We start from the raw sequence: 71,646 nt of genomic DNA, 5'->3' as shown, positions 1-71,646 counted from the left end.
GAAATTTAGGTGGCCACTGGCCAGTCCCCTAGGTGAATAGGTGCGCTATTAAAGGCGTGTGAAGGAAAACGAAATAAACTGGGGCCGGGGGGGGGGGAGAGAGGGAGCCCTAGCGCTTAAATCCTAGTTTGAGCTCCTACTTGATCCGCGGCATTTTGTGGACGCAGAAGGAGCGGATAGGTATACATAACATGGGCGGAGGTGCAGAGACTGGAGGGGAAACCAGTTTTACAAGGAGAGGGAAAAAGCAGAAAGAGGAGAGGATTCATTCTTGTTCAATAAATAAATACCAGGGAGCGTTTCGTTTTTAAGAGACAAGGAGACTCTTTTGTCTTTTCGGTGGCAGCAGAGGAGCAGGGAATCTCTCCTGCCATCTTTGCCTGTATCTGAAATGGCTGCTGCGGTTACCATGGGGGCCCTTGCGCCGCAGTGGCTCGTCGGCTGCGGAAGAGGCAGCGTGGTAGATGGGCCAGTTAACCTCTCCCGTGCCACCTCAGGTCTCCTGGACTCTGGGGTGGGGGGAGAGAAAGGCGCCCGCAGCCCCGCTCCTCCCTCCTTCGATTGCGCTCAGGCTCCGAAAGACCCATAGGTTTCCAGGGCGAGAAGACACTGTCTTCTTCAACCTCCCTCCTCTCCACTGGCCGAGGGATCGCGTCCAGCGTTAGCTCGCCACTTGCTTATGGCCTGCTCGGGGGTAGGGGAGAACTAGGGAGTCCGCAATGCCCGCTGCTCCTGCTGCTGCTGCTGCTGTTGAGCGATCAATCCGAGCCCGGCCTCCGAGCCCGGCGCCGCTTCCTCTCTGGCAGCTCATAACAATGTAGGTCACCCTGCTGCATGAGATTTGCAGGCTGGGATTGAAACGGCTCGCCTGGCAGCCCGGAGCTCCGAGCTGGCCTCGCTCAGCAGCCGGCTCTGCACCACCCACACAGCTCCTTGGTTCAGAGATCGCTGCTGTGGCGCGGAGGGAACCAGCCACGACGAAGCCCTGGTGTGTGTGTTTTTTTAGAGGCGTCTCAGGAGGCTGCAAGCTGGAGCTTCCGGCCCCCCGAGCTGTGCCAGCTGCCCAGAGCTCGCTCGCAGGCCCACCTTGGTAGCCAGCCGCAGCTGAGGCCTTGCGCCTGGGAGCAGGTGCAGCAGGGGAGAGTAGAAGCATGCCTTCCCGGAGCGCAGGGATCGGGTGGCCCCGCTGGGGCAGGAGCGCAAGAGCCGGCCCACCAACGCCCTTGTTGTGTGTGAAGCCCCTGGTCTGGCATCCAGTCTCTGTTGCCCCCCTTAGCCTGGCCACCGCAAGGCGCCTCGCCAATAAAAGACTCTCCCTGTGGGGAGAGAAAGAAACGGCTGGCTTCCTTCCCCTAAAGTGCGCGGACAGGCAGCGTTTTGAAGGTGCCCGTGAAGATGTGATGGCAACTGGAGAACTCGCCCGGCAAAAACTGTCGCCGGCAATGGCATCCGTGTCTAATGTCAGCCGTAGATTGTCGCTGACGTGGATTGTCGCCGACCAAGCGAGAGAGAAAGGTTGAGACCTCCCTCAAGCTATCCTAATCCTTTGTCGGAAGTGCAGTATCCCTAGGAAACACGCCTCATTTCAGAACATTTGCTGTTTCGTGCAAGGAGCGCCCGAAAATCCGCAATGGAATAAATTCTAAGGGAAGGCCCGTAGCTCAGTGCTACGCATCTACCTGGTTTCCACGCAAAAGAGCTGCTATTCAGTCCCCGGATGCCTATCTGAAACCTTAGAGAGACGCTGCCGTAGCACTACCAGCTTCCGATATTTCTTTATTTCTTTGGCTCACGTTCTTGTCTCAAAAGTGAACCCCACCCCCCTTAAAGGTCTACGCTTCTCCAAAAAGTACAGACAAAGCAGTTAAAACAAAAGAGGCCTTCTGCGCCTGACCTTGGTTTTGGCCTTCATATTGAAATCAGCAATAACTGGAGTTCAGTTCTTGCTGATGTTCATATGAAGTTCATTGTGAAGGTCGGATTCAGTTTGAAAAATTCGCTTACAATATCGCCCCAAACTAAAACGCAAGCAGACAGAGACAAGGGTTACCAAAATAGACGCTGGTCCCGGCTGCAACCGTTTGGCGCTATTTTCTCTCTCCCGCCCCATTCACAGTTATCTATCTGCTTGGCTGCCTACCGTGAAACGTCGCCCAGGACACATTTTTTTTGAAACTTCATTGATTTCAGGATTTAGAATCTAAGCTAAAGGCTGTGGAGATTTAGGGTTTTCAGCTAGGGACCAGAGATGCAGACGCTGCAATTCACTCGCCGCTTCCCCTGGAGTTGTAAGTTTCAGGGAGACGTCGGAAAAACCATCCCGGCGCTTTGCAAATGGCCAGTCTGAACTGCACGCGGCAGCCCTTTCCCCACTTGCCAGGGAGCAAAACCCGGGAAGCTTCCCTTAGACTAACACGCGTGCTGTGAGGATCGTGCCACCTGCGCACACGCGACACGAAAAGGAGCCTCATTCGCGAGCTCAGTGAGTATCGAATCGCCGGCGGCGGCGGCGCCCGCGTGTACGTGAACGTGAGAAAGAGACACTTGACGTGGACGCAGCAGGTTCCACACCTTGCCAAAGTATCCAAACTGCGGGCATTCGATGTTTGCCTTCTGCTTCGGTGTCTGCATGCATTGGCACGTTGCTTCCGCCCTCCACCCTCCACGTGCTCCTGCCCAGCCGCGAGAGGCGTGTTCCGAGCTCTGCCAACCTCGCCAGGGCCGATCCCACCGCGGCTGCATCCGCACGCTCTTTCTCTCTCCCGCGCCCGCCCGCCATGGCGGCTCCCTTCGCCAGCTTCAACGCGCTTCCTTATACGGCTGGCGATCCGGCGCTCGCCTCTTTTTAGACCCTTGACATCAGCGCCTGTAGCCGAAGCCGGACGCGGCTTGCGAGAAACCCCCCGGTGTCGGTCTCCTCCTCTTGACCTGTTTAATCCCGGGTGAAATACCAGTGCCTAAAAAGGCTTTCGAGGGTTTATTTGGTTTCTGTCTGGAGATACGATTATAATATATACACCCACTCCTCGAAGGGAAGCGGGGGGGGGGTGAGTCTGGGTATATGGCTGCATATACCATGCCACTTTTACAGCCCTAACCGCGTTTGCTCTGAAGCCTCTCCTTTCTTTCCATAGTTTCACTTCCAAGGAAGTGTGCGCAAGATAGCAGCCCCGGTGCTTTCGATGTTTCACACGCCCTAGTTCAATCGTGGGATTTACTCCCATCCACCCCCTTAAAAAAAGAAAAATAATCGGATCGGGGTGAAACCCCTTCTTCCCCGCCGCACCCCGGCGAGGTAGGACACCACTTCTACTCGCGATTCACAGACGAGAGCCAACTGAGTGAGGCTAAGAGGCGGCGACTTCCCCAAAGCTAGAAGGATTTCTTCGAAGCCAGCTCCCAGCCCTGAAGACGTGCTCCGAAATGGCACTACTCCCAGCTTGGTTCTGCAGTTTTGTCAGCGGATTCGGATTCCTATATTATACCTGCGTTTAGACAGGTTGAGAACGGAGGAACCGAAGTTTCGTTGCCTTTTCGCTGGTGGCAATCCAAGGTCCAAGCAGATATTTTGCAGAAGTAGACATTTGTTCTCTCATCCGATCACCAGCAACTCGGGCAGTTTCGCACCTCTGCACATCATACCCCAAATTCACAAAATTACACTCTCCCCCCCCCCCCGAGTTAATTAATCTACAATGTCCCGCAGTGCTGAACATACCCGCGAGGAAATAAGCCCCATGGACCGCAGTGGGACCCAGCGCAGAGGCTTAGGATCGCTCTGCCCCGCTCCCTTCTTGCGCATCAAATGAATGAACCAGCTGAGCAGGACCACCCGCCGGCCCTGACTCCTTCTTGGTCTCCCCCAGCCCTGAGGCAGGTTCAAGACCTGCGCCAATACATGTGCCGTCTGTCGGACGCCCGGGGAGGGCAGCTCAAGCTACTTGGGCGTTTGCTGCGGCTCTGGCCCAAGCTCTGCTCCGGGTCTAGGGCAATCCCGGAGAGGTGACCTGGTGGATCCCTCGGGGCACTAACTGCAAGGCGGCAGAAGGCACGCTTGCTTCTGCCACGCAGCAGAGCCGGCTCCTTCAAAGTCTTACTGTCCAGAGGCTGAGCAGGGGGTCGGGTGGGGAGGCGGGAGGGTTCTCCTCTTCCAGGTTCCAGAAACAGCTGGGAAGGAGGAGAGGCTGGTGGGGATCGGGGGAACGAAGGAGCAAGAGCCCAGCTCGGATCGCTCTTCTGGAAAAAAGAAAACCGAGTCTAGGCAGCCATTTTCTGATGTTTTTCTGCCTTTAGGATTGGATCACGTTGGAGAAAGAGGAGACGGAGCGGGGAGGGGGGCGCAGGAGCTTCGAGGGGGGGGGCGATCCTGCGGCAGAAGAGGCAGGGGCTGCTGCTGCCAGGCGTGGTGGGTTTCGGCGAGCCGGAGCAGCGCAGGGAAAAGGGCTTTATGTGCCTCTGCCCACCCCTTGCCCCGCCATTTTGTACTTCGCCAGCTTTTCCCTAAAGTAGAGATAGAGAGAGAGAGATGGCTGGCCACATGGATCCTTCGCGGCTGCTGGGGAAAAGAGAGGTACCCCCCAGCCCGACTGCTTTCCCTGCTGTCACCCCTCTGGTCCTCATGCGGCGGCGGCGAGGGGTGGAAATAATGAATGGAGAAGCAACAGGCTCGGACCTCCGCACACTCAGCCCCGCTGAGCGGGGTCCCCTGGTCTTCTCCAGTGCGAATCTAGAGTGTCCCCCCTCCACTTTGGGGGCTCCGCATAACAACAAACGGGGTCAGGCCAGGGTCCCTGGCTCCAGCCTCCACCCGACTCTCCCGACAACCCCCCTCCCCAAATATAAGCCCACCCCACGCGGTTGCTTCGGATTCTTTAATCCCGAATCACTGCTGACTCTGTTTCTGCACCCACAGCCACCAAGGCCGACGGGACTATGGGGTAGAGAGGATGGAAGGGGCGAGCCGCGTGGATGTGACAACCCAAAACCACGGAGAATTTCCCAGCTGCAACTTCTCCCCGGATTCTAGCCAGTTCTTCCTGGTCTCTCCAACAAGTCATCTGCTACTCAGCTCCTCGGGCCTGAGGGCCAGGATGCCACCCGTTGCCAGTGCAGAAACGGGAGAGTTTGAACGCCGCCAAGGGCAGCCGCAGTAGCTGAGGCTCGGTTTGCGAACAGGGTGACAGTTCCAACGGGGTGTGCACCCGCTTCTCCCCTTTGGAAGCCTGCAATATTGCACCACGGAAATGAATGAGAGTGGTGGTCTTGGCTTCGGTTATCCGACCCCTCCGGAGAGTCCAAAGCAATGCTTAGCCTTGGCTTAGCCTCTTCTCAAATATGCTCACAAAAGCCTTCTGTTGTCTATATGCGTATCTAGACTTCTGTTGTGTATATGCGTATGTGTGTATGTTGTATATATGTGTGCGTGTATATATATATTTTCTGTTGTATGTATATATGTGTATATATACACAGAGAGACACGTCTCCATCGCAGCCATTATGGCACATGAGGCTGTGGGCGGATGGGAAGGAACTGGGCGAGAGGGACCCTTCGGAGACCTTTGTCACCGTGAGACACAAACCCATCGGACTTCGATGCCGATCTCTGGCGGGGCTGCTGAGGCCCAACTCGGCGCTCGGCCGAGAATGATAGGAGGCGGGCAGCTCTCCCACAGAAACCCTTCAGAGCAGGATGTCTCGCAACCGAATTCCCTACTGCGCCGTGTTTGTTTTGCCTCTCCAAACCTGTCCAACAGCTTCTCATGTGCGGCCGCACAAGTGCCCAGGGTTATTTATTTAATTTTTGCTACATATTGGTTGCATGCCTTGGCACGACCGTGCTGTATTACCGATGCCAACACCAACCCTGCCAGATCCCCGTGATCTTTGGATGCCCGTGATCCTTGGATGCCCTTCCCACGCGGGGCAGGGTGATTTGGAAATCCACGCGTGGGTGCCCTAAGAACACGCGGGGAAGGCTCTTTCTCTCGCTCCCCTCCTCCTTCCCACTCTCCCACACCCCACCCCACCCCGCCGCCGCCCGGGGGCTGGCTTGAATATGGCCAGGCATCCCTTAGCTAGTCCAAAAGGGGCGCGTCGCCTCCAGGGAGAGGGCGCGCGCAAGAGATCCGATAATTCCGCTACAGCAGGCAGAAATCTGGTATGGGGGAAGGAGGGGAAAGTGTGTGTGTGTGTGTGTGTGTGTGTGTGTGTGGTGGAGGGGTGGGGTGGAGTGGGGAGACTGGCGACACGAAACTGCAAGCCTGGTTTTCGGATTGATTGGGGAGCAGGGTGGCGCCTTCATTATTTCAGCAGAAAGAGGAACAGAAAGAGAGAAAGGGGCGTTTTGCAATGCTGCATTGCAGGGTGTTGCCAGCACAGAGGCAAACAGGGAAGGAGGTCCGTAGTGTTGCAATGCAGGTGCGGGATCCCCTTGCGTGACGACGGCGAGGCTGGGCTGGGCTGCGGGCGAAACGGTACCAAGACAGGCTCCCCAAGGCCTCCATTTCCCCCAAGCTCCGGCCATTTGCTTCTCTGTCCATTCCTGATGCTTCTGTTGGATCTGCGGCCATCCCTTTCCAGGTGGACGTGACAAGGTGCTGCCGGAAGGTCCAGCGCCGGTCCTGTTTGCGATCCACACGGATCGGCAGCGTCTAAAAAGCGGAGCCCCTCCTCCCAATCCTAAATATCTGGCTTGGAGATACACTGCGCTGAATTCAGCCAGTTTTTCTCCATTCCTCTTCCCACCCAGAACTTCGGGAAAACAGAGGAGGGCTAGAAACGCGGTCCTCGAACCTCAGGCGAGACACAGAAACACGGCTTGACAAGACCGCTTCTGAGTGCAGCGCCATCCTATACACGTCTCGTGAGAAGTCATCCCCAGTGAATTCCAGGGGGATTTAGCTCGCAGCTAAATGTGGAAAGAGGCGATTCTGAATTCCTTTACAGAGTCGGTTTTTCTATCTCGAGAGACGTCTCGGCGGTGGGGATTTCAGACTTCTGGGGGAAAGGAAACGCTCTCGACCTCCCAAGGGGATTGATGAGCAGCCACCATCCACTCGGACCGGTTAAAGTTAAGCCGAAATTGCATGCGCAAACCATTCCAGTTGCCGCAGTCTCAGTTCCTTTGTTTCAGAGGCTCGGATTCTTCAACCTTCTACTGTATGTTTTCCAAGACCTTATGCTCAAATCCACTGGGTGATATTCGACCATTCACTTGCTTCCTTTTGGGGAACAGAGAGAAAGAAAGATTCATTCAGGGTGGGGAGGAAGAGATGACCTCCCCCATCCTCCGAGCCATGTTTCCTAGGAAGCAAATGCCATGGGTTTCTGTATGGCCATCCTAGGAACCGGGCTGAGGGACGCGCTTCTTCACCAAAGGGTTTCTCGGCTCTTGCTTATTTACTTATATGCCGCTGCTCCTCCAAGGGCCTCCGGGAGCCACACACGACCGTACCTTCTTCGTTTTCCCCTCTTAACAATCCTGTGGCGGTAGATTAGGCTGAGAGCGAAGGACTGGCACGAAGCGACCCTGAGAACTACATGCCCGAGTGGGTTTTTTGAAGCAGTTGCAGCCCAGCTCTCTAAACAGAACATCTTAGTGGCGCGCTCTTAACCAAGGAAGTATGACTTTAAACGCAGTTGACTTGCAAATTACCAGATCATCAGTACCGATACAGCAGATACTTGTACCTGTTTACTCGGAAGTCAGGTCCACCACGTTCAGGGGCACTTATTCCCCACTAGGAGAGTATAGGATCGCAGCCTGCAATGAGACCTATTATCGATGGGACTATCTATGGCTGCTCGACTAGAGGAAGGCTCCGGTGATCCTAAGGCTGCGATGATCCATCCTATAGGCACTGTTACATAGAAGCCAGTCTCACTGGGCACACTGGAATTTTTTTGTTTTGACTATAGCAGACCAACACGGCTACCTATCTGTAAATGGGCACACTGGAAACACGCATAGGTTCTTAAGGATACTCTTAAAGTAATCCACAGGGGTACATCAGTGAGACCTTCCTTTTGACTCAATAAGGTTAGGATCGGGCCAACACAATCTTCTAGACACGTGGCGTGGCAACATAATCGAAGCCGAGCGCTCATCGGCGACCTGAGAGTGTAAAACGGGCTCTTGCTTGGCCGCCCGAGGGCTAAGGACGTCGAGGGATCCCTTTCCCCACTGGTTATATGAGTATTTATTAAATTATTATTTATTAAATGACACTGCGGAAGGAAAACGAGAGATCTCTGAAAGGTCTTCCTTGCTGCTGCAGCTATCTCTTGTCCCCGCAGCGGCTGGGCCATCGGGAACGACTGAATCCGATTTAGCGGGCGCGGGATCTTCCAGCAGCCCGGCCCTTCCCCCTCCTCCAGCGGGGACTCGGAAAGGCGCAGAAACCCGAGCAGCCTCTGATCATCCGCAGAGCTAGCGAGGCCTTGCCGGGCACGAGGAGTAGCACGCGCAGGAGCATCGCCAAGGCTGCAGAGGCCGACCGGCTGCGCCAGATTCGCCCGGCCGGAGCTCGCCGTGACTCAGGTCTTTGTTCGCAGATCCTGCAACAAGGGCAGCTACAGAAAGTCAGCGATTCGAGGTAGCCTGGATTCCTTTGCGCAGGCGCAAGGTGCCACGTGGCCCGATCTGGATGAGCTTAACACGCGCTGCGGCGGATCCTCTTCCAGCTCCGCGCGGGCTGATTCTTGGAGCTGATTTTCTCTTCCCTCGCCGCCGCCGCCCCGCCTCCTCCTTAGAGTTCATCCGAGTGACAGCTTCGTCCCTAAGATGCTGCGCTCACGATGAAGCTCAGGGCGAAGTCCTGGGAACATGTGAGATCGAAAGAATGTATCACTGAACATGCACAGAGTACAGTCAGCCCTACAGGGAGATTAGGGGATAATAAATCTGTGTCTAGTTTGAATTCTGGTTTGCTTTGCCTGCTATATTAAGAGCTGTGTTCTTGGGGGCTGATAGCGACGCCCCCGCAGGGTTTTCCAACACCACCGTGATCTTAGCCATAAGGGATCCCCCCCTCACTTTCAACAGGGCTCTCAAAGAAGTGGGTTACTTTAGCATTGTATTGGCCAACTTTGGACTCTGCAAGGAAGGGACAGTCGCCTTCATAAAGTCTGCATGAAATATTTTCACCTTGTTGAACTAGTTTTTCGACCTATTTACAAAGCGGGGGGCGGGGGAATGCCTAGCTACCCGCCTCCACAGTCCCCTGGCTTCATTCCTCGAAAGAAGGAGTCCGTTGCCTGCCAAAGCTGTCAAGTTATCCGGTCGATTTCCAAAGATCGCCCCACGTGCCCCCTTTCCGCTCTCGCGCTGCCCAGAGTGAAACTCCGGCTGAGAGTATGAGGGCTTCGCATCGCGTCTTGAGCCTGTGGCTCTCCGCGCAATTACGCGTCGTCCGCCCCTCAAGCCGGCAAACGGCGAAAGGCTATGGATAGAAATCGATTTCTCTCCCAGTCACGGGTTTAAACGGAGTTATATGGATTAGATTCAGATTTATTATGATCGCGAGGGGATTTTCTTTTAGCAGGGAGCTGTTCTCCTTCGCGGAATCGTATGCGAAACGCGCTGCTTCAGATTGCATATGAGATCATTTCCCCCATCATAAAGAGCTTGTTGTCTTTTATCAAAGTTCTTTGGAGCAGTTGAGAAACGCGGGTGTGTTTTTTTTTCAGCAGGGAGCTACAGTGCTTCGAGTTGAAGGAGAATCAGATTTGGACTGGGACTCAGAGAACGTCTAGAAGTGGAAATCGCCTTGTGCTTGTGAAGCTGAGGGTTTATTTATTTTTTTAACCACTGGGAAGCTAAACGCTGTAAGTAGAAAAGGGGGGAGGGCGAGGCAGTAAAAATAAAATATGAACCGAGGTGTTGGTTCTATACGATTCTACGGAAATAAAAGAATATCTTTTCAGGGGGCTATGGATTTGGGATCGCCAAAGCACCTGAGGGTTTAAATTAATAACCCCATAAAGGAATCCTATGGACTTGGACATTGGAAAACTTCATAGCATTTGGAGATATCAGGGTTTGCTGGGAAGCTCTGCGTTTTCTGTAGGAAGTGGGTGGAGATACCTGATTGTTCAGGGAAAGACCTCAGCTTTCAATTTCTGTTTAGGATCTGCCTTTTGTGATTTATAGGACCAATGAGCTAACCTGCCAGAGGGAATGAATGGCTAGACAGGGACCACTGCACTGCTAGTTTGGTCCTTCTGTGTGCCACTAGCCACACCTGCAGGCAAAACTAGCAGAGTTGTGAGATGCCCCTTGAGGGATGTAACGACCACACAACCTTTGGACCAATGGTCTTTGGGACCATCCATTCAAGGTGAAGAAAATTGTGTAAGTGGTTTAGGTCAGAGGCAAGGGACATGCTACCTCCTGGTACAACATGTGGTTGTACTCCAACTCTCATCAGCCCCAGCCATCATGGCCACAGGTTAGAGATGATGGGAGTTGTAGTTCATCAAACATTTGGAGGGCCTCAGGTTCCCCATCTCGGCTTTACATATTAAGGTGATACTTAATAGCCAGGAACAAAGCTGGTAAACAGAACAATGTAAGTCATCATCTTTCTTTTCTCTAAACACTTCCTCCAGATTATCTTCATTTTAGGTGAGGCAAGTGAAAAACGCCTGTCATTCAGATTTTAGGCATCTGGAAGAGGAAGTGCCATGCACTCTGTTGCAATAATCAAAGAACGTTGTTAGTTCCCTTAAATTAAAATAGAAATATATTTATAGATAAAGAAATACCAGATTAATATGGAACTCATTATTTGAAATAACAAGTGTGTAATATACTGAAAACAAGTGTTTGAGTCAAACAGAACTGATTCTCAGGGCTCCTTGTTGTTGTTTTAAACGGATGGCCATCTAATAGGTGCAGGGACACTGTAGTCATGTATTTCCTAAAGGGGTTGGACTGGGCAACTTTTGAGGTCCCTTCCAACCCTATGACTCTACGAATATACATGATATTTTGCTACACTGCTGTTGAGCTAGACTTCCTGCATATTGATAATGAAAAACTGTACAAACAGCTGATAAAATGTGTACAGCCATGTGTGCAGTTTTGGCAAATCACCAACTCAAGGTCAAGTTTTGAATCCTAAAATGTGCATTTTGCATTTGAAACACATTGGACCTTACAATACAAATTGACCTTTGGATGCTGATTAACACATAAGGTTAAGAATATACACCATGGTGTTTGAAATGGTTCCTTTATTTATATACATTAATATCCCACTTTTCTTAGACAAAGTGGTTCTGGATCCTTTCCTGTTACACAACATTTAAAAATTATATTTATATAACAACAGGATAAATAAATAAATGCTATAAATTCCAATTGCCTTCATAAAGCTCATGAGAATGCTCCCCGTAGTTTGAAAGCATCTCTTCCATACTCTTGTTGCATGATGTTTTTTGTGGGAAAATCTGCAGCCAATATGACAATTATGTTTGCTAAATAAGTATGTGAAGGGGTTAAGACTCTCAGAGTTCCTGTATTCCAGTATTCATATCCCCTACTTCCTGTAGTGGGAAATGGAATGAAGGATCTTAACCTTTTCTCCTTCCTCTTTGCTTCAGTCCTTATCTTATTTTTAAGACAGTGATGTGAGCTGATGTACAAGCCTGGGCTCTGCTCAGAACCCACACTCCACTTCGGAGACTAATTTTGCATTTTAAAACTAAGAAGTATTTTTACCTGTATACTACTTTGATGTATTTGCTGCCTGCATCAAAATGTAAGTAAACATTTTTAAAAAATAAACTAAAATGTGTGGTTCATTCTTAGCAATGGGAAAAAAGAGGGGAAGGTCAGCAGACCTCAAATAAACAGGTATAAAAATGTATGATTGCTCAATTCCAAGCTTCCAGTAAGATGTAAAAATGCATAAGTGTTTTGACTCTGTTAAAAGGGTTTCACAATCTGTTTACTCTCATATTTCTCCCATACATGTGGGACAGGAGGCTCAAATTTTAATTTAAGGGCACAATCCTCCTTGAAATTCTGCCAAGTCTAGTTTTATATTTATAGAGCATATGTAAAATATTTAAAATAATTTAGTATTCAATCTAAGGTGAGTTCTTGCTAATAAAAGTTTATTGTACAGTAGTTGAATATTTCCATATAGCATTTGCAAAGACATTTTGGAAATTTTTGACATTTGGTGTAGCTAATCATTTTATTGATACTGCCTTGCAAACTGAGCAAGCCTGTACTGTAATAGTAAAAGGTAAAGGTAAAAGGTACCCCTGCCCGTTCGGGCCAGTCTTGCCAGACTCTGGGGTTGTGCGCTCATCTCACTCTATAGGCCAGGAGCCAGCGCTGTCCGCAGACACTTCCAGGTCACGTGGCCAGCGTGACAAGCTGCATCTGGCGAGCCAGCGCAGCACACAGAACGCCGTTTACCTTCCCACTGGTAAGCGGTCCCTATTTATCTACTTGCACCCGGGGGTGCTTTCGAACTGCTAGGTTGGCAGGCGCTGGGACCGAATGACGGGAGCACACCCCGCTGCGGGGATTCGAACCGCCAACCATGCGATCGGCAAGTCCTAGGCGCTGAGGTTTTACCCACAGCGCCACCCTCGTCCCGTACTGTAATGGTAGAGCAATGTAAATATTCTAAATCAAGATTCTTGATGTGAAGGTTATAATGAGAATCAGATTACATTTTATTGGTGTGATAGCCAGTGCATCAAATTGCGTTATGACTGGATCTGATTGAGGCTTGATCAGCTAAGAATTTACTCAAAAGCTATCCTGGGTAAGTTTCTAAGTTTTGGTCTCTGTCCCCATAAGCAAAATGGAAAATATAACTTCCATCTGCAAGATGGTATTTTATTATAGTTTTTAATAAATATATGTGATCTGATAATAATGATAGCAATTGACTAATGAATCATCGCTGAAGAGATTGCTATTTAACTTTCTCATCTCAGCTGAATCCCATCTCTTCTCAAAAAAGGCATTTATGATACCCACCATGTTATCATTAGAATTACCCTATGAGAGATATCACTTGACCCAGTGTCACCTAGAGAGCTTCATGGCTGAATGCAGAACTTGAACTCAGGTCTAACTCCAGCGCTCTTTTTGTTATAACATACTAGTCTATTAGGGACATTCTCTGGTCTCTGTTTTTGTGAGATATGTTTTTATGAGTAGGAGAGGATATATTAATTGCAACTGAGCCCTCCAGATGCCCATGTCTGTGGGTTGAACAGAGTTTCGAAGAGAGAAGAACAGGAAGTACTATATGCTCCTTCCAGGAGAGGAAGGGAAGTGACATCACACAGAGCCCTCTCTACCAACTGTATTTCTATGGTCTGGCCCCTTGTCATGCTAACTAGCATTTGTTAGGTTTGGCTGCTAATCTCCCACATTTTTAGGCTCTGTGCTGATCTCACGGCCAGTAGCTGCATAATATGGTATAGTAATTTTTCTTTAAAATGCAGAATCCATCCCCACCAAAACCAACCAACCAGCCAACCACCAACGTGAATGAAGAGGCAGGGCCAAGTGGAAGGAAGCCAAACCTCTGTTTTCCTTCGAACAGTGAGTCACTCTACTACACATACCCAACCCATCAGTAATTTTGTTTTATATTATAAAGTAGGGCAAGATGTACGCTTGGCCTATTAAAACAAATCCCTTTGCATCATACAGTTTTCTCTGAATGCTGTGTCCCAAACATTAAAAGCAGTTGTAGATTTCATCACATTCATAAAGCTGCGTGCCATTCTTGCTGTGTGTGTGTGTGTGTGTGTGTGTGCGTGTGTTTGAGTGAATGAAGCATTTTGACTGAGTTTTCTCATATACAAAGTTTTAACTGTAGATTTCTGATGAGGGGTTTGGTACTGTGAAGTACGACAGTTTACAAGTAAGTGTCTGTGTTAGATTGTGAAATTCTGGTTCTCTGAGAAGCCAGAGATTAGGTGTGATTAAGTAGATCCCCAACAAGGTATCCATGTTAACTTCCCAATTCCTCACAGACCCTCCAAGTGTCCCTATTTTCCAGGGATAGTCCCAGATTCACAGAAGCCATCCTGGTTTCTGATTTGATCCTAGAATGTCCACTTTTCTTTAGGATGTCTTTACTATCATCAGAGAAATGTTGGAGGGTATGGAGTTATCCGACCCATGAGCCATCTGAAGGTAGCCCTGTATAGGGATTTTTAAAAATGTTTAATGTTTTATTATGTTTTTGCATATGTTGGCATCTGCCCAGAGTGGCAACCCAGCATAGCTGTCAACTTACAGATTTGAAAATAAGGGACCAGCAGCCTCAAAAATAAGGAATCAGCAGCCAAAATGAGGGATTTTCAGAGCACAGCTATGTTCAACTTCTGAGCCCCTCCCAGCCAAAGGCAGAAACCCCAGCCAGCACCCAAATGAAGCCTCAAGCGGTGGTTCCCACAGCGCAACAACCCAGCAAAGGGGATGCAGCAAGGAAAACCACCGTCACCTCTCCGCTGCGAAGCGCTGAGCAAAGGTGAGTCCCCAGGCAACGCGGCCGATTTGATCGGCACAAGGCATGCAAGCTCCACCCCCAGTCGTTCTTAGACTCCTTATTGGGTGAGCAATCCCTCCTCCCTGGCCGGCTGGCAGGGAGGGAGAGGAGCTGCTTCCTTTGAAATCCTGGAAATTTAAGGGACATCATCAATAAGGGACAGCAGTGAAACACGGCGCTGGGATAAGGGAGTTTCCTGCCAAATAAGGGACGGTTGACAGCTATGCAACCCAGTTAGATGGGTGGGGTATAAATAGTAAAATTCTTCTTCTTCTTCTTCTTCTTCTTCTTCTTCTTCTTCTTCTTCTTCTTGAATAGGACGTCCCTATTTTCATCAGAGAAATGTTGGAGGGCATGTACTCAGTCAATTAAACTTATGAATCAAAGAACACAGGCAGCCTGAGCCTATGCAAATAGCCTCCAAAGAGATTTCCCACCCAAGTCAGTGTCCATGAGACTGGAACTTTAAACTGTTTAAATTAATGAGTTTAAATAAGCTTAGGTTTGCTTAGTCTAATGATTTGTGGGTCACATTGTCGGCTTCTGTCCTTTATGTATTGCAATACCACTCCAGCTGAATTCTGATGAATAATTTGCTGGCTAAGAAACTAGAATCTTAAGCAGAAATTATGTGCCTAGTTACATGGTTGCAATTCCAGTAGCGCATAATATTATTTTTAAAAATGATATTATTATAATTACATGTTTATACTATCCTTCCTGCAAGGAGCTCAGGGCATGCATAGCAACATACATAGCATACACCCTTTTTATCTTCACAAGAACTCTGACATGTGATGGTGTTTGGAGTTTAAATGCACCACATTTAAACATGGGGCATAAAAACAGAACTTAACACACTGAATCACTGTTGGAAGAATACACTTTACCCTGGCTACAATGACACCGAGACTCTGAGGTTAGGAAAATAAGAAAGCAACGCTTATTGCAGGAAATACACATGCTTAATAGGAAAACTTCCAGTCCTAACTCACTAAGGTGCAGAATGCAATGAGCCATGCCTGCTGCTACATCTCAGCAGGACAGAAATCCAAAAGATACAGTTTCTCTTCCTCCAAGCTAAGGATGAAGAAGGAAGTAGGAAATGAGGTCCTAAGACAGGCTTCCTCAACCTCAGCCCTCCAGATGTTTTTGGCTTACAATTCCCATGATCCCTAGCTAGCAGGACCAGTGGTCCGGGATGATGGGAATTGTAGTCTCAAAACATCTGGAGGGCCAAGGTTGAAGAAGATATCAGTCCAGCCCAAAGTAGGGTCAATACTGGTTGAAGAACAGTCTAGGAAGCTTAGGGGTTCCATTCTCTTTATCTACTCTTTTCTATGCAGACACACTGACCTCCAGTGCCCGGGGTGTGTGTTTGTATGTGATAAAATGGGATAAGTAGCCAACCCCTGTTCTTTGCCTCCAACGTATGGTAAATAAGAGATGTCACCCTCTCTAATAGTGAACTTGGGTGGCCCAGTATCTAACAGTTTGGGAGCAAAACAGGGCCACTGAAAAATAAAGTACAGGGGTACCTTGGTTTATGAACTTAATCCGTTCCGGAAGTCTCTTCTTAAACCAAAGCATTCTTAAACCAAGGCGTGCTTTCCCATAGCAGCGGGGGACTCAATTTACAAATAGTAAATACAAAATACAAATAGTAAATACAAAATACAAAAGTAAATACAAAACACTCAACAGGAAACGGAACATGTTCTGCTTCCAAGGCAAAGTTCACAAACCAAAACACCTACTTCCGGGTTTGCAGCATTCTTGATCCAAGATGTTCATAAACTAAGGTACCACTGTTATGATTTCTACATAGCTGGGAGATGTCTAGGTCTGCAGAAGTATATACAGTACGATTGAAAAAATGCAATAAACACAAACACACCTGGTTGTCCAGGACCTGTGAACTTCTAGGGTGTATGGAGAGTTGAGGTATTGGGTGGGGGGGGGGAATGAAAGGGGAGGAAGTGGGAAGGAGAAGAGGGAACCAAGTGTCCTGGAATTAGTGCTGGAAGAGAAGGTAAAAGCATCCCTCCCTGTCATACAGCCATAAAATGCTCAAGTTCATCAGTGGCTGCAGCCAGTGCCACCTTTAGCGCAGCAGCCAGGGGTGCCAACTTGAATAAAACATCGGGGGGGCCCAGGTAAGCCCTGCCCTGCATAACCGATCCCATGACACAGTGCACACACACCCCATCTGAATGGGAATGGTCATCAACTTTGTGGGAGCCGAAGCCCCAAGGCTCCTAAGAGTTGGCTCCTATGTTTTCAGCCCAAGAGTAGCATTGCCTTATGGGTAACCTTCCAGGCGTCAGGGCAGGACCGGATGCAAAAGTGGCCAGAGCAACAAATGCGACTCTTAACCCTTGAATGGTAAGCCGCATCTTAGAAGCAGAAGCCAGAAGCTTCTCCAGGCACCTCATGTGTTCAAGGAGACATTCCACTCATGGAGGGAGCAGCGCAAGGTCGGTAAGGGGTGTGACTTAATATGAAGGGATGTTTCCTGGGAGAGAGTTTGGAGAGTTTTGGCCCTGGACCTGATGCTCCTCACCCCTGCTATAGTGCTACATAGAATAGTAAAAGAAGACCAGGGTGGGAAAAGCAGATGTTTTCTCTATCTTACCTCATCATACTTCCACTCCCATCCCCAGCCGACCCCTTCACCACCTGAGCAGCACTGCAAGGCTCCTGTTCCAGGCATAGCTGTCAACCTTCCCTTTTCTTGCGGGAAATTTCCTTATTCCAGCGCCATTTCCCGCTGCTTCCCGCTGCTATCCCGGATTGTTAGATATCCCGTAGACTGTCCCCGGGACAGGTGAGGCTGCTGATCCCTTATTTTCAAATCTGAAAGTTGACAGCTATGGTTCCAGGTTACCTGAGGCCAGTGGTTTTTTTCCTGGGGGGGGGACACAGGGGGACGCATACCCCTAAACATTTTGTGAATCTAAGTTTGGCCTCATTGAGGGACAGTATTTCAACATGAATAGGAAAATGAGAGTACCCCTAACCATTTTTTAAAAAGGAAACAGCACTGGTTTAGGCCATTGACATAGCCAGGATTTATGCTATGGATGGGGTGGGGGCAGAGGAGCAGGATATGCACCTGTCATCACCCTCAGTCTGGCTCCGTCTAGCAGATTCGGATGAAACATCTCAACAGTTGTTTTAAATCACTTTCTTTTGACTCCAGGTGCTCGGAAAAATCTGTCAAAATCTTTCTGCAATTTCTACTTTTAGTTAAGTATTTTTATTTGTGTGCTTGATTTAGGGGAGCAGCTACCCCCCTGCCCCCCACGGCTACACCCATGCCTGAGGCCTTGAACAAGAAGGGGTGAGAACACACTACAGCATTGTGCTGCAGGCTCCACTTGCTCTGTCTGTGAACTAGGGTGGGCTGATGTGAAAGAGGGCATGGCTGATACACCTTTCATAGCTGCATAGAGGAGGGGTTTGGGGCAGACACAACTTCCACAAGAGGCTCCACCTGCTGAAATCCTCTCTTCTATGCAACTATGATTGGTACAGAAGCCCTCTTCTCTTTTGCGACTGGCTACCCCACTCTGAAGCTCAACATTAAAAAAAACTAAGATCATGGCCACTGGTCCCATCACCTCCTGGCAAATAGAAGGGGAAGAAATGGAGGCAGTGAGAGGTTTTACTGTCTTGGGCTCCATGATCACTGCAGATGGTGACAGTAGTCATGAAATTAAAAGACTCCTGCTTCTTGGGAGAAAATCAGTGACAAACCTAGGCAGCATCTTAAAAAGCAGAAACATTACCTTGCCAACAAAGGTCCTTATATGTAAAGCTATGGTTTTCCCAGTAGTGATGTATGGAAGTGAGAGCTGGACCATAAAGAAGGCTGATCGCCAAAGAATTGATGCTTTTGAATTATGGTGCTGGAGGAGACTCTTGAGAGTCCCATGGACTGCAAGAAGATCAAACCTATCCATTCTTAAGGAAATCAGCCCTGAGTGCTCACTGAAAGGACACAGGGGCGCAGACTTATAAAAAATATTGGGGGGGCGGGGGCCCATACCGACTTATAAAAAATATTGGGGGGGCCCAAGACTTCCAAACCGCTGCTGCTGGGGGAACGAAAGGGGCGAGCCCTGGGCTGCCCTGACCTTAAGTGAACCTGTGAGGGCCCGCCCTTTGCGGCAGCCGATTGGCTGCCGCCGTGGGCGGTGAATATTAATGAGCTAGGGGGAATCCCCGCTTCTCGAGGGGCTGACGCCAGCCCCGCGAGATTGTTGATGGGTCGAGAGCCCGCAACCCCACCCCCTCTCTAGATCGGGAGTGGCTTTGTTTTAACTCATTACTGAATGTATTTTAAAAGGTAACTATCGTCAAACAAGGAAAATAAAAAATACCAACATAATTTTGTGATTTTACAAAGCATAATATAACTAATAATTTTCTTAAATTATTGGGGGGGTGGAGCCCCCCAAAACGAATTTTTGAGGGGGCTCGGGCCCCCTCAGGCCCCATGGAGTCGGCGCCTATGAAAGGACAGATTGTGAAGCTGAGGCTCCAATACTTTGGCCACCTCATGAGAAGAGAAGACTCCCCGGAAAAGACCCTTATGCTGGGAAAGATTGAGGGAACTAGGAGAAGGGGACGACAGAGGACGAGATGGTTGGACAGTGTTCTCGAAGCTGAGTTTGACCAAACTGCGGGAGGCAGTGGAAGACAGGAGTGCCTGGCGTGCTCTGGTCCATGGGGTCATGAAGAGATGGACACGACTAAACGACTAAACAAAAAACAACCCCACTCTGAATATACAATACAGATGCTAGTAGAGGATATATTTATTTATTTATTAGTTATTATCCTTCCTTCCTCACATTTGTGAATTCAGCAGAGTGCCATCCCTTCACAGCTTAAAGGAATGCTTAAATAGGCTAGTTTTAGCCTTTTAGTTTAAGTAATCCAGGATGCTTTAAGGCTATTTTCCCCTTTTCTCCCCCTTAAACAATAATCACACAGTCTTGTAAAAGGTAAAAAAATAACACTCACTCAGAGTTTCCATTGCAGAATGACAGATAACAGCAGCTTTGTTCAGGCAGGTTTTAAATGGCCATTGAGTTACAAAGACACACTTAAGTCTACCTTAAGATGGTGTCAACAATGGAGCTTAGACATGCAGATTCTTCTCACATTTCTGGCTTGGTGATCAGATGAAGAGTAAGAGTGAAGAGAGACAAAAGGCAATGTGTGCATGCAGGTAAGGAGAATATACACACATGACTATGCCCTCCCCTATCAGGGCACAGAGGGTTTGTCTCTCAGAGTTCTCTCTAGCAAACATACAGGAAAACTCTGTGAGCTTCAGCTCCTATCATGTGCCTATCTAGCAAACAGGCATTGTAGGTTTGACTGCATTGTAAATATCCCAAACTACATATACAGTAGTACCTCAGGTTAAGTACTTAATTCGTTCCGGAGGTCCGTTCTTAACCTGAAACTGTTCTTAACCTGAAGCACCACTTTAGCTAATGGGGACTCCTGCTGCTGCCGCACCACCGGAGCACAATTTCTGTTCTCATCCTGAAGCAAAGTTCTTAACCCGAGGTACTATTTCTGGGTTAGCGGAGTCTGTAACCTGAAGCGTATGTAACCTGAAGTGTACGTAACCCGAGGTACCACTGTACTGTATATTGTGGCTAATAGCCCTTGATAGCTTCCCTTGGTTTATATAATTCTGCTAAGAAGTGTCCATCAAAACATCCCATAAGATACATTCTGTTGGATGCATTGCATGGCCATTAGAATGGGCAAAAGTTGATAACTGTTTGCTACAGATGTTGGTGGCTAGGTATCAATTCACTCTATACCTACCTACCTACCTACCTACCTACCTTTATTTATTTGTTTGCTTGCTTGCTTGCTTGCTTGCTTGCTTGCTTGCTTGCCTGCCTGCCTGCCCAGGCACTCAGACCCAGCCTTCCATTTCGTATATACCGGTACTTGCTTTGGAAAGCAGAGTGTGGTAACTGTGTCATTGTACACATGGTCATCAGCAATTGTCATGATCCCAGCAGCTAGGAGGGAACGTGCCCATGTGTTTGCAGAAATGCTTCCTGGCCGTATCCATTCACACATTATGGTTGCCTGCATGAGTGGTTACCTCAAGAACGTGTGCCTGTCAGAAAAATGTATTATGTGTCTAAAGGTTGCTGAATCCACGTTGGACATATTCGTACCTAAAGTAAAATGTCAAAATGACACTCTCCCTGCTCAATATTTAAAATTATACCCAAAGATGGAGGAAGAAAATGGTATTCCTTCCAGGACTTGCTGCTCAAAGGAACTGCTTCCCTTCCCTTCATGGTAAAGCTGACCTGGATCGCTTATGTGTTCTGCCTCCTAGGGTTGGGGAGATAAAGAAACACTGGTTTGCGTCTTTGGAAATACAGTGGTACCTTGGGTTAAGAACTTAATTTGTTCTGGAGGTCTGTTCTTAACCTGAAACTGTTCTTAACCTGAGGTACCACTTTAGCTAATGGGACCTCCCGCTGCCGCCACGTGATTTCTGTTCTCAACCTGAAGCAAAGTTCTGAGGTACTATTTCTGGGTTAGCAGAGTCTGTAACCTGAAGCGTCTGTAACCCGAGGTACCACTGTAAACAACATCCTGAGATAATACCAGCCCTGCATCTTTTTTGCTGTTGCAACCTGCTCAAGGACAGCTCATTTAAGTCTACAAGACTAACATCAGCCTTAGCATATCAGATAATCAGATCAGACTTTCTAGATAAGCACATGAATGGAGGAGCCAGAGGTGTCGGTTCAAGGCCACTGCTGACATTGTAGGAAAACATGCTGTCCACAAACCAGTCTCTAAGCAAATTGGCAGGCAGGCAAGCCAAGCAGGAGCATAAAGATTTAAGTATTTAAAGTAGTGGAAGGGTAAATGCTGGATTTTTAGAAGGTGTTAAGAAGTCTTTCTTGATAACTATGCACCCGCAGAATTTGTTGTGTGTGCCCTAACATCCAATGGCTATCCGCTGATGTCCTCCTCCTCCACTTTTTCTTTGTGTTTTCAACAGCTGCAAACCACATTAAACAAACACTTTTCAATGGTTGAAATCGGTTTAATTTCAAAAGTGCCCCCTTTTTGGGGAGGGAAAGAAAGTTCTTTCACAAGTTACCTTTAGAGGTAACTCTCAGTGGAGCTGGGAAGGCTGTCATGAGAGGCAGAAAATCATCAGGTGTAACTTTTCCTGGGAAGATGTGTATATACTTCACCTTCTGAACTGCTGCCACTTTTGCAGCTATTAAAGCCATAGAACATAATGTAATGGGTGGGGAGGTTAGCAGACACAGAGCCAGGAAGTTTCTCTTTACTTTCTAGCATCTTGATCTCTCTGGCCCAGAGGTGCACTAAGATGTCTGGCCCTCCACAAAGTCAAACCGAGTTAAGCATTTAAAATACTCTTGGAGCTGTTCATTTTAAAGCACTTTGGAGCACCATGGGAAGTAGCTAAGTACTGTAAGTCCCTTTAAAGGACCCTGGAAACCCCTTAGTATGGCCTCATCAGTTACTGGCATTAAAACTATTTAAGCAAACTGTGCTTGAGCCTGCCCTGGTCAACTTCTCATATATAAGGAAGAGCTGGAGAAGATTCCTGGTCTCATACATACTGGGGTGTGGGGAAGGGCTGGGATGGAGCAAGGAGACAACTCCTGGGATGCAGTCCAACTATTCTGACACCATGTGAGCTTTATTTTGGAAAGAGCAACTTCACAAAAAACAGAACCCATTATATGGGTGGAGGGTTTCTTCAAAGGAATAGGAATTGTAGAGATGGCTGTGTGCGATCCAAGATGATCCAGAACTGTTAACTTCACAAAGGCACCACAGCCTTCATGCTGTTACTTTCTAGGCAACTTTAGCATTGTGCCAGAATGTCACCAGTCAGTCCCAGGAGCCCAAGTCAGCATAATGGCTCTAAAGGTAAAGGTAAAGGTACCCCTGCCCGTGCGGGCCAGTCTTGACAGACTCTGGGGTTGGTGCGCCCATCTCACTCAAGAGGCCGGGGGCCAGCGCTGTCCGGAGACACTTCCGGGTCACGTGGCCAGCGTGACAAAGCTGCATCTGGTGAGCCAGCGCAGCACACGGAAACGCCGTTTACCTTCCCGCCGGTAAGCGGTCCCTATTTATCTACTTGCACCCGGGGGTGCTTTCGAACTGCTAGGTTGGCAGGCGCTGGGACCGAGCAGCGGGAGCGCACCCCGCCGCGGGGATTCGAACTGCCGACCTTTTGATCGGCAAGCCCTAGGCGCTGAGGCTTTTACCCACAGCGCCACCCGCGTCCCTTAATAATGGCTCTACCTACAGCGAAAACAAGCTTTGGATGGGAAAGCCCAGCAGACCAGATGACATCCTTAACATCAGGCATGGAATTCTATTCCGCAGCAACCCAAAGCCCACCCTGCAAAATGCACTGTTTGCTTTGCCATGGGGCAGATGTGAATCCACATCCTTGGGACGGAGGTTTGCGCTTTCTGGAGCCTTGGGGAAACATCTTGACCAGTGTGATAAATTGCCTTCATTTTGCACCTTTGGCTGCTTTCTCATCTGTCTCCAGCATCCCAACTCCTAAGCAGCTTTCTAATGGCTGCCATTAGGTTTTAATTAAAAGAACCTGCCCCTTGGGGATTGCAGCTTTTCTTTTCATGTCCATGCAGCACACACATGCATTCACTCCATGACAAGCACACTCTGCTTTTTCCATGTTTCTAAGGGGCATTTTTTTAGATGCAAAAAACCCACATTTAAAGTAGCCGATCTTTTCCTAGTAAAATTGAATGTAGACACTGAAACCTCTCACACTTCCACTTTGTTTATGCCCATGAGATACCACTGTGATATTCCAAAGCACATTTAAAAGTTAGCTGGGGAGCAGGGGCCCAGCTTCTATATCCCCCTTTCTTTGGGCCAAACATGGCAACAAATCTTTGCAATAGCTTAAGAAATATGGATGGTGAAGTTGTGGAAGTACTTGGATGGCTGACTTTCTGGCTTGTGACCGCGGAGAACTATGTTTGGCTGTGGGACATACGACAAAAGCCTGGGAATGGATGAGTGTTGTTGTTGTTGTTTACAAACACCCTGAAAGCACACAGATAAGTAGTGTCCCATAAAGAAGAAGCACGGAACATCAGAGACGAATTGTCCATCCATAAGCATGCTTACCCACTGAGCTTGGTGAGTCCTACTTCCAAGCTAGTAAGTCTTAGAAACAGAATTAAGGATGGCAGAGGGCTGGGGGAGATGCCATCTATATTTTGCAAAACTACTTTGCCTACTAGAAGGTAGGGATGAATGACTGAAACTGGATCTCTTGGGGGACTCAATTGTATTATATTGCATATAAATAATTGCTGGTTCCTATTATGTGTTATTTAATTTATTCATAAAGCCTACTCCTCATTTTGCACTCCATGGGGCTGCAAGTATAGCATCTTACAGTCCTATAAAATAAAACAACCAACCTAAATGTAAGCATACCAACTGGGAGACGGACCCCCAAGTTTCATGGACTACTGATCTCTCCCAATGAGACATTTTGGGTGCACCTCTCTCTAAAGTTGCTGCCCAGGAGCCAGTGCAAAGGCACCCAACATCTCTGCAGTGGTCAAAAGCAGACAAATCTTCTGCAGACTGCAACTGCACATGCCTACTCCTGTGGTACAGAACATGTAGTCCTCCAGTTGTCACCGAATTGCACTTGTCATAATCCCTGACCCTTGGTCATGCTGGGCAGGAGGCTGATGAGAGCTGGGGTCCAGCAGCACCCAGAGGGTCCACATGTCTGCATCTAGCTAGCCCAAAGATACAAAAACAATTTATGCAGAGTGGGACCTCTGAACTGCATTTCATTTCTTTTTTCTTGGGCACCATGTTGTGATATTGACTTGACTCTTCTTCCAATGACATTCTGGCAAATTAAATAGGTGTTCCTCTTGTCCAAAGGGGACTCAGAACTTGGGATGGAAGCAGCATCTTCCAGGGCACCAGTTCATGTTGATAAACATTTGATTTTATACCTTCAGGTCAAAGAAAAATGAAACTACTAGCTTTCTGTTGTCCCACACAGGTCCAGCCCTGCCATTTGGCAGAGTGAACAGGGGCCTGAAGCAGCAGGTTTAGCTGTCATGAAAGGGGAGGCAGTTTTTCGCTACTTGGCTTTTTTATTCCTGGGAGAAGGGAAGGGAAGAGGTGCTTGCAGGATTTTCTATCTCAGCTGCCATAATAGCTGTCCTATCTAAGACTTGAGGTGGGGGGGGGGCACGATTTGATGCTCTGTCTCGGGCATCAAAATGTTTTAGGCCTGTGGGAAATTAGAGTGGACACTTAGAACATGCCCAACATGTGTTTGAGGGAGAAACCATCCGTTGCTGGGAATATCAGTGACTGGCTCTCCCAACCTTTTGACTTTAAAGAAACATGGGTAGTGGGCTCCACTGTTGGTCAGCGTAGCTGTGCTTGCCATTTCACCCAATCTAAATTATTCCCCCCAACTCCATCCCACCCCAGGTTGCTATTAGACCCATAAAGGTAAAGGTAAAGGGACCCCTGACCATTAGATCCAGTCGTGGCCGACTCTGGGGTTGCGGCGCTCATCTCGCCGAGGGAGCCGGCATACAGCTTCCGGGTCATGTGGCCAGCATGACTAAGCCGCTTCTGGTGAACCAGAGCAGTACACGGAAATGCCATTTACCTCCCTGCTGCAGTGGTACCTATTTATCTACTTGCACTTTGACGTGCTTTTGAACTGCTAGGTTGGCAGGAGCAGGGTCCGAGCAGGGAGCTCACCCCGTCGCGGGGATTCAAACCGCCGACCTTCTGATTGGCAAGTCCTAGGCTCTGTGGTTTAACCCACAGCGCCTCCCTTATATTAGACCCATGGGGGGGGCAATTTAGATCAGGTAAATGGCACGGGTAAAGACTGAATATGCCCTCCCACCCAAACACCTGCTCTGGTCAGGTTCAGAGGTCCCTGCTGCAGCTTCATTAAAGGAAAAACAAATTCAATCATGGCTCTCCTACGCAATGTGTAGCTTGGCCCTGACATGGAACGTCCGAGATCAGCCCTGGCAGACAAGCTGTCTTTCACTGCAGCCCTCTAAGCCCATCTGAGGAATGACATTTGTAGCCCCTGGAAAAATAATAATACAGTAATGAAACCAACAGGCTTCATCATAGACAGATAACAATGGCAATGTCAGGAATAAGAAGAGGAAACCTTGAAGAGGAGTCCCTCTGCTTCTTGTAAACTACTCATGCTGAATATAGCAAAGAGCCTTTGACACAGAGAAGAATGGAGGACAGCACGATGCGAAAGTTGTCATAGGATGGCTTCTTTTTCTTTTTCTAACCTACTAAGGATTCAAGACGGTTTAATAAGGAATGCAGAAAATAACAGGTCCTCTTCAGGTTCTTGAGAGAGTATTCATTTTCCCAAGGGAAGAAAACCCACTCTGCTTTTTAGAAGCTGATAGCAAAGCAACCTTGAACAGCAGCATTACTGTGTCTCTACAATAGTGCTCCCAAATGGGGTCAAGCCAATGTTCCAACTATATCAATGCACTTCAGAAGTCATTTGAAGCAGAACAATTGGGATGTAGGTGCCTCTTTACATTCCTTCCTAGCTTCCAGGAGCCAAGGACACCTTGACACATGGATCTTGTTTGACATTCTACATTTAATGACAGTGGCAACCACATTCCAAGAATGGGCCTCTTTTAGAACTGATCATATTGGTTTGCGTTTTCAGATTATAACATTTATTTGTTCAGAATTTATCTTCATCACCAGCGCTTGATATCATATGGTGGAGATATGGCAAGTTCCGTTGCAGGCTCACAAAGTACATTATCCCCTCTCCCACTGGCCTGGTCATAATAGATGGGGCATAGTACCTTAGTCAATGATATTATCCATACAATAAATCTGGGGCTTCTAGGAACAAGGACTCATCTCTCCAAGGTACACACCTATTACTATTTGCCTTGACTGTGCTAAACCACAGATCTGAAAACTGTTTTAAAAATCCTCAGTGTTGTTTCTGAAGACATACTGTATCCTGGATTCCAAATTTCCTTGTTTAGCTTTTTAGCCGTTGCCATTTGTTTTTCTTTCTCCTCCCCGCCCCCCTAATTTTTATTAAATTTTCTCTTTTACATTTTAGAATATTCATTTAAACAACCTTAAAATATCAATGCCTTCCCTTCTTCTCTTTCCATGGTTCATTTTGCGTAACATAAATCTCTGCATATTTTATATAAACTAAACCATTCAGTATCCCATTATTACATCCATCAAAACTTATTTACACTGTTGTATATATCTTAATGCTGCCCACATTTTCAAATATATACAATTTCCCCCATATATTCAATAAACATTTTCCAATCTTCTCTAAAGCTATGTTCTTCTTGTTCTCTTATTCTATATGTTAGGTCTGCAAGCTGTGCATAGTCCATCAGTTTAAGTTGCCATTCTTCTTTAGTTGGGACTTCGCTCATTTTCCATTTAGGGGCTAACAAAACACGGGCCACAGTCTTGGATACATAAAAAACCTTTTTTGACACCTGGGTATTTCTCTGGGTAATTATCCCCAACTAAAAGGACACTGGTTGTTGTTTTTTTAATTACTTTTAAACATTTTTTCCCAATTCGTTATGAATCATTTCCCAATACTCTTTTACAAGTCCACCGCATATGATAGAAAGTACATTCTGCCATATGCATTTCAAAACAGTGATGCAGAATTGTGTCCAGCATATTCTTATGCCTTCCTCCCTTACTTTGTAACCTGCAGAATATGTAGGCAATCAAATCAGGAGCAGAATGATTTTGAGAAACATGCATTAGGACATGATTCATCTGGGATGGAAAGCAAAGGATCTAGTACAGCTCATTGGGATAGCTAAGTGTACCACTAAATATTGTAAACAAACTCCAAAGCTTAAAAAGAAAGATAGAAAAGAGGTTCCACTATCCATCATATGTGTGCTGCAATATGTTTATGTATCCTAGATGTAGTATAGGGTTAGCTAAATTTCTTCCTTCTACAGGCCAGGGCTGCCACTCAAATTTTAGAGTGTGGTAGAGTTGTTAAAGAGTTCCGTCAAGATCAGGGAGTCCAGTGCTCAAATCCACACTCAACAGTGAAGCTCACACGGCGCTCTAACCTAACTCGGCCCTAACCTAACTTACCTTGCAGGGTGGTTGTGAAAATAAAGAGGATCAGGGAAAACAATACAGTGGTACCTCGGGTTAAGAACTTAATTCGTTCTGGAGGCCCATTCTTAACGTGAAGCTGTTCTTAACCTGAAGCACCACTTTAGCTAATGGGGCCTCCTGCCGCCGTTGTGCCGCTGCTGCATGATTTCTGTTCTCATCCTGAAGCAAAGTTATTAACCCGAGGTACTATTTCTGGGTTAGCTGAGTCTGTAACCTGAAGCATCTGTAATCTGACGTACCACTGTACACATTAGTTTGAACTCCTTAGAGGAAGGGCAGGAAAATAATGTAATGCAGGTGTGGAGAACATCTGGAAGGTCAAAGGTTCCCCGCACCTCATGTCAATACAAGGGTTAACAACACAGTGCCTTCTAGGTGTTGCTGGACTAAGATTCCCATCATCCCCAGACACATCACTTCATTACTCCAAAGGTCAGATTAGGTAATTGGTGGGCGAAGATGGCCAGCCTCTCTGTGGACCTTATACTACCTGTTTATACAGACTTTCATAATCTCTAGACTGTAGAATAAAAAATCATAAAACGTAGACTAAAATGTCATAATAAAATGTTACACTTTGTTGACCAATTTTATTTTATTGATCATGGAAATTCTTGAGCCATCAAAACTTGTTATAGCACAGAGCTTCCCAAACTTGGGTCCCCTCTGTTTTTGGACTACAATTCCCATCATCCCTGACCACTGGTCCTGCTAGCTAGGGATGATGTGGTCCAAAAACAGCTGGAGACCCAAGTTTGGGAAACCCTGTCATCCTCTGACAACCTATATTAGTACCGAAAAGTTCATATTTTTCTCTTACTTTTGGGCCAGTTTATCAGTATTTTGGTTCTTGAGGGGTCATGCATTGTCTCTACCACTTACTTCTTGAGGGAAGGTTGTCGAAGTCCTCTGTGTTTCACTGGGATAAGACAGACAGCTTTGATAGTTGAAGATAGATTAGTTCAGAGTTTCATCTTAAACACGGTTTTGAAGTCTTTCCTAAAGCCATGTTAGGACCTGGCCTCAGACTGGCAGCAGGAAGCTTTGAATGTCTTCTGGTACAGAGCCCTTTGTGCTTTGAAGACTTCAGACAACAGTCTAGTTACCAAAACGCATATGCATGCTTTTGACCCCATCCCCCTAGCCTTTGGTTCTGCCCTCTTGGTCCTTGGAGGGCTGGTCAAATACGAATCCAACTCTCAGGCTGAGAAGGGTTCCCCACCCCTAACACAGAGGTTGATTTTACCAGTATGTTCAAGATCTTGAAATATTCAGATGACAAACAAGGAGGCTGCAAACCTAAGCACAGACAATATGAAATGAGCTTCACTGGCCTCCATGGCACTTGCTTTTTTTAAGTGCTTCAGAATTAAGCCAGGATTGGTGAAAGCAGGAGACAATTCAGAGATATCACCCTGTCTTATCAGGGGGGCTTTGTCTATGAAATGAAACTAAAGACTCTGGATTGAGAATTGCATTCCAAGCATACAGGTGCCGGGCAGACATGCCTTCTGCTGGATTTGTATGTATCTGCACAGTTCTTTTATCAATGCTGAAAATGACATTGAACCTTCTGCCGTGCAGCATGGTGTCAGATATTCTGTGAATCGTCAGCAAAAAAAGTGAAAAGGCTTTTCCTGAGTTAGTGTTGTGAATGCAAAGGAAAAATATTTGTTATAATAATAGGGAAGGCGACACTCTAAGTGGCCTTTATTATTAGATCCTCTCCAAAGGCACCCCAGTGTTGCCCAGTTACAATTATATACTATTATCCACCTTCGGTCACTGTTAGGGAAAAAGGTGGGGCATAAATAAATAGATGATGATGGTGAAAAGCAATAGCTAGGATTGAAAAGAACAGTGGTATTTGTTCTGTGAGCCAAAGAGGGCTTTAGACTTGCTTTTCACAAGCAGCAGACTCTATGCTTACCTGGAAAGCTCCTTTCGAAAGGGAGCAGTTTCAGAGGCAGTTTGCAAAACATCCATGGATGTGTTTCAGGTGATCCAAAGAAAGCAGTTAATATTGGCAGTAGACTTGTCTCCTTGCAAGAGAGTCTAAAACAGCTTCTAGCAGCTGTCACCCCTATATGCCTGCAAATGTTTTCCCCTCTGTTCCTTGGCTTGGGGGGGGGGGGAATATCCGAATGAAAACGATGGGATGTGAGCCAACATTCATTCAGTTTTTAGTCTTGGTGAAGGACATTAGCGGGCAGCTCTGCGCTTGACTAAAAACTGCTATTCATTTTGTCCTTGGTGCAGCTTTGTGAAAGAGGTAGCATTAATTCACATTTTACCTGTGCGGAAAGTGTAAGTGACTTTCAAGACTGGGCTAGCTGCTATAAAAAAGAAAGAAAAAGCATGACTAGGGCAATCTGAGACACATTGCCAGGTCCCACAAGCATAATTGGCACAGGCAGTGCTATTCTTCTAGAAAAAGGGGGGCTGGAACTCACCACGAACTTCTCCCTTGTTCTCTAAGAATGGCAATGGCACCCACCTGAGAGGTGTTGGAACTGAGCTCCGGCTGAAAAAAAGCCTTGGGTACAGGCATCCCCCACAAGGACTGCTGCTGCCCAGAGCCTATGGAAGTTTGCAAGGTCCACTAACACAATTCCCACACCCTACTTGAGAAGGGCAATACCAACGCCCTCCTTGAGAAGATCAATCAAGGACTGCAGAAATTAAGAGTTGTGTTCATCTTGAGGGAAGGACAGTAACGGAGAGAGGGGGTTTCAGAAATATCCACTGTGGTTTAGGAGGGGTGACCTCAAAATGGGGGGGGCCTTCTGCATTGATGGGGTCATGGAGGAGAAATGGGGAGGGTCTGGCGCTACATGGATGGGAGGGGAAGGAGGAGTATCTCAGCATAAATGGGTGGGGGGGGGTCCTCGAAATCTGGGAATGGGGGCAAGGGGTCCCCCCCACCAAGGTTGCTTCTCAGGGGGTTACAAGTGGGGGGAGGTACAGGATAGGCTGGTGGTTTTCATCCCTCAGTGGATATTAGCTTAAATAAACTGGGGAGGTTCTGGTATGGGGGGCATTTCAGTCCTCCTTTGAGGGGGTAGGAAATTGTCTGTGTGGAGGGGGGTTCAAAAAATTTAAGAAAAAAGAAAAAAAGAAATATCCACTGTGGTCCTCTAGGTGTTGTTGGACTGCAACTCCCGCCATCCTTGACCAATGGCTATATTGGCTAAGACTGATGGGAAATGGAGCCCATTAACATCTGGAGGGCCATGGATTCCCTAGCCATTTTAGAGGCTTTGAAAGAACAATCTGGAAATACTGGAGCTAAGCCAATTCATAAGCATGATTCCTGCTGTACACTGACTGGGTACCACCCAGAAAGGAATTAGGCACGCCTGAATTCCTTTGAAATCAGTGTGCTAAATATAGCTATACACGTTTGCAATGTATGAAGAATACATTGAATTTCCTTTTTCTTCGTTTGAGACAGGAAACATAGGAGAGCTATAACCTCCAGGATGAAACAACCGACATTAATTTGCCTGGGCCAAATAACAAAAGGAATGCTAGAGACTCTCCTCCCGCCCACTCCATTCCTCCACGTCAATTCTCTTCTGCTTTGGGCATGCAATTGTTTGTTGCCACTCACCTGTGACAGCCACTGTAGTGCCATAGATCTCTCTCTGTGGAATCAAGTGAGACTGGAAATCTGAAGCAGATCTGAAGCCTTCCTTCCCACCCCCAGCCGAACATTATCCCCAAGTGTGGGTGTTTGGATTTGGAAGTTTTCCATTTTGGCCAAGAGGTAACTGTTGTTTTTGGAGATAGTAACAAATCTGTTCATTCATCCTCCAGTTTGTTTGAGCACAACTCCCACCCCCCTTTTCTATTAAAAAAACAACACAGATCTCTCTTGTATTCTTGATAGGCAAGTCTTTCAGGGTCCATTGTTATTTTGCATAAACGCTGGAAAAAGGCCTTGCTGCAATTATGTTCTTTCAGTTTCAGGGCCCCAGTAGAATCGAGTCAATTGGTAAACTCCCTGGCATTAGGGTAAACAGATACAAAGGTGGGACGGCTCCTGTACCTTTGAAAGCATATAGAGGAGTGGGTTTCGGTGGCTGCACAGAGGAGAGAACCGCCCTGAGACCTTCAGGTATAGGGCGGTATATAAATCCAATTAATAAGAAGAAGAAGAAGGCAAAAACCAGGGCATTATCCATACACACTGGTGTTTTCCTTTACAGAAAGAAAGCAGGGCTAAATAAAGAGCCTAAGATGGTTAGAAAACAAACCTAAAGATGTGAAAAACTGGATCCTGCTATTTTGGTTATATTAACATGTCAGGCTTGTTCCAGGTGCATCGTAACAAATGCCGTATCGTGTTTTAGACCCATCAACTTGGCTAAATGAGGCTCTCTGCTAATTTATATTGCCAGCACTGTTCTTAACTGAGTACGATCTCACTTAAGCAACTATTGCTTTTGTTCATACTGTGCTTCAAGGAGAAGGGAGTTCTGATGGTTTTTGTTATGGGTGGAATATGTGAATCCAGGGTGGTTCCTCTCATTAGTGTCTGAAGACCCAAATGAAACCAGAGACTTGGTCAGCCCAGTTTCAAACTAAAATGTGCAAATGTGCAGGCTGGCTTCTATCCCCACAATGCAGCAAGCTGACCAGATAAGACGGCCATCATCTGTCATGTATGATTTAGTTGAGATTCCTGCATTGCAGGGGGTTCGACTACATGACCCTTGTAGACCTTCCACCTCTACAATGCTATGATTCTAAGCTTAAAGTGAAATGGATTTCAGGAACAAGCGTGAAATTTTGCACTCGGCAAGTATTGCACCTTGCCTTTTAAGCACTGATGCTCGGGAAAGGCATTGAAGTGCTTCAGTTTTGCCAACTCCCAAGTTGTACAAGCCTCACTTGGCAAAAAACAACTGCAAAAACTATTGCAACACTGAATTAACCACTTTAACATAATTCTCACAAGCAAGAATTTAGATTACTTTGCCATTGAAATAAGGTTAAATATTTCCTTTCAGTTCCATTGTTTTATCTGAAAAGAGCTCTTTTGCAAGACTTCTACGTGCCACATTGCTGTTAAAAGGCACAAGGGCAGCAATAAATAAATAAAATAATTAAAGGGGGGGAAGGCTGGCAACTGTGACAGTTGGAAATTTGATAAATACATAAACCAAGGTTAGTAATTTATACACATTTTGTGACTGTCAAGAACAGCCCAAACATTAGAATTTTGGATGCTAAAATGCTAGTGCAGAAAACAGAATTCCAACATTCTGTCAAGTCTGCTGCACAAATATTTGTAGGAGAAAATATGTTTGGACAGATAATCCACTATTTCACTTGGGAAGGAGAGGAAGTGCCAGAAACGAGAGCCAGAGACCAAGGAGGAATGCCCTTGGCATTTACTTCTGTTTACATCACACAGCTGGGGAGGGAGGGAGAATACCCCCACCCACCCATTCAAAGCAGTTCCATACATTGCAGAAGCTGCTCAAGATGAGTAATGTTGGAGCAGAATTCCTCCTTTCTGTACTGCTGCATAGACCGCCCCTTCAAATACATGGCAGACTAATATCTGGGTCTGGCTGTCTAATTGGATGGCTACGATATTAATTATTTTGTGCTCTTTATACGTTTTGATCACCGGATGCTGCTTTGATCTGCTTGGCGGGGAGGGGGAAAGCAGCCGACAAACCAAGAAATCAAAACAAACCTGCTTCCAGAGAAGCAGCTATCCCCTGCATCCACCTAGTCTCTTCAAGGTCACAGGCTCTGTTCAAGGTCACAGGCAGCAGGGCTTGCAGCTAATGCTGCAAGGATTACAATACATACACCTACACCCATCCACTGTGAAGGAAGCTTTTACACACTTAGGTATGGGGCCCTTTTGACTTTTGTCAGCAGCTGGGAGACAGGCTGCATTTCACTGGGACCTTCCATGAGCCCTGTGTGCTTGTACAGAACTACACATTTATGATGATTTCCCCAGTCTGCTGCCCTCTGCATTGGCCGGGACTGATGAGAACAATAAACCAAAACATCTGGATGGCCGCAGGTTGAGAAAGGTTGCTCAGGACTCTCAAGGAGCCAATCTTTCACCATCGGGTCACTTTTTCCTATGAAGAAAATTCTATAAGCCTTGGATCCTTCTTAAGCAGATTAAATGCATATACCTCACTGACAAAAGCACTGTGTTTAAATTTGGAATTAATATAATAATAACAACCACCACCCGTCCACCTGCCTGGGTTTCCCCAGCTACTCTGAGTGGCTTCCAGCACATATGAAAACATAATCAAATATCAAACATTTAAAAACTTCCCCAATACAGGGCTGCCTTCAGATGTCTTCTAAAAGTGGTGTAGTTCTTTTATCTCCTTGACACCTGATTAGGAGGCCATTCCACAGGGCCGGCGCCACTACCAAGAAGGCCCTCTGCCTGGTTCCCTGTAACTTCACTTCTCGCAGTGAGGGAACCACCATAAGGCCCTCAGAGGTGGACCTCGGTATCTGGGCTGAACAATTTTACCAGTTCCACAAATACACTTGCAGAAATGTTTTGCATTGGTGTCTCAGTCTGATCAGTGTGGGTATGTAGCCAAGAGTCCACGAAACCAACTCTGAGCTTTGCAAAGGAAGAGCCAAGTGTAAGGAAAGCAACAGTAGGTCAGTGGAAGGAACATTTATGACATCTAAAATGGGCCTCTAGCTTTCAAAGCCAACCTACGCTCTGTTAGGAATCCAACGAGCCACCGTACCTCCCAATCTGCCATGTGTGTCATGAATTACACAGCACTTCTGCATAGTCACGAAACTCCAGCTGCCACTGAGCGAAGCTCAACAGCAAACCTTGCACACTAAAAATACATCCTCTTCCCCTGGCTATTTGAAGAGCGGATAGGCTCCATCCGTTTTGTCGGCTTACTAAATCAGCTGCACCTGAAGCTGCCAGCTACTTGTGTACTTTCAATGCAAGATACAGCTAGCAGGAAATGGCGTTCCTCAAAACACCCCCAGATGCTCCGTCAAAAAGCTCAGCACTCTAGAGGCTTCTCTATCCAGGACAGTTGTCAGATTTGGGGCAGGAGCAGGGTGGGGAGAAATCTGCAAGAAGCATGGGCTTGCCAATAGCTAGTAACAAGTTGCAATTAAGTTGTTTTTAATATGCTAGTGATAATGCATTTTGCATTAATTGCTAACCACCAATGATTAAAGTTATTAAATATAATTAAGTTTACTAGAGGAACAGGAAGATTCATCTCATAACCACTGACATGTTTGTGTGATACAGGAAGTGTGGCTCAGTGCCTGAGCTATGATGGCCAAGTTATTCTTCGCAAGTTTTTCTACTTTTAAAATATTTTTGTTTTAGACAAAAGTAACAAGACAAAGGTAAGAAGGGCCCCCCGACTTGTTCACACAGTCACCTATAAGACAAAATCCATAGGTGGCCCTCTACAGTGGGCAGCTGATAAAATATGTTTTGCCTTTCCGGTTTTCAAAAAAACTCAAAAGCTAAACAAAAACAGCCTGAAACTTCAAAGCTGAGCCAAATTTCCGTATTCACTCTTAACAAAGGAATGAAGAGATTCGTGAGGAGTGGGTGGAGACACAGCATTTTCCTTGAAAAAGTAAGCATTTTCTTCAAGCTTTTTCCATCCAAGATTTTACAATTTCTCACTGGAAGAAATCCATTCGCAATATTGAGAGTTTTTATTACAGCAGCCCAAATGCATTCCTAGAATACAGTTGATTAATATTTAGCAAGATGTCTGTGTAGAAAGGAGATTGTGTTTTTTTAAAAAGCTGTAAAGCATTTTGGGGGGGGGGCAGTAAGAGGCAGTCCTTTTCTTTCAAAAAAATCCATAAATCAAATAAAACCACTGATACCATGGGAGCTGCCACCCTGTTGGTTTTGTATTTGTTCTTCTAACTTCTGCATTTTGCTTTTAAAAATGGACTTTGTTCAGCTGTCCATGTTGTGACATGGCTAAAGTCCTCAGTTCCTTCTCAGGTAGGTGCTTGGCTAGAGCCTGACCCCCATGGCAGCTTTACTGAGAAATTGCCCTGAGTTCAACAGGAATCGCTCTCAATGACTTACGATTCTACCTAGTAGTAGCCTATATATTTTTTGTTTATGCAGCAGATAACTAGTATAATCACATGAAGCAATTTGTTCCCACTCCAACAGCAGTCCACCTTAAGCATGCACTTCCTAATAATGGCCTATCTGTGAGATTTAATTGAGGGCAGGGAGGGCAACAAGATGAGACCAAGGCCCAATGAAGTGTAATCTACCAAATCTACCTTTCCCTCCATTACCAGCATTGCTGAGAAAAATAACAGAACCAGCTTTCAAAGAGTTCTTCAAGCATTGGCACCAGAGGCGTAGAAGGATGGGCACAGGATACAGAATCATAGAATGGTAAGAGTTGAGACCCAAAGGGTCATTTAGTTCGACCTCCTGCAATGCAGGAATCTCAGCTACAGCATCCAGTAGTCCGGCACCTTTCAATTAAAGCTTAGTAGCCAGAACAGGATTCAGATTCCTATTCTTATATCTTGCACTTCTTGAAGCTCTGCTAATACAGGCCTCTAGGTGCCTCATAGTTCTGTGGAAGGAACAACACGTTTGTATGTCAAAGCTCCTATGTTGAATCCCTGGCATTGCAAGTCCAGATGAGACTCTCGAGACCCTGGAAAGCTGCTGGCTCTCAGTGTAAACAGTGCTGAACTGGACCATTTGACTCTAGGACAGATTTCTGTATTCCACTTGGACTTTGAGATATTGAAAGGCAAAGCCAGCATTGTTCCTAGGTTAGCCTTCCCTGTTCTTTTGCCGCACAGATCTTTTATTATTAATGATTATTAATATTTTGTTATGTATTAGATTTGTATACAGTTGTACTTTGGAAGCCAAACAGAATCCATTCCGGAAGACCGTTTGATTTCCAAAACATTCGAAAACCAAATTGCAGCTTCTGGTTGGCTACAGGTAGCTCCTGCAACCAATCAGAAGCTGCGGAAGCCCCATCAGACATCCGGGTTCCAAAAGAACATTTGCAAACCGGAACAATCATTTCTGGGTTTGCAGGATTTGGGAGCCAAAACGTCCAAGTTCCAGGGCGTTTGATAACCAAGGTACGACTGTACTACCCTATACCTGCAGGTCTCCAGGTGGTTCACAACATAAAAGCACAATATAAAAGCACAATATAAAAGCACAAAATACATAATGAAAACAAAAAGAACAACCCAATCTCAAATGTGTTTTGAGATATCAGAAGGCAAAGCCAGCACCGTTTTCAGGTCAGCCTTCCCTGTCCTTTTGCCCTCCAGATGTTTTTGACTACAACTTTCATCAGCCCCAGCTGGCCATCAATTGTCAGAGATGGGAGTTATAGACCAGCAACATTTGGAGGGCAGCAAAAGCTGCGGAAGGCTCTTCCAGGTGGACTATTATTTTTGGCGGGGAAGGGGAAGGAAGACAGTCCTTTATTTCTAGGATCATGACTTAATCCTGAAAACTAAAGCTTCACAGAATGACAGTCAGCACAATTTACACTAGCAGAACTGCATTCTTTTGGAAGTATCAGTCTGGCAATCTACCTTTCTGGTTAACGTGGCAAGTTGACAAAAGTCCACTCACTTTGCCATGTTCTCTCATGACATGCCAAGGTAGGGCAGAAAGTCATTTTGACTGTTTTATGGCGAGCGCCCTAAGAGACTGCTGTGGCTGACTGGTGAGGAAGTTCTGCTGAGGCTCATCTATGTAAACATTTTGTGCAAGTCCTAACAGGGACCTTACAATCTGAAGATGGTGAATGCCAAATAAATTCATGCAACTCTTTGAAACGGACAGCCTGCCTCTTAAGGAACATAATTCTCCTATGGAGGAAGTGTGTGGGAGACAGAATGAGAGCAACATTTTCTTGCTATCATCGTACTCCAATTGTTTATTCTATCCAGCATTTCTTAAGAAGTTACACCTGACCTTTATGGCGCCGGGGGCTGGGAATCCATGTTTTGATGCTATCGAAGGAGCAGCCTCTGTGTAGGTCTTCTTTTTTTTTTTACAACCAATTACATATGTGCTAGTTGGATGATCATACATGTCAGGCATGACAGCTTTTGGCACCTCGCTCTGTTCTGCACCATTTAAGAACTGAAATCATCTGAAAACTAAAGCAGAGCAGAAGCTTGCCCATCGCATTCAAGTGCTTCCTTTGTTGGCTCTCAGCTAGCGAGTGAGAAAGAATTCCAGAGGTCATCTAATCCAAGAATGGAGAACCTATTGCATCCAAAGTACCCCCTGCAGATTATGACCAGAGACCCGAAACAGCAACATATGCTTAGATTGCATGCACAATAACAAGGCCCCCAAAGACAACCAAAGTTGCAATAAATGTACTCAAAACCTCCTGTTGTTTTTGGAAAGGTTTATAATCCTTTGCAATGACTGCATGACACACAATTTTCTTTCCTTCCTTCGGCATACAGCCCCCAAAGAGCAACAGGTTCCCATCAGGTCTCCAGGCCCTCGCTCCTCCCCACTTTCCAGCTAGTCTTTGCAAGCCAGACCCTAGGCTAGCTGCAGAACATCAAATGCACTTTCAACATATCCATTTAATATTTACATTCAAGCAATTCATAATAATTGGAAGCTTATAGTTTAGACATTTCTAGTAGCAGCAGTTTCTATAATAGCTTGTTTAGCTTTAGATAATGATTATTATTATTAACTTTTTTTTTTTGCACACTGAAAACAAGAATGCGTTGGACACAGTATCAAAAAATATATACCAGAGGAAAAGGGATGGTCCTGCAGTTTTATGAAAAGGAAAAGTAGGGGGGCGGGGGGACGAAAAACCAGAAGTGGCTTTTAAAAAGGGACGAAAATGAAAATATTCTGATATAGCTTTTAATATATATATAATATATGTATTTAATATAATTATATATATATATAGGGCAAATCTAGGGAAACTCCATAAATCTAGTCTTTTCTTAATATTTCATTATATAAATACCTACAAATAAATATAATTGCGTGGCCCACCTTGGAGGGGAGGGGGGCTGCCTTCAGCTCAAACAATACATTTTCAGCAACACCACATACAAACGGGAGCAAGAACGACTCGACAAGTTAGCACTGTTAAAATATAATACTATGTAACTCTCCCGTCAAGTTAACTGGGAAGCCGCCACCCTGACTACTTCCTGGCGCACGAGGCCCAGGGAAGGTGGAGATGCCCCCCCCCCAGGAACCAACCAAGATGGAAGACCACCCTCTAGCGAAGGAGAATCGCCACACCCCACCCTCCCTTCTTCTGGGGCGTGGCAGGGGTCTTGGGCCACTTCTGATCTTGGGCGGGTGGCACCATAGAGTTACTCTCCGGGCAGAACAATACCTTAGAGGAGGAGGGATGAGGGGGTCATGTGTCAGGCCGCCCAGGGAGAGGGCCGAAGCCTGCGCCTCCTCACACTGTCACATATTCCTTAAAGGTCACAGTCAGGCAGTTCGCCGTCACATCCGTTATTATTATATTCCCAAAGAAAGGCTTGAACTCCTGCGCGGGCTCCTCCTCCTCTTCTTCCTCCACCTCAAAGTGTTCCACCGGTTTTGGAGGCTCCGGTGCCGGCGGGTCAGCTGGCGCCGGCAAAGTCTCTGGCTTAATGTGCACCAGGCCGGGCTCACTGTCCCCCCGCACCTTGACGCACCGCAAGTCTATGGGCTCGTCCAAGTCCGAGTCCAGCAGAATGACCTCGGGCTGGGAGGCAGGAAGCGCTCGGGCCTCGGGTCTCTCTGGGGTAGGAGGGCTGAGGCAAGTAGGGGCGCTGATGCTCCGGGACGTGAGGCGCTTCTTGCCGCCCTCCTTGTCCCTGTGGGGTTCGGAGAGGCAGCGCTTGCGCGACCCACCGCAACTGGGCGAGAGGTTCAGCCCCACGCATGACGCAGCGGCAGCAGAGTTCTGTTCCTGCGGCCTGGAGTCCAGGGACCACGGGGCGAGGTTGGGCTTGGTGGTGAGCTGAAGGGGTTGCTGTTCAGGAATGGGCGGCTCTTTGCTAGAGGCTGTAGTCTTTTGGCAGTTGGTCCCATGCTCGGCAGGCATTTTACTTGCCTCTGCCCCCGATTTCCCTTGGGGGTCGCTGCCCAGCCATCTCTCCGCCCCGGGCTTTTTCCACGACTCCTGCCTCTCCTCGGAGGCCCCCCTCTTAGCAGTCCTGTCCTCAGCCACCCGCTTTTTGGGCGCTTCTCCAGATTTGATCTTCACGGCCTGCATGCCGTTCTCCATGTACTTGCTCATGACAATCACAATGCGGCCATTCTTGTTCTTGTTCTTGACGATCTTCATCTTGCCGCCAATCCCATTGCTGGTCACGCCGTCCCGGGGAGGGGGCGGTGGGGGCGGCCCCGTGCCGCTGGAAAGGTTCTTCTCTGCGCCGTTCTTCCCTTCAGCACCCCCCAGGTTCTTCACAGGGTTCAGCAGGCTCTTGGCTGAGCCATGAGACCATTTGTCCATGTGGGACATCAAGGGGCTCTTGCTGTGGTCCAAGCAGGCCTGCCCTTGCTGAGGCTCCTTGCTGCCGGGCTGGTAATGGGGCTCGTACATCTTAGGGTCAGGCTGGTAGTGGTGGTGTTTCTTGCTGTTCAGCTGGTAGTAGTACTTCCCTTTGCCGTGAGACTTGATGTTGCTCTCCTTGCCGTTGGGCTGGTACTGGTGGTGCTTCTTGCTGTTGAGTTCGTACTGGTGCTGCTGGCTTTTGCCGGAGCTGCCCAGGTCCAGCTTGGGCCTGTTTTCCATGGCAGGGTCTTGGAGGCCAGTGAGGACATTGGAACGGCGTGCAAAGGATGGCAGCTGCAAGGAGGAGGAGCAGGGAGGGGGTGGGGGAAAACAGTCCATTAAGGGCTTTGAAAGAGAGAGGGCGGCAGCACATTTTACAAGCCTATAGAAACAGATCCTATAAGACCCAGAACTTTTAACAGCAACAGTTTTTAAAGGATGCTCTTTTTGGACTACAAATCCCATCATCCCTGACCACTGGCCCTGCTAGCTAGGGATTATGGGAGTTGTAGTCCAAAAACAGCTGGAGACCCAAGTTTGGGGAAACCCTGTTCTAAAATGCCTAGTCCAACAACCTCATCCCACCTTTTCCCTAACTGGCTGAGATAAAGTTGAAATTAGAGGCGACATTCTTTTAGTCAATGGTCCTTTGGAGCACAAGGGGGAAAGGATGTCTAAGAAACATATGTGGAAATCGGGACAGGCTGGGGCAGGGACAAAGCTGCTGTGAACAGCACTCCTTGGCTCCTGTTACATACTTCTTGGCAAGGCACAGGCATCTTGCATTGTAGGTCTCCGCAAGTGAAGCAGGAAGTGTATTTCACAGCCAACTGGGCTACCAAACACAGAATGCAAGGTGGAAGAGAAGACATAAGAATTCTCCTTCTGCTGATTCAAAGACTCCACCAATAAATCTCTTTTGCGGGACACAGAGGGCTCAGTCACGGTCACCCACGACAGAGACCACATTTGCTGGGCCTTCTCAGAATATATTCCACACATGCTGGCAAAAGGACCTATAAAGTCACAGGATGGCCAGGGCTTCCCCTGTTATTTACAGTTAACAAGGCATATGTGTGTGTGTGTGTGTGTGTACAAACACGCTGTCTCCCAGAGCATGATGAAACCAAGATGCAATTCTCTTCCCCTGGGAAAGGCACCAGACAAGGAAGTGGATATTTATTAATTAAACAAAAACAGAACAGGCGTTCAGAAAGCCTTTTTAAAAAATCGGCTTGCTCAGCAAGATTCCCATTTCAGGATTTGGCTAGATCTACTGTTACTGTCTTATCTCACTTTGAAAGTTAGGAGAGCAGAAAGCAGAGGAACTGATTGGATTTACCTGAACCACCAATGGCTTTGGTTTTGGTCCTCGTTTGCGGTACCCCATAAGTTGCTCCTGCCTCTCCCTGAAGAGATATAAAAATCAATAGCGATGCAATTAGGAAACCTCTCTTCCAACAACACACCAAAGAGGACAAGGGAGAGAAAAATGTCCTTTACCATGCAGGTTAACCGTGAACACAAGGCTGCAATCCTAAGCACTCTTACTTGGGAGTAAGCCACACTGAGCACAGTGGGACTTCTAAGTAAGGAATCACAGAGCTAGGCAGCATTTTTACTGCAGAGCAGCAGCAGCAGGAGGAGGCTACAGAACTAAAGGCAACAAGACAAAATGCTAAAAGGTCACGGGAATTAACACAAGCCAGCAAGCACTGCTGCCTCAAGCCCCTACAGGGTATCAGTTATTCCAGCGGAGAGGGGCGAAATGCACAGACACGCAAAGGGTGGGAGAAAATTTCACACAGCACCGAAAAAACACCTTTCATGCTTTGCACATGTAAATGCTAAGGCAGAGTAACAAGTGGAAGAACAAGTTAAAAAACAATAACCCAGAATACACAGAGTAACCCAATATGGGCATAAGAAACACTCCCTCCAAGTTAGTATGCAACCCTGCACACTTTCCAGGGAATGAGTTCCATCAAATTCAGTCGGATTTTTTACTCTTGAATATACCGGTACATGTATAGGATTGCAGTTAGTGCAATACATGAAAATGCCCTGCATCTCTATCCCCAAGAAATTATCAAGATCTAGGAATTCATAGACAAGTAAATAAATAAAAATCTAGTTCTCATGGAGACCAGCATTTTCCGCAACCATGCAAAAAGGCATAGAAACGCAATAGCTTTTGAAACCAGCCAATCTGATACTTTACAACAAAACAAGTCATTGAATTACTATGGCCAAGTCTCTCAGGGGTCCATTTTAGCACTTTAAATGGGGCTGAAACATATCTTTTCCAAGGCTGCTTTATCTTGGTTTGCCAACTAACCCACCATTTTGTGAGAGGTTTTAATTTTAAAATTTCAAAACAAATACAGATGCTGCAATTCTAAGAACATTTGGGAGAAAGCAAGCCCTATGTAGACAACAGTCCAACCCTATCAATGACTATTCAAAAGTAGGTTTCCTCTAGTTTGATGGGGCTTATTCCAAGAAAAGTAAAATCATACTCTAAGCTGAGTTTATTTCCAACAAAACACACCTAAGGTTTTGCTTACAGCTTGGTCATAAAAACTCAACTGAAAACTATGGGGAAGGGGCTTACTTCTGAATAAACATGGTTAGGAGAACCTGGGTGGAAACAATGACTGCTGACTTTTAAGCTTTTCTTTCTGCTCACACTACCCTCCCTGCCACAGGAGACATTCTTTACTGGGTCCCTTTTTGCTTATCTTAAGAAACCACCCATAAAATTAGCAATCTGCAAGGAGAGTGTAGCAGGGTGCAAATGTGCACTGGCAGTTAAGGGAGATCTTGTGTAATGGCAAAAACATGTGGGTGCTGACAGCAAATCCTAAACAAAATGCATCCCAGGGGGGAGTCCAGGCAAGTCCCCACCCTCCTTGCACTCATTTCCCCCAGGCTGTAGGTGTTTGGGTAACCAGCAGCCAACGTCCCACCCATCCCACGCGCTGCCTGCAGAGGAGATGGGAGTCACGAAACCAAACACACACAACGCGGCAAGAAAGCAGGAACTGCCCTGGATGCTAATCACCTCATTAGGATTCACATAATGCGCCCCTTCCCCCCACCGCTGCCTCGGAGGCCGCTCATGGACTGAAGAGGGAGGGGAGAACGTGCTCCAGGCGCCTGAACCGCGAAGTAACCAAATTATCGATCGAACGCGGGAAAGGGAGGGGGCGGAGCCCGAGGAGGTGCAGCCCCCACCAGGGGCTGGCCGGAGCGGAGCAGGGGCAATGCAAAGCCCGCAAGTAGCGCCGTTTCCAAGGTGTGCAGTTCAGGCACCTGGAGAAGCAACCTCTCTTTCTCCGCCGCCCCCCATATCCTGCAAGGCCCAGAGTCCTCAAGCTTAGGGCAGCTTGGCAGACGCACCGAGTGGTGACTGTGGTGTGAGGGGGGGAATGCAAGTGCAAGACGTCGCCTCTTATTCCCCAAGTTTACACTTCGGTTTGCGCCAAAATCCTAAGGGAAACGAGTCGCACGCAAAAAGCCAAGCCTATGGCAGCAGCAGCAGCAGCGCCGTATGCACTGGGATCGACCCAATCTCCCGCTGAGGCAGCCAGGGCTCGACGAGAGCTGCATTTTGCAGCCACACACACGACGTGGGAGGGGCTCTCTGCGAGAGGTTTCCGCAGCAGCGAGTCTCCCCAGGCAGGCTCTCAGAAAATGCCAAGCGCAAGAGCGGCCGAGCTGGCAAGCAGCGCGCACACCCTCCGCCTCTCCCTTCCGTCACGTGCCAGCAGCAGCACCACCTTGCAACGACCGAGGCAAGGCAACTCGAGCGTCGTCCGGAAAGGAAGTCCCTGCGCTGCAGCGGCGAAGGGGTTAAAGCGGAGTTCCGTCACGCGCAGCGCCGCTTGCACAAGGCTGCCACGCTCCCTGCGACCTGTGCTACTGCAGCAGCAGCAAAGGAAAGGTCCTCGGCACTCCGCGACCCGCCCCGGGACTACCCACCTCCCGCGCAAAAGCAGTGGCTGTTTCTAGGCTCCCCACCCGTCCACCGAAAATGGATCTGGTTGTACAGCTCCTGACACGGGCAGACAGGCAGAAAAACAGACATCCCCTTTGCTCCATAAGCTCTCACCTGTTCTGAAAGGCGATTAAGAGCCTGGGATCCAGGATGTTTTCCTCCGGCTCCCACGTGTTATACCTTGCAAAGGAAATGAAAGGAGGTTTTTATTTATTTTAAATGCACACCACTTAGTTATATAGTGCAATAATTCACATTTGTAGTTCTCGATGGGAGCTCTTAAGCACAGACACACACACACACACACACACACACCCCCCAAGTTGCATGTTAAGGGGCCATTTTAAAGACTGGCCAAGTTAGCCACCGCCCCCCTCCGGCTTCCCAAGACGGATTTCAAAGTGCGCATTCAGGACTCCAGCCGCTACAGGGAACTGGGGGATGGGCGGAGGGGCTGTAGACTGGGCGGGCGGAGCAGAGAATCTTGTTTATTTAGCGCGGTTATTATTCCGGAGGAATGCCATGCATGCGGCGGCTGGCCAAAAGCCCACCCCCCCTTTCCAAATCTGCCCCCTCCGCCGTCTCGGCATCCTACCCAGTTCCAGCGCCTTTCCCGCCCCCTCCTCGCAGGCTCTGTCATCCAGACCCCCACGGAGCTTCCCAGCTCCCGCACGTCTCCTCTGATCCAGCAGAAGTAGCAGCACGGACCGAGGGACGGTCAAGTTCAATCGCAGTCCCCTCCCAGCCAGTAAGGCAGCACTCTGGTGACAGTGAGTGGCCGCCTTCCCCCGGGTCTCTCTCCCTCTCGGGCCAGATTCGAGAATTTAAATCGCATCCTATTTAATGTATTTTTTATTTATTTGTGGGGGTCCTCCCCCTTCTCCTTCTCTCGCCCTCCCTTCTCTTCCTCGATCTCGGGTCTGCTCGGTTCTGCAATATGGAGCCTGCTTTCCAAAGGAGCCATTTTCTGCAACTGCTGAACATCAGTCGCCGCCTTTGCCTTCTCTCTCTCTCTCTCTGAAGCTGCTGGCTCTGCACCGCTTTGCCTCGTTTCTCTAGGCTGCCCCCCCCCAATTGCATGCACGTCCCCCCTCCTTTTTATGCATGCGTTAAAAAAAAAAACAACCGAGGCATTTTCCGGATTGCTGGAGCATGCAAGCGGAGTGCATTAGCAGGCAGTCAAGCCAGAAGACTCTGCAGCCCGCTCGAAGGTTCCCCCGTCGCCCTTCCCCAGGACTTACTTGGAGGACCATCCTCTCCATTTGACCAGATACTCCACTCGGCCCTGCAAATAAAATAAGGGGAGGGGGGAGGAATAAAAGACGTCAGTCTCCTGAAAGATTCCCCCCACCACGCAGTCTGCAGACCAGCAGCCCTCCCCGCTCCGCTCTCCACCCTGGAGCTGCAAGGACCGTCGCTCGCTCACCTTCCGGATACGCTTCTTTTCGATGCTTTCCACCGCAAAGACATGCTCGCCCACCGTCGGCAGCTCCATTTTGGGTAGTGGGGGGCTGGGTGGGTGGAGGAGGGGAGCGTGAGATCGGGCGGGGGGGAACCCTAGGGCTGGGGTGTCTTGCAGTCAGACAGCGCTCTCCGGCTCTCTCCGCTCGCTTCGCCTTCCCAGACAACTGAGCTCCAGCCTCTTGCAGCAGCGCAACTCATGCAAATCATCGCAGGGACGTCACGGGAGGGGCGGGGAGCTCGCTGCCTGTCAAAGAGAAAAGCGGCCCGGGGATTGGCTCGGCGCCGTCGAGGGGCGGGAAAAGCGGGGGAGGGGAAACGGAGAGAATGTTAGGGAGGCGGGGGAGAAGGGGTTTCGATTTAATCCCCCCCTTGCATGCAGGCGGTGTGTGAGAGTAAAGGGGGGGGGAGGGTCGATTGCTCCATTGCTCAGCAATCTACCCTAGTCAGCCCCCCACCTAAAATTTCGAAATCCGCCCGTGTAAAAAAAAAAAAGTATTTAGGGTATTCAGTCTCTCTGGAGAGCAGCACTGCAGAAGCAACTGTGCCCTTTGGCAAAGTCTTATTCAGGGAAGGAACCTAGATTTTCATTTTCGGGGACCAAACCGGAGGACTGAGGAGTTGCAAAGTAGCAACCCCCCCCCCCCAAACACCTTATTGATTTTTCTGACGTCTTCGTAGCGTCAGAAGCATAGGGGCTGATCCGCAAAGTTTTCCATTTATTTGCTGTGGGGTTTGTTCTGCAATGGCGTGAGGGTGGGGGAATGACCTTTTTTAACACGACGGAACAAGCTTTAGATTAAAGGGGGTCCGGCAAAGTCTTTATCTGGGAGAGAAGGGCAACCGGGGGCAACGCGGTGGTGGGTGGGCGAGGTTTCAGCCACGTCAAACGTCAGATAACATGAGCAAGTCCACTCCGGCCCTTGGGCAGCCTAGTCTCGCGACAGAAAAGTAGCTTCTCCTTGGAAAAGGAATGGCTTCTCCTGGTTTGCTGGATTTAAATTCTGATCTTGGATCCCAGTCTGTCAATCCTTTAAAAATAATAAAATAACTGTCCACGAGAGGACCCCTTTTCGAGATGGTCACCTAAGGATTCCACTAAAGGTTTAGGAACCTTCTGTCTCTACGCAGCGCGCATAAAGGCAGAAGTTGAACAATTAAAAAAGGCAGTGGAAACCTTCGCTGGAGTGGCAGGTGAGCGGGAGGAGCTGTGAGGGCGGAGAAAGTGCAGGGCACCCCCGAAAGCTGCGAGCGAGCTGGGGTTAGGGCCGTGCGAGCCCTCTGCTCTGAACCCCAGTGGGAGACTTTGGGGGAGCTCTGCAGCATGTAACCCTCGTCCCAGCAAGAGAGGGAACCGTCTAGGAGAGGTGGCACGATATAAACGGGGGAGGCGATGGGAGCTGGCCAGCTCTTGATGGAATCGGGGCGACGTGGAAGATGAGAAGTGGAGAACTTCAGAAGATGTGGACACACAGAGGCACAAAGACAGACTGACAGACAGACAGACGGAGAAGCAGTCTCGCAACAGAGACAGACCTGCTGCCCATATCCCGAAAAACTTCTGTGGATGGGCACAAGATTATATTCCCCAAGTGTATGGGAAAGGGGCGAATCCCCCTTGTCAGTCGCCCCACAAGGTGGGCGGGAGAGAGGGCACCTTTTTCGGAAACTAGAGCCCAGCCCGATTGGTGCGATCGTGGCTTCCACCGGGAGAGTTTACCAGAGGCTGGACAGTTCCCCGCCTAACCGGAGCTCACACACGTGCGCAAAATTGCCCAGTTTTTTTGGAGGGGGGGCGGTTTCATGAGAAGGCGATCGACCCATTTGCCCCGGAGTGTCGTGCGCCTTAGGGGAGTACCTGATTTATTGTGGCGCGATGAGTTGGTGGCTTTCTTTTTTCGGGAACAGTTGATTTAATCAGCTGGCTTATATATAAAGAGAGAGAGCTAGGCCCCCCCGGCTATAATTCCAGTAGAGATCCTTTAATGGGGTTCGGCGTGGGCTAAGCGATGTTACGGCAGAAAAGCGCCAAAAACCTCTGTCCACACACTGCCGAGGTTCTGGGTGCTCTTCGGGTCTGAGAAGAAGCGGATTAATCTCAGCAAAGGGGAGCATTTACCACACGGATGGAATCGTCCTTCTCTCGCAGCCAATTGCGCGAGATGTTGCTGGAAACCGGAGCACCGGGGACGCGCTGGCGCTAAACTAGTGGGGGAGGGAGGTGAAGGGGATGCCTGGCTTTCTACGATCTCCCAAATCTGCTCTGGCCAAACGGGTCCTTCGGATGACAAAGACAGGGGAGGATGCGTAAGCAGCCAGCTAGCCGGTCTATTCAGCACACCGTGGAAAGATGGTCGACCCAGATCGTTTTTTATTAATTAACCAGCAATAACCTTTCCTAAAAAAAAATCAGAGGAAGGCGGGCCCTTAGAACTGTACATCAAGCCCTCTTCTTACCACGCCCCCTTCCTCTCCCTGTATCTTCCACGTGCTGTTAGCTGGTGTGTTTTTTTAAGCAGCAAGTGAGCAATCTCATCTTCTCTCAGTTGCCCGCCAGCGCGCCCCCTACTGATGTCTGCGGGAAATTTAGCGCCGCTTCAACCGAGCGGAATCTGCGAACTGCCCTGGAGGCGAGGAGCCCGATCCGCGGATCAGGAAATGGAGGGTGGGATGGGGGGAAGTTTGAATTTTCTGCATTTGGACAATACAAAAAATGCAATCGCTAGTCCCCAATCTATGCGCTACAGTTGATCCTATGGGGGCGGGGGCGGATACTGCCTTCATAGGGACCTGCAAGATCCTATCCTGCTACTTTGCACTAATTCAGAAGAGCTTTCGCCTCTTGTTCTGTACTGCTCGAGGATGAGACTTTTCCTTTTCCACATACTATCCAACATACTAATGCTATCCAATTACTATTCCACATACTACCAAGTGGGAGAAACCAGACCTCTTACAACACTTTATACCTGTGAACACTAAATTGTAGTTAGGATGTTTTAAATGGTTGATCCGGATCAAGAGTTCTTCGCAATACATTATTGGATTACGCGCCATTTTAAAAGCTGGGTGTGTGAGCTCTTTAAAAAGTAGAGCATAATTCGGTAGGTCCGCTGCTGCTGCTGCTGGTGGTGGTCTGGATCATTTTAGGATCCTCGGTTCTGCTGCTGAAGTGATTTTACCCAGTTTGAAAAGGGAGTGGGGGCTGTCAAATAGGTAGAAGAAGGAAAGAAGCTGTTTGACCAACTGGAACATTCCTGTCTCAGCCTGAAACCAAAGACACAGCGGAGAGAGAGAGACAGAGAGAGAGATTGGGAAAGAAAGAAAACAATTGACTCGGTGTAAGGATTGTAGCAGAGAGAATGCGCAAAACACCCACGCTCAAATCCGGCGTTGCAGAATCTCCAGAGCAAAACCGAATGAGGGACAGAGACAGACTCTAAACAAACGGATTGTCCTCCGATTTTGCAGCGTTTACCTCGTTAGAGCCCAAATTCCCTACCTTGCTCCTTTCCCAAAATCTTCATTCCACTCCGTTTATCCTACCTGGAATGAATTTTCATTGGAGAGGCACTAGGGAATAGTTCGGAGAGAAACGGACGAATGACTTCCCCGCTTCTCCCATCCGCTTCCAATCGAAGCCCCACCGGACGCTGGCATTGTGTCATAACGACACACGACATGACGCAATAAAGCACAACGACCCAGAAGCTGGGAGACGCAGCCTGCGGGTGGCCCGAAGAGGGAAGCCGACAGAACCGCACAGAAGAGGGGAAAGAGGATTAAACAACCTGGAGACAGTGAATAACAACCATGGAAAAGTTCGGGGGGTTGTGTATTTTAAAAGCTGCGATAAACAAACACCGGAAAAGAGATGATCGTCTGGAATAGGGTTTGCCAAGAGATGATCGTCTGGAATAGGGTTTGCCTTAAGGGTCTTTAAGAGTTGGCTAGAAGGGATAATTTCTCCAGGTGCAGCTTCTCCTGCCACAAAGCACTGCAGCGACAGGAAAACTTGGGCCAGTACTTCATCCTCTGACCCTCTGAAAGATGCAGATACTCTCCTGGCTCAGTATCACCTGACAATAATAGCTTAAGCAGAGGGGTTGTGAAATAGCAGCTGTGGCATCTGCAGCAAGATGATATTATTATTAATTTGTATACCGCTTTTATGCCCAAAGGGCAGTTGGCTGCCTCCATTTCTGGCTTTCTTTGTTAGCCTGCGGGGGAAGAGTTTAGGATCCAGCGCGTTTTCCTTCCGTCCCCATTCGCCGCCCCCCCCCCCCCAGTCACCAATAAAGCAGTTTCCTGGGCAGGCGGGGAGATCTCTGCCTGAAGCCGCCCAGTGGGGCTATGAACTCCATTCTGCCGCTTCTCACCTGTATGTGGAAATAGACAGGAAAACGGAAAGCTCACAACTAAAACCCCAAGGTGCAAAGAACTAAATGCCCTGCCATCTGATCGTGCCAGGAATACATTACACGGACATCTAAAATCAGCCAGGAGAATTGCAGATACCAATCGTTCTCTCACTCACGCATACACACACACAGCGTCAGCAAACGGGCGCCTGGCTCTTTAAGGGGATATTATTACATCCAAAGGGGCCGCACAAACAAACTCTCCTCTCGACCTGTCTCTAAAGTGTCCGCTGGATTTCTTTAATCCGGGCTGTTGAGGAAGTGAGGACCAAGTCCTAAACTGCGAACCAGGAATACCGAGCGAACCATTTTAGACACCAGGATCTGACTTGCACTAGCCACTCCTGCTGCTGCGCTGAATTTTGGAGTAACCGATTGTAACCCGGGTGGTGGTGGGGAAGTCGGTTGGGCATTAGGTCGGTTGTAGGTTAACTTGGAGGAAGCAGGGCAGCGGATGGAGCCGACCTCCAGGATGGAAGCAGCGGGCTTGATTCTGTTGAACTCCCCCGGCACCTCCTTGGGGAGAAGTCCTTTCCTGGAAGTGATTTGGGCTGGGGAAAGAAGAACCCATTTAATAGGTCAGGAATTTATTTTGGATTTAAAAGGGCGGAGGCATTCGTTCAATGCTGGCGGCTTGTGATTCATTATAAACTCCAGGAAGTCTCGTCGGCCCACAGGGTTTTGGGTGTTCCAAAGCAGCTCCCTTTTTAAAAAACTTGGAGGGGGTGTGTGTTTGAAATGAGTTAGGAAACGATCCCGGGGCGACGATCTCGAAGCTTTCCAGGAATTTCCGTGAGGACTCTGGAATCCCAGGATCATCTAAAAAAAAAGAAAAGAAAAAAAGTTCTTAAAGAGGTAAAGAATTTACGCGTTGGGAGGAGGCGGAAGAAGAGGAGGAAAAGGGAGAAATCCCCGTGCGTGTGCTGTTAATATTTCCTTTTCCCGCGGCGCTCCTCGCCCTTCCGGAGCGGAAAGAGTTAAGCGTTTCCGTATGCAAATGAGGCCGGAGTTGGCAGCCACGTGTGTCGCTCGCGAGGGGGAGGAAAGCGAACGCCGATGGCTCGCTGCGCGCTCGGCTTCTGCAGGCGCCCGCTGGGACCAAGAGCGGCCGAGCAGCGGACTGGCGGTGGCGGGGAAGGGCCCCGGGTCCCTCGCTTGTCCCCGCAGCGTGGAAGGCTGGATTTTAATTTTTTTCCCAAATTAACCCGCGCTGCCCTTCCTCCCTCCCCCGGCAACAAGACCCCTTCCTCGGAGCTTTGTTCCTTTTGTTATCCAAGACAGGCACCCAATCGTAAGGGTTGCACAGGGTCTCTACCCCAGCCAGTTCGTGGACGACATCTACGATGATGCCTAACTGGCGGCGTTCACACGTGCGTGGTGTTCTTGACTCCGCGACTGCAACAGGCACGTGGGGACGCGCTCTCAGGACCTCTCTATGTCAGGAGGTTCGAGTTCAAAGGGGGAATCAAATTTAGACACTTGTCAAAAAATTATTTCCCCTTGTCTTTGTGCACGTCGAAACCAGGTGGGATACAGCCACAGTTCAGAACTGCAAAGTTAAAACGAAGAAGAGATGGGATTCGGGGGGGGGGGGGAGCAAACACATCTATTTGCCTTTTTTGTTAACTGATTTGGGCATATTTAAAGAGTTTAACGTGTTGGTGAGCCGGTGTAATGTCTACCCCGTTTCCCTTCTCATTGGCTGTGAAGTCGAACCCTGCCCACTTTGGGTGGGGGAATTTGGCTGGGCAGTCTGCGGACCATAGTGGGAACCTGGAGTCTGCCACTTGTTCTTATTTAGGAGCAAGTTTTTTTGGGGGGAAGGATTGCTCCCAAGCTGTTACTGGTGGGGAGCACAGTACAGATGCACAATTAGTGTTATCGTTACTATTGCTAATGATAATATAGAAAAATCATGATTATGTCTTCAATTTATATTCCTGTCTCTTCTTTTTCTCTTCTTTAGGAGATGGCAGCCATTTTGTGTTAGGTGACTTATTTCCTTGAGTACAGTAGTGTAAAAAGTTGCTCCTGATGCCTGGGGTAGACAGCAAACTGTTCTTATGCCTTGAAGAAACCTCCATTATTATCATTTTTACCATTAAGGGTGCATGCCTTAGCTAGAAATATGCCAACTGAGGAGCCATAAAAAGATAGCTGTTAATGCCAACATTGAAATATATTCCACTCCCAGCACAAATACTGTGGAGGAGTGCTGGGCCTGTCAATAAGGAACCGTAGAATTGGGGGGAATTTTTCGGTGAAGGATGAAAGAGAAAAGTTGTGTACCTCTAATAGGGACAACCTTTTGTTGTTTTCTAACTAAACAGAAATTCAATGAAAGAAAAGTGAGGCACAAATGAAAGTTAAATTTAAACACTTAAAAATACTTTTTTGGGGGGCGGGGTAATTTAATTCTTTATTGACAAAACACACAATTGCACTAGCTCCTATGGTGCACTGAACACACACACATGCTTCTGGCAACTAAGTAGGTGGCATCCCTTCTTCCTTTTTACTTAAAAATACTTTTTAATACAAAAGCTGAAATCTTTAGAACAAAACAAATGACTCCAGGAAGAAGACAATAGAGGGGGTGAGGGATGACACTGCTGCGCAATAAAACACAAAAGCCCAGAACAAACTGAGCAGTTAGAAAGGCCTTTGATGAAGTTCTTTATTTTGTTAGGTAATTGTAGAAGCAGCACGTAAGAACATTCACAAACACACAGGGTGGAGGATGTGGGAAGGAGGAAAAGTGAGAGACTGTCATAATGACGGCTGTCATTGTTTGGATCCCTTGGCTATTTTGGAATACATAACAGAACTGCTTTCCAGACTGGCATATCTTGAACATCTGAAGAACACTGCACTCCTTTGTTTGGTTTTGAAGGAACAACACGGTGTGGCCTAGAATCCTGCAGTGAGGGGATGTTTGTGTCTGTAACATTTTCTTATCACTTTTCAATAACTGCGTTTCCCAAAAGCAGTTCCCAGTATTAATAACACCACAACAATGAAGAATAATAGCTATAATCGGCAATTAGAAAACAACAGCAACAAAGCAGAACGGCAGATACAACAATGGCATACAGCCAAAGTTTGTCAGATAAAAATCAAACAAAAAAGACAAAACAAAAATCAATGGATATTTACTTGCCCTTAAGAAGAAAGAGACTGTACCTGCCAGCCTACCTTTAAGGGAACTGGAGGTTAGAGACCACTGCCAAAAAGATCCTGTTCCTTGTCAGTGACAGACAATTCCCTAACTGGTAGAACATGAAGCAGGACCTGGTGAAAATATTTTAATATGCCAGGGCAACCGTAGGGAAAAAGAAACAAACAAAAAAAATTTCCTTCCAGTAGCACCTTAGAGACCAACTAAGTTAGTTATTGGTAGGAGCTTTCGTGTGCATGCACACTTCTTCAGGTACACTGAAACAGACGTCACCAGACCGTGGATGGGAATGGGTGATTGGGGTTTACCACACCTATCAGCCAATCACCCATTCCCACCACCCTTCTGAGTAATACCCCTCCCCACCCTCTCACTATATTTAAGGGTCTGGTGACTTCTGTTTCAGTGTATCTGAAGAAGTGTGCATGCGCACAAAAGCTCTTATCAATAACTAACTTAGCTGGTCTCTAAGGTGCTACCGGAAGGAATTTTTAAATTTTCTTTTGTTTCGACTATGGCAGACAAACACGGCTACCTACCCGTATATGGCCCATCCCACTTTGGGCTTTAAAAACCAGTGATCGCAGCTTGAATTTGACCATAGGATTGTACAGTTGGAAGGGACTCCAAGGGCTCAATCCCCTGCAGTGTAGTCGGTTTGGAAGTGTTGTGGAAGCATACAGCTGTTAACATGTCGGCAGTCAATTTCTGTTCTGGTTGAGGCCTCTAGACCATCTTCAAGGGTAGTCCCATATAAAGAGTGTCAACAGTAGTCTAATCAATAACCATACAGCATGAACCAACTGTGGCAAGAGCTTTGCCCTCCAGTAGTGGGTGCAGTTGGTGCATCAAGTTAAGCTGGTCAAAGGCACTTGAGGTCAGAGTCATCACTTGGGCAGTGCAGTGCCAAGGAGAACTCCCAAGTTGTGAACCTGATCTCTCATCAGTTCCCCATAACTAACCGCTTAGTATCATTATCTCTGTTCTGACATAAATGAGCTTCAGCTTAGTAACCTTCATTACTGATTTCAACCATGCAGTTCAGGGACTTTACTGCCACGTGAAGATCTGATAACGAAGCAAAATGAAATTGGGTGTCGTGTGTGCATTGATGATACAACAACCCAGTTCCCCAGAGAACTTCACCAACAGTTTCATACACATGTTCAATGGCATAGGAGAGAATATAGATCCCTGCTGAACTCGAAGAAACACAAGAAAGCAGTCGATTTGGAGCATCTTCAAAGCATGGTAAATTGTCACGCGTTTAATTAGCACCACATTTTTAACAGCTAAAGCTGCCGTCTTATGCACATTTGCCTGGGAACAAGCCACCTCAAAAGTATATCCCAAGGAAACACATACAGGATTGTCTGGAATAATACAGAAAGTGATCTTGTATCCTCAAGTTCTGTTTGGTAAAATGTAATATAGTTTTGTATCAAAACCTGGTTTTTGGTGTGTTACGGTAATGGCTGCAGGAGGCAGGGCAACATATATTCATTTCATGGTTCACTTTGTCTTAACAAGAGCAATGTATGATTTTATGTGCACGACTGCTTTGTGGAGGGGGAGATGTGTTGGGGAACGCCATTGGTATTTCTTTGCCCTAGGCACCGGAATAGGCTAGGCCATATTCCACTCCATGGGTGATAATCAGTTGTGGCATCCTGTTTGTGAAAACAGGTTTGGGGACCCTCTGAAGCAGATTTAGGAGGTGGGGCTGCAGGAGGCAGGGAAGGAGAATCCTGTCACATCCACTGATGTGAAGTTGGATCTCTCTCCAGGGTTTCTGCAACACAGGACATTTTGCGAAGCTCTGCTGGTATAGTGCAAAATAAGCGAGGACCCATGAAAAACAAGAGACAACTCCTGGCACCCCAACTCATAATGCTTTGGTTAAAGAGAAAGCATTTGTGTTTGGCGGGGTGCGAGGGGAGGGTGCTATGATTAAACCAGCCAGTCAAATGGATAAAGTCTTAAAACAGGAAATAAGCACTAGCCAAAGGCTTGTCTGTAGCAAGAAGGACCAGTCCCTTGGACTGGCAGCAGAACAGGAAAAGCAAAGCTCTCTAAGCTTGCAAGGAAAGGGCCTACTGGATATCACCATTTGCACACACCTTTCTGGCTAGGAGCTGAACAAAGACCCTGCCTCTGCACTGTCACAGAGCTGAGCCAATAAAAAGCAAACTGATATTACAATTTTGATTTCCCTGGGGGCCTGATGGGGCTTAATGTAAGAATTATTATCCATTGTGAATAGCAGCTGATATAGAGTGCTCAGAGGAAATGTGTTTTTTTATAAACCCAAACCAAAACAGTCATCTACTTAATGCTAAATTTTCACCTGCATGCATTAAGAGTTTGTTAAACTTGTTTTAAAGAGAGGGGATAAATGCCCTGTAATCTTGCCTAATGTACGTTTGCAAGAAAATCAGAGAAAGCTTAAATGCAAAAAAAAAAATCTGGGTGAAAAGTGCCTGCTGGATGAGGTTGGGTATTTATTTATTATTATTCAACCTCCCTCCATCAGGGTATTTCTGCAGGCCCACCCCACGTTTATTCCGCTGAACTTTAAAAGGATATCTGCATCTGAAAAATCTCAATATTTTCTCTTTAGAAACAGCCAAGCATAAAAGTGATCCATCGCCCCCCCCCCAGCTACCTTTATACCTTTCCTAAACACACAAATTAATTTACTCAGGTTCTTTGTTTTTTAAAAAAACACCCACGGCCCACACCCAGCTACAATAATCCTGCCTCAGGTGAAAACAAAGAGCCCACCATTAAAGTGTATAAAGGCAGAAGCCACATCTCGGAGACTGCTATCATTCAGTGTTATAATCATTCAATTTCAAAGAGTTTAAATTGCTAAAAAGCCAGATCTGACAATATGGATTTCGGCAGGATATTCATCTGGCTTTTCTTCCTGGACTGATTGCACATGATTTGACAGTAATGATTATAATGGGGCCTATAATGTTGTCTTTGCCGTCCTACTACCTTGAAGGTTTATGAACTGGTTATGTATCTTTTCCTTTGTAGGTTTTTTAATTTTTTAAGGCATATTGCTCAGTTCCACAGAAACCACAACTGTACCATATACACAAGTGGGATCCAGTTTTTTTTAAAAAAAATTCACTTTATAATACATATATATGGAAATACTGTGTTACAAATATGGAGGTCTGAAATCATTAAAAGGAAGGTGAAGTGCTGAAATCTTATCCACACCTACCTGCGAATAAGTTATATTGAGCTTCATTCTGAGTAGACAGGCATATGTTTTCACTGTTGCCCAGATTAAAATAGATAAGCTTGTGAAAAGGTATTTTGAGCTGATGGTTATTATTGTAAAATACCATAGGGATTACTTGATTCAGGCAGTCAAGAAAGAGCACTTAATGCAAAAAAGTTTGTGTTTTCTTAACCAAGAATCCTTAAAGTATTTCCTGATTTGAGATCTCTGCATGGCGAATTAATCAGTTAAAAGTAAAGGCAGTTAAATGACCAAAAACCCTTGAATCGGTTGACAACCCTACTCATTTGTTTCTGAGAGAAAAGGTTTACACAAAGTTTCTTGTGAAAGGTTTCTAAAGACCTTTAATGATTCTTCCTGGCAATTAAGACCAAGATAATGGTATTCTAATCACATCCTGCTTTCTGATATTGTTCTGTTGTTCAGAACTGCGAACAACAGAACAATGTTGAACAACTGTACACTGTACTCATTTTTCTCTGATTTCACCCGTTTCCACAGCGCATATGTGCAAACGTGTAATAATTTATACAATACTTTTCATAGTCCACAGAGAACTTTTCAGTATTCAGGGTCAACCCATGATCACACCAGACTCTTTCTCCCCCACCCCCACCCCCATGATAGAGGTCCTAAGGACTCTTCATAAATGTAGAATTTATGCCCTCCCATAAATCTATTCGGGGTTCGCAGAGATCAAGTTTGCTGACCCATCCTCTACACTGGCTCCGAGTAGGTGAGTAGCTTATCATTTTTCCGGGTAGTGTACATGGACCACAGATATGCTCATTTGAAGGGAGGGACTCTCACCTCCCAGTCAGATGTCAGGTTCTTTCAGGAAATAGATATTGTCTTGCTTTTCAGTAGCACTGCTGCCCAGCAATATTAGAACCTTCAGATGTTGTTGAACTACAGATCCCGCCCCCACAGCCATTGGCCATGCTTGGGAACTGTAGTTCAGCAACATCTAGCAAGCCAAGGATCCCTCAGACCTGATATAGAGAGAACCACTATTGTGAATAAACTTGCCCAGTTAGACCAGTGCAGAATCTCAAGCTCTTGGCTGGGGGTGACACTGAGACCTTGCAGCTCAGGTGGGCGATTGGAAAGGCAGCAGATCTGTGTGCCTTCCTCTGATCCAACCACAATTTAGCACCATTTAGCAAATGGATCAATGCCAGGGGTGGGTAGTGGAATTACTGCTGGCTTACAAAAATGGATACATTTTGGGTAGAACAGGGCATTGTTCAACAAAAGGGAAAACCGATTTATTTTTAAAGGGATTTCTAAAATTCATTTTCACCACCACATATCCATATTAAACTGTTGATCGGACTAGTTGCTCTCAGAAATCACAGGGTGAGGAATAAAAGATGTGGAAAAGAGAACAAAATAGGAGGCGAGCTGATATGCAAAGCTAGCTCAGAATCAGTGTGGGTGTTTTTCCAGCTATGCAAGCCCTTATGTCCCTCATTCATTCCAAGATGCAGGTAGGAAACCTCACCCTGTTGTTCAGTTTAATGTTTCCATCTGACTTTGGCCTATCCTTCTGCTGAAGCAGACCTGTTTGAAATGTAGGGCACAAACCACTTGCCTGTGGGTCACATAACATGCAGGGGATAAAAGAAAGAAGAAGATGGGGAAGTAGACTTTAAAGAGAATGAGAGGTTGGGGGGAAAGAGAGAGAGAGAGAGAGAGAGAGAGAGAGAGAGAGAGAAACCATGAAAATGAAAATCAATCAAATGCCACAAAGTAAGAGGCACACAAAGAATCCCTGCTCTGGGTTGCCAAGGCAAATCTGTCAATAGAGTATTGAACAAGCGCATCTGACTTGCAATTATTGTCCCTTTCGAAATGCAACTTGCTCCTTCACCTCACAGATCAAGCCGGGTGCTTGATGGCTTCACAGATTCAGAGTGAAAGGTAGATATTCCGAATGGCGAAAGAACAGAGAGTCCCTCCAGGAAAGATGGAGAAAAATTGCTGTCAGAGGAGCTGACCAGCCGCTGATATATGGGAGGAGACCCACTTTCTTAGGGGTAGCCAGGTTCGCCTAAATGCAGTGATATTAGCTGAATGCAGTACACATGATAGAGTCTTGTGGCACCTGAGGCTAGCACATTTGTTACTGCACAAGCTTGAGTGAGCTAGAACCAGCTCCACCAGACATGACATAAATTGTTATCCTCAGTAAGCAAATAAGAAAAAAAGGGTAAAGCAATGAGGCCAAATAACCGTATACAGTGGTACCTCGGGTTAAGAACTTAATTCATTCTGGAGGTCCGTTCTTAACCTGAAACTGTTCTTAACCTGCAGCAACACTTTAGCTAATGGGGCCTCCCACTGCTGCTGGGCCGCCGGAGCACAATTTCTGTTCTCATCCTGAAGCAAAGTTCTTAACCTGAGGTATTATTTCTGGGTTAGCGGAGTCTGTAACCTGAAGCGTCTGTAACCCGAGGTACCACTGTAACAGAAAAAAAGTACAGTACAATTTGCGTTAATCCAGTATTAAGCAACTGTGAGGAACCATTTTCATTTCAAAGTCCTATTTGTTAGTATTTGTAATGTAATTTCATTGGTAATGCATTTCACAAAGAATAGATGGTATTGGAGAAAGGAGGTGGTAGTTGGTAGGGTTTTTTTTCTGTCAGTGTTGTGAAGATGAGAAGTGTGGGAATTTCATGCAGGTGCTGTCTGGGTTTGTAAATAAAACTTGTTCGGTTGTTACCAGCCTCACAGGTAAAAATATTTATTTTCAAGTATTTGTGTGAGGCGTATATTTTATCACAACCAGATAACAATATTGCCTTCTAGGGAACTTTTTGTGTGTACGGACGACACACCCTTAAATGGAAGCCCAGCCAGATGGACGGGGTATAAATAAATTATTATTATTATTATTATTATTATTATTATTAGGGAACCTCTGGCCTCTGAACCCCTTCCAAGTCTTTCAACATGGCCAGGCAACACCCCACTCCCCTCTCCTTTCAAGGCACGCAAGGATGGGGGTGGAAATTATACCCCCCCCCGTTCCTCAGGTGATTGGTGCAGATCAGCTAAAGGCTTGGGGGAGGACTAAGCATGAAGGGAGAAAATAGTGGCGATCTATGTGACAGGGAAAGAGAGAGACATAGTGTGCACCAAACACACACATAGCATGCATTTGTAGCTGTGTGCAGGCCTGGCCCCACTTACACTGGGGTCTTAGCCCACCTACTGCTAGAACATGCCCCCTTGCCCCAGCTTTCGACCAAGGTAACGCAGCCCTCAGGCTGACAAAGGTTCTACATTCCTTCTGCTGAGGTACAAATCAAAGAGAGAGGAAATTTCAGATTTCTTCCTTATTTACTGGAAGAAAGGGCAAGGGAAGCACTGAGGTTCTGGGTGGTATCTGGAGGTGAAGGGGCCAAGGTAAGGCTGGGCCCTGAATGCTGCATATTGAGCAGTGCTTGCCGCTTAAGTGGATGCAGTTTGTTGACAGCTGAGTGTAATTACAAGATTTTTCTTCTTGAAGAACAGGTCTGCACATGTGTCTCCTGACAACAGAGAAGAGAGACAGCCGCAAGAAAGAGCCCATCAGCTGCTCAGTGAATTGTGATACAGTTGGGATGCCTGGCACAGGGTTTTGCAGCTTCATTCCCCACCCCCTTCTTCTCTCTGCCCATTCTCTGTTGCGGCCACAAAGACTTTTCAACAAAATGCACTTTTTGCGCATATATGTGTGTGTACACATACAGTATACCTGAAGGAGCGTTTCCACCTCCATCATTCTGCCTGGACACTGAGGTCCAGCGCCGAGGGCCTTCTGGTGGTTCCCTCGCTGCGAGAAGCCAAGTTACAGGAGACCAGGCAGAGGGCCTTCTCGGTAGTGGCACCCGCCCTGTGGAACGCCCTCCAACCAGATGTCAAAGAGAAAAATAACTACCAAACTTTTAGAAGACATCTGAAGGCAGCCCTGTTTAGGGAAGCTTTTAATGTTTAATAGGTTATTGTATTTTAGTGTTTTATTGGAAGCCGCCCAGAGTGGCTGGGGAAACCTAGTCAGATGGGCGGGGTATAAAACACAGGACTGCAAAGCTCTAAAAAAACCCCCATATGGATATCCTCAGAGTGAGGCATTTTAGATGAGGTGGCCCAGTGCCTCTGTCCCTTTTCCGAGGCAGCCAGAGATTTTGTTTTAAATTTAGTTTAAAACATTTAAATGATTTGACTTTAAACTAGGTTTGAAAGAGAATTTCTACCCTCCACGGGAAAGCCACAGCAGCAGCAAAGGTGTTCTTGTAGGCCATCTTTCCCAGAATGCTCCTCTTTTTCATCAGGGTGAGACATTGAGATGGGAGAACCCCGCAAGAGCTGGGCAGGTAGTGTGGCCTGCAAGGCAAGTGAGGGTTAATCCACACACAAACACACCTGTCCTTGCTGCAGGAGGCAACTGCCTCAGTTTGCTGAATGGAACTGCCTTCCCTGACAATGATTTATGCTAATGGGGCTTGGCCCTTGCCTGCCCTGGATGAGGTTCCTGTCTGGCCCAATTAGTCTGGCAAGCAGCTTCCTTCAAACCCCTGAAACGTGACTGTTTTGGCTTGACTGCAGGACCCAAGTTCCTCTGCTCACACTTGGCACCTGCAACAGGAGGTTGTGGCACCATGAGCTTTGGTTTAGGGTCCACAGCATGAGTGCACTGGGGAGTGTGCAAAGAGCGATATGCCCTACAGAACCTCCGGGGCAATGCAATCCAGTTAAAAGCCATGCATCAAAGAAGGATCTTCCATATTTGCCTCAATACGATCCCGAATCGGTTTATAATAGTTCCCCCTGTGCCATCCCAGAGAGTTATCTGTAGACAAGGATGGAGGAAAGAAGTCCAGATGGCCCAATCGTGTTAGTAGTACCACAAGCTGAATGCATGGTTACATAAAAGCATTACTATTGGGCCACTTTCTAGTCTCTGGTAGTTGTTTGCTGCTGGGTTAGGGTTGCCATATTTCAAAAAGTGAAAATCCAGACACAAAAGTTGTTGAGCTTTCTGTCTCTCCCCCCCCCCTTTGGGCCAAAGTTGTTCAGCTTTTTTGGCAAAAATGCAAAACAATGGGTTTTTGAGCTAATTGAAAGGAAAATCGCCCAAAACTGCTTCTGTGACATGGGTTGCCATATGTCCAAATTTTACTGCTTCCGACTGCAGTATTCTGGCTACGTCCAGGAAATTCCAGATGTATGGCAACCCTAGGAAGGGTCATAGCTCAGTAGTGGAGCATGTGATTTGTATACTGAAGATCCCAGACTCAATGCGCAGCTGATTTCAATTTAATTTGCTCTTTATTAAATGCTAGATGAGATTGGCCAGTGGCTTAGACTGGTATAATGCAGCTGCTTATATTTCTCGGTAGTAAGCCAGCTATCAAAAGCACACCCTCATTGGTCCTCACATGAACTCCATCAGGAGTCTTCCTCCAAATGGATTCTGCAGTGAAAAAGGCTCTTCTCTGAGCCTTAGCCAAGCAAACTCCTAGCAGGTTGTGGCACTGTCAGGCCCCAGCAGTAGGTCCACAGGACCTAGGCTGACTGAACAGGATAAGTCAGTCTCACAGACTGCCTGGCCCCAATTGTGTTCAGGGCTTTAATAGGTGAAAAACAGCACCTTAAACTTGTCTCCTTGGCCCAATAGCTAACTGGAAGCCTGTGCAAATATCTCAGCTCTGGCACTGTGTGTGTGTATATATAGTGGCAGCAATGTACAGTAGCTACAGCTTCCAAACCATCCTCAAGGATTGCCCTTCACAGAGCTTGTTACTGCAGCCCAGTCTTGAGAGTGCCACACATGGATCCCATGGTATGGTTGTAGCTGATGTACCAGCTGAAGTTGGCAGTAGGTGTGCCTTGCAACTGAGGTCAGTTGGGTCTCTAGTGTCAAAGATGGATCTAAGAGCACCCTCAAGTAGAAACCCTAATACCTTGGCTGTGGTGACCCCTGCTGAGAGGATCCTTGTGGTGATCCATGTGCTTTGTTAGCGATCGGACTCAAGAGGGTGAGATGGAGGAGGTGTAATGGTGGAGATCACCCTCCCCTTTCTCCTGACACTGCAGGAGAAGAGGGAGACAGCCTTGATTTACAGCAGGGCTTTAAGGGGTTTGAGGAAAGTCACAGCTGAGAGAGAGACAAACAGAAAAGTTGGGATGTGTTAGAAGACCGGGGGGGGGGGGGGCAATGACTGAGGCAGGGCAGCCAGATGACACGTCACTGGAGAGTATTTCTGATCCCCCTTCTCCCAGAACGTGGCGTTCATTAAGAGTACAGGAACAAAGGACTCAAAGACATTAGACCATGAGTGGCCACCATAAGTTAAGACGCTGTTGCTAGGAATGAGGGAGGAGGAGCCCAGTTTGGAGCAACGCCATTGTCAAGGCTTGTTGCTTTCTTTTGTCTCTTGCTATTAGGATTGAAGGGACGCAGGTGGCGCTGTGGTCTAAACCACACAGCCTCTTGGGCTTGCCGATCAGAAGGTCAGCGGTTCGAATCGCAGCAATGGGGTCAGCTCCCGTTGCTCGGTCCCAGCTCCTGTCAACCTAGCAGTTTGAAAGCACACGCAAAAGTGCAAGTAGATAAATAGGTACTACTCCGTGGGAAGGTAAACAGCGTTTCCACGAACTGTTCTGGTTTCAGTGTTCCGTTGTGCCAGAAGCAGCTTAGTCATGCTGGCTACGTGACCTGGAAAAACTGTCTGTGGACAAATGCCAGCTCCTTCAGCTTCTAAAGCGAGATGAGCGTGGCAACTCAAGAGTCGTCTGCGACTGGACTTAACTGTCAGGGGTCCTTTACCTTTACCTTTTTATTAGGATTGAATAAAATTCATTTTTTTAAAAAGGACTCTACCTTGTTTTCCCTGTTCTTGCTGCAGGGAATTGCTTCCCTGAAGCCTCAACATGCTTAGTATTTATGAAGTGCTTTTCCCGATTGCTTCATACCCATTGCCTCATTATTTCTGCATGATAACCCTGTAAGCTAGGTCAGTAGTATTATACCCATGTTACAGATGAAATGGTTGAGGCAAAGAAATAGCAGCTTGGCTGAGGCCGCTGTTCCTGATGGAGCTGAGATCTGGGGACTTTGGGTTTAATGGCTTAGGGCTGAGGGTCTTCATCCTTGTAGCAGACAAGTATACACTTAGCTAGCTCTTAGCCCACTATGTTGCAGTGGCTGATCTGGCAGATGCTCCTGCACTAGGGAAGCAGATGCTGCACCCGTGATCTGCAAAGAGAGTGCAGAAGAGTTGATGGGCAGGCAAGGGTCACTGAATAGCCCCGTGAGGACATCCTCCTAGGCAAACCTTCAGAGCAGCTCTGTGCCACAGTAGAATAGAATCTGGTCTGGGTGTTGGGGCAAGAGTGGCAAGCCTGGATAGCTCTGCCCCACTTTTCTTGCAGAGGATACCAGGCAAGTGTACATGTCCACTGCTGCAGACAAAGTAGAAGCAGCCAGTCACTCTTGCCAGCCACCTTCAACCAGTCCAGAGTATTTCTTGAGATGCAGCTGTTTTCTGGGGCAGTTGCCTTCTTTTCATTGGCTTTGTGGCCTGTAGGTGGGGCAGTGGTAGGGAGGAGGCTGGCGGCTGGGCCAGTCTGTGAGTTTCCTCTCTGCACCTGAGCAGAGATGCCTGTGCAGCAGCCACCCCACCCGGCCTCAACCCGCCCCACCCCGGGCTTCTCCTTCCAGCAGCCTCGCAGCCCACCCAGCCTACTCCTCCTTCAGATTCTGCAACCGACAGCACCGCACTGGCAGCCTCAACAAAATGCCAGCGTGCACACACGGCTGTTTGTGAAACGATGTCACCAGCCCGGCGACCACCCTGCAGCTTTTATCCTCTCAGCAGATTACACAGGGGCCTTTATGGTTTGGGAAGATTTAGTTGACAAGCCGGGGGAGCCCTCCTCCGTGCGCTAGGCATGCTGTCGCTGCTCGGATGGTGTGCTCTCCCTGCTATAAAGCTGCTTAGCCTGGCCTCCAGTGCCACGACACTAAACCTATTACCAGATGATTTGTATGGAGGGTAAGGGCTCAGTTCCACTAGTAAGTAAGGCAGGGCTGTGATTGTGGTGCTTTAACTCCTTGCGCGCTGCCCAGAGCTGGCAAGGCCTTTGTGACCGAGTGCTGATGATACAACAGCACGCAAGGAAATAGGGGGAGCACACATAACAACTCACGAAGGTGATGCAGCTATCTGCTGCATTTCTCAAACCAATTCTCCCCATTGCCCACATCCCCTTTCTCATGCAGCCTAGCGCAGCTGTCCCTGGTTGTGTGAAGTAAGTGATTTGCAAAGGGGGAAATGTGGCAATGACTGGGTTAATCACTACTGAGCACTTGCAGCACCTCGACCAATTAAATAGCTCGACCCACTTTGATCTATTTGCTTGCAGTGGCTGAAAAGAAACAGAAGAGTGTTGGGGGTGTGGGAAGGTAGATCCATACCCCTAGCAGGCTACATTGCTAGCCGGAACATCTGGAGTAAGATCTGCAAAACATCAGGTTACAGAGTACCTAGCGAGACATGTTAACACTTGTTTAGTATGGACGACAAGGCTGTGCTTTTCTCGATTAAATGGGGCAAGCATATGTAATTATTCTTCCGCCCTGCTTAGGCCATCAGCTAAAGAGCATTTATTGCATAAATGCCTCTCTATTCCATATGGACACAGGATTTTGCTTGGATACGATTTATGCAGGAGGAATCTATTTGAGCATGTCAGGATTCTATGGTGATGCACATAGACAGATACAGAGGGGAACTCCAGATGTCCCCATATCCACACCAGACAGTCCTCTGGAGTTTCCTTCTTGGCTCCCATTTGTTAATGGAAACAGGATCCTCTGGCCTAAGAAGCCCATCTGATTTCCCCCAGAGTATCCAGAGGTTACATCACATCTGGTTCCTATGGAGACTGCAGTGATGTCAGAAACAAAAGGAGGGGATAAGCTGCTGCTGTCTCGCTGAATAAATCTTCTCATCAGTACTGCAAAGATGAAGCAGGAATAGTCTTGCAGCTAAGGAAAGGCCTGAAAGGGAGGAGGTTCTTCCATCCTTGGGAATGTCCCCACCCTTAATAAAGACATTTCAGATTTCCTGTTCAGGTCTTTGAGGCCTCGTGCAGCAGTGAGGAAAAATCAGGCCCAGTTAATAAGCCACCCTATGCTATTACTCAGAATTTGGATGAATCATGCTGAAAGATCAAGATGTCATTTTGCCCAGCTGTGGGGACTATTCTGTGGAAACCCACAGAAGGCTGCTGCTCCTTTCATTTCCCAGTTTGTTACAGGACAAGGGACAAAGCCCAGGCTAGCTGGTTGGGGGGTCCTTTGGCCTCCCCTGAGAAGGTTCTGGGAACTCCAGCTGTCACAAGCCGATTGGTCTGAGAGAGATGCCATTTCCTGGGGGGTCTCCCCTTCTGCTAATTCTGTACCTTGTACTTCTGGTTTCATGTCTCTGAGCAAGGCCTTTTTTGTGGGGTGGGGTGGGGGATGGAGAAGCACACACAGTACTTCCAGAGACATGGAGGACGGGGATACTGTTAAGCAGTTTCTGTTGCCAGGTTAACGACTAAACAACAACAATAAAAATAAAAATCCAAGGCTTTTAATCTTCATTAAAAAAACCAAACTCCTTTGCTGGCCAGGTATAGCAGGTTTTATACTGTTCTTTCAATTATTAGTTTTATCTTGTTTTATACTGTGGTGTAATCGTGCTGTATTTTTAAGCCATCTGCATTATGCTGAATCTGAGTAGTGGTCCACTTGGGTTGGCTGTCCCATCTGCTCTGAACACCAGCAGCTTTCCTGGGCCTCAAGGTGAGGAATTTCTCCAGTCCTGCTACCAAGTTCCTTTGTCGCAGGCAGTGGCATAGTGTGGGTTGCCAGTGCCCGGGGCCATGTGGAAGGGAGGGAAACAGAGTACACATGCACATTCAACTGCCTAACAGTGTCTGCGCCACCCAGGAGATCGCAGACACAGAGATAAGAAAAGAAGAGTCGTTCTGCTGTCTGGAGAGGTCACTTCCTGGTTCACATGGAGAAGCTGTTTTCAGTGGAGCCCAGTGGCAGAGAGCACAGCTGTCTTGAGGCAGCACCGGGTGTTGAAATTTTGCACTCCTAACAATTTTGCCCCTGGTGCATTCGCCCCTGTGGCTCCTCCAATGCTACAGCACTGATCACAGGAGGTTCCAGGACAGCCTTCCCCAAGTTGGTGCTCTTTAGGTGTTTGGGGCTAGAATTCCCATCGGCCCCAGAGCGTGTAACCATGCTGGCTGGGACTGATGGGAGATGTAGCAAAAACATCTGGAGGGCACCCAGTTGGGGAAGGATTTTGCTAGGGATCAGAACTTGATGCTTCTGCTTGAGCTCTGTTATTGATCTGAACCCTGTTTTAGCTTTCAGCTTTTTAAAGAAAATTGTTAGTTTATTAATGTCTGAGCACTCAGACTGGACAATACCATGTGCCTCCTCCCAGTGCTATTCATCCTGGAACTTACTGTGTTATCCATAGGTCATAATAATAAATCATAAAAACAATTAAATATAAACAACATACACAGAATACTGTGGTTTCATAAGAATCCACAGCATTGACTTTACTCAAAATTGCCAAAGTAATTCAATGCAAGCTTACTCCCAACTAAGTGTGTATAGGATTCAGGGCTGGCCCAAGATATTTTAGCACCTGAGGCAAACCGCAAAATGGCACCCCCATGCCGCCAGGGAAGAAAGTGAAGAGTCTGCATCAGGAAGAAGAGGGGAGTAAATATCTACACTGGGATCTGCTGCCCCTGTGGATCTTGCTACCTGAGGCATTTGCCTCACCTTGTCTCATGGGTGGGCCGGCCCTGATAGGATGACAGCTGCAACTTTACATCCAACTATTTTACAGTGTCCTCAAAGTGACTTGCAGTAATCGGGTGGGGGGAATCATTGTCTTAAAGAAAATCCACATAACAGTAAAACATTTTGATCAAGACAGAAGCCGACATCTCAGAACAGTAACTTAAAAAGCGAAGGTCTGGCAAAAAAACAGAAGCTTTTAGGATGCTCCTCCTGAAGGCACTGATGAGACGGATCCTCTCATTTCCACTTAAGAAATATTCAAAGGTACAATCCGGTCAAGCACTTTTAAAGCCCCTTGGATTTCAGTGGGAAAGGGTGACCGCAATAGTTAATGCTCATGTTGAACTCAATGGGGTTTGGAAGGGCTGAAATTTGGGAGGTTCATGTCTGACCTTTTCTTTTGCTTTTCAAAATAGGATAAGTAGACTCATTAAAACTTTCTGAATAGGAAAGGAGACACAAAAACCTATTCCTGGCTACTGTATCATAGCTTGAATTCCTGCGTGGGGTGTGATTGTGTGTCTTATATGTGTGTTCGCATGGCATTTTCTGTGAAGGTGGACAGAGCTTCCTTCCTTACAGACCTATTTCCACAGCCTGGTGTGACTTACTCATCCTGTCCTCTCACTGTCCCCACAAGGAACTGGAATTTCAAGCATGTTTATTTGCTTATGGCCCCATTCTCTTCTGAATGTTTTGTCTCATCACAAGAAACAGAGATAGTCTCACAACTACTGCAATGCATTACACCTGGGACTGCTCTAGAAAACTGGTTCAGAAAATGCAGCTGGCACAGAACATGACAGCTAGATTATTATTTGTAAGGTGCATGTCTGGAGATCTGACCTGTTTGTTTTTTAATATGGGCACAATTCAAGGTGATGCTTTTTGTAACTTTATGGCCCTAAATGGCTTGGAAACAAAGTGCCACCTTGTCTTACATGAACAGTCCTAATCTTTAAGATCTGCTTTGAAAGCCCTCCTTCACAGGTTAGATGGTGATTGGGGAAGGGGACTCAGAACTGCAGTACACTATGACATTGTTATTTTTCGGACATTTGCTTAAGTCATTTTTATTCTCCAGGGCTTTTAATGGGTGATCTGTGTTTCTGCAGCTTTCATCTCACTGAGTTTCACTTAATTCTATCAAGAATACAAAAAACAAAATAAAACCAGTGTATTGCAGCAATGCTTGATCTCAGTAGATTCACGGTCCATTCAATTCAACAGGGTTCTCACACTTGACAAATATATACCTTCGATGTCTGGTTAGCTCTTGCAAGACAAAAAAATATTAATGTATTTACATCGCTTGCTTTTGCATTCACGTTTTGCCTTCCAGTCCACTAAGCATCTTTAATGGTGCTCAGTGTTAAAACCATTGAAAAATACAACAATAACTCAACATATTATTGAAGACATGATCAATGTACACAATAACCAACACCTGCAACTTAGAATTTCACAGTTATAGTCAGTTGCACTTCATGTTGACTGCACAGTTACTAAGGGTCAGTTTTCAGAATTCCAATAAGGTATTTATGATTTGGGGTCTCTCTCTCTATCTCTCGCAAATAAAAAAAATGAGCCGTTTGTGACACACTTCATGAAAACTGGGGGCAGGGATTTAAAGCCCCTTTCATGTGTGATCTCTAGCCTGGGCATTCCCAAAATAGATACTGCCGGTTTCAGGCTGTGCTTGGGCTGCTTTGTACCACTGGCAAGGTGCTTGCCCTTAAATTTGTAGCAAAGTCTCACATTTGACCTATGACCACCATGTCATGAAACATTAATCTCCTCCGTGTGCTTTGGCTGCATCTGCACTTCTCACTGCTGCTACTTGGATTTCGCATTAAACCAAAGTAAGAGTGCCGCTGCACCTCTGACCCAAACAGCACCACCATTGCTCTGGATCCGGCAGCTGACTTGGCTCGCCTAATAATCACCCTCATTATTGTCTACATATTCGGATCCCCCAGCTTGGCTGGGTATTTATGCACCACTAGTGTTCAATCAACTTGCACCGTGGTGCAGATCCCATGGGTCTGCGAGGCACTGGCATGCATCCAAATATTCAACTGACCCACTGACTCCGGCAGGAGCAAGCAAGCCCTGTTTCTATACATTTGTTAGAAGGGTAATAATTTGCAAGGCTACAGAAAACCACTCACCAAGCAAGTGCTGATTTGCAAGCAATTATATATATTTTTTATAGAGTAGGTCTGCGGTGCCCAAGAACGCTGCAAACTCATATGCAAGTTGCTACAGGCACACACCTTTGCACACCCATGTAAGAGACGCAGCCCATGCTTTAGATGTGGGTGGCAGCGTCTCCTATGTCGCATTGGTTAGAACTGAGATGTGAATATTGCAGAGAGAATGAGTGAAACAGGAGAGCAAAATAACACCATCAAGCAATAGGCAAACACTCTATTCCCAGAGGCAGTTTTAGGGGAGTGCAGCAGAGCCTTGGAGATGGCACAACTATAATTTTGAATTGAACGCAAGAGGCAGGGGGGGTGTGCACCGAATTTTGGTGTTGCACTGGGCACCACAGAAATTTGAGACCCCAAGGCCCGCCACTGCTGTTCCTTAGCACAGAAAGCAAGTCCCACCGCATTCACTATGTGAACTCCGACAGTAGAGTTTTGTGGGACTTACTCCATTATGTAATTCATTTGTTTCATTTTGAAATATATTATTTTTGCTAGCCTCCCTTGGGCATTCACTGAAAGATAGGACGTAAATATTCATAATAATTAACACACAAACAAAGGCGTGCTGAAAAGAAAGATGATGTGTCGAAGAGCCAAACCAATACTTAGCAACCCATTACTAAAGTCAGAACCAAAGCTCCACTGTAAATTTGGAGGCCATGCCCGATTTCTGTGCTGAGAGCCCTGGAGCAATTTTACATGGCTAAGCTGAATCACAGAATCATAGTTGGAAGGGACCCCAAAGGACCTCTAGTCCAGCCCCCTGCAATGCAGAAATCTCAGCTAAAGCATCCATGACAGATGGCCATCCAGCCTCTGCTTAAACACCTCCAAGGAAGGAGAGTCCACCCTCTTGTGGGAGTCTGTTCCACTGCTGAACAGCTCTGTTAGAATTTTTTTTCTGAATATTTAGTTGGAATCTTCCTTCTTGCAACTTGAAGCCATTGGTTCAAGTACTACCCTCCAGAGTACCTGCAAAGAACACCTGCAAAGCTACTTGACGCAGTGCCATATCATTTTGCGATCCTTCTGGGTCATTTGCGTCTTCATTTCTTTTCTAAATATAGGTGTTTTCTTATTATAAAAAAATGCTGTGTGCTCCCCTGCTCCAGCTGCAAGGGAAACAAAACAGGGAAGACAAATACCAGCTGTCGCTAGAGCAAGGCGTCCCCCATTCCTTGTATGGGGTGGGGCTGCCATAAGAACATAAGAAGAAACTTCCTGGATCCAGCCAAAGACCCACCTAGTCGTGCATCTTGTTCTCACAACAGCCAACTGCCTGCCCATAGAAAGCCCACCAGCAGGACCTAAGTGCGACAACGCTCTCCTCACTTGTGATTTCCAGCAAGTGGTATTCAGAGGCATACAGCCTCTGACTTCAGAAATACAACACAGCAATTGTAGCTAAGAGTCATTGGTAGCTTTTGTCTTCATGAATTTGTCTAATCTTTCCCTTGAAGATATCAAAATATGCCGCCATCACTGCCTCTTGTGGAAACAAATGCCATAGTTTCACTATGCCCCTGTGTGAAGTTAGGGCATTCCTTTGTCCTGAATCTTTCAACATTCATTTTCCTTGGATAGTCCAGGGTTCTAAAGCTATGAGAGGGGAAGAGCACTTTCTCTGCTCCATGCACAAGCTCATACATCTCTGTCATGTCCCGCTGTCCCTCTGTCTTGTCTCTTTTCTGAACTAAAAAACCCCAAGTGTTGTACCTCTTCTACACAGAAGAGTTTACTTCGACCCCTTAATCATTTTGGTTGTCCTTTCGCAACTCTGCAGCATTGCATTTGAGGTACACATTATTCCAAGTGCTGTCTCACTATATCATGCTACTGGCATCAAGCTGTGGCATGTACAGTGGTACCTCAG

The 71,646-nt window shown here is 47.1% G+C and overlaps 1 protein-coding gene across 2 annotated transcripts; it reads right to left on the bottom strand.

Moving 5' to 3' along the window:
• Positions 1 to 38,223: 38,223 nt before the first annotated feature.
• Positions 38,224 to 49,476, bottom strand: CBX4 (chromobox 4). 2 transcript variants are annotated; one of them, XM_083726200.1, is made up of 5 exons: positions 49,329 to 49,476; positions 45,607 to 45,650; positions 44,480 to 44,545; positions 41,708 to 41,774; positions 38,224 to 40,659 (listed from the first exon to the last, which is right to left on the bottom strand). In XM_083726200.1, the coding sequence occupies exons 4-5, from the start codon at positions 41,753 to 41,755 to the stop codon at positions 39,280 to 39,282; spliced, it is 1,428 nt and encodes a 475-aa protein (XP_083582326.1). In that variant the 5' UTR covers positions 41,756 to 41,774; positions 44,480 to 44,545; positions 45,607 to 45,650; positions 49,329 to 49,476; the 3' UTR covers positions 38,224 to 39,279. The 2 variants fall into 2 exon arrangements, with proteins under 2 accessions (XP_083582326.1, XP_083582325.1); XM_083726199.1 differs by lacking the exon at positions 49,329 to 49,476 and adding an exon at positions 45,792 to 46,014.
• Between the last annotated feature and the right edge of the window lie 22,170 nt (positions 49,477 to 71,646).

The sequence above is a fragment of the Podarcis gaigeae genome (genome assembly GCF_964106915.1).
Source record: "Podarcis gaigeae genome assembly, chromosome: 2".
In the NCBI taxonomy this organism is placed as follows: domain Eukaryota; kingdom Metazoa; phylum Chordata; class Lepidosauria; order Squamata; family Lacertidae; genus Podarcis; species Podarcis gaigeae.
Note: the sequence above shows the minus strand (reverse complement) of the source record. Positions and strands in the feature narration are given on the sequence as shown.

What these genes read in the sequence shown, in the direction of transcription:
- CBX4 (XM_083726199.1), bottom strand. Translation starts at nt 45,860, where the DNA reads ATGGAGCTGCCGACGGTGGGCGAGCATGTCTTTGCGGTGGAAAGCATC. An exon ending in AAAAGAAGCGTATCCGGAAG is followed by an intron (nt 45,651 to 45,791) that starts GTGAGCGAGCGA and finishes TTTTATTTGCAG; the next exon opens with GGCCGAGTGGAGTATCTGGT. An exon ending in TTAATCGCCTTTCAGAACAG is followed by an intron (nt 41,775 to 44,479) that starts GTGAGAGCTTAT and finishes ATATCTCTTCAG; the next exon opens with GGAGAGGCAGGAGCAACTTA.